Source organism: Malania oleifera, chromosome 2, assembly GCF_029873635.1.
Source record: "Malania oleifera isolate guangnan ecotype guangnan chromosome 2, ASM2987363v1, whole genome shotgun sequence".
NCBI lineage: Eukaryota > Viridiplantae > Streptophyta > Magnoliopsida > Santalales > Ximeniaceae > Malania > Malania oleifera.
In genome coordinates this window covers 111,495,485-111,556,084 of record NC_080418.1, presented here as the reverse complement: position 1 = coordinate 111,556,084, position 60,600 = coordinate 111,495,485, and the positions used below count along the sequence as shown (strand labels likewise).

Genomic DNA, 60,600 nt, shown 5'->3' with positions numbered 1-60,600 from the left:
ACCCCAAAAGGCATGACAAGAAATTCAAATGCTTCATACCGAGTGACATAAGTGGTATTAGGTTCATCTCCCTCTACAATGCGTACTTGATAATATCTCGATCTCAAGTCCAGTTTAGTGAAATATTTAGTTGTACTTAACTGATCAAAAATATCGGCAATCAATGGAATGGGATACTTGTTGCAAACTGTTACCTTATTAAGAGCTCGATAATCTACACACAAACGCAAACTTCCATCTTATTTCTTCTAGAATAACACTGGGGCCCCAAAAGGTGCTTTTAATGGGTGGATGAATCCTGCTGCAATTAGATCATTTAGTTGCCTTCTTAGTTTAGCTAACTCAACCGGCACCATTCGATAAAGGGCACGTGCTGACGATTTTACTCCTAGAAAAAACTCAATCTTGTGGTCAATCTTTCGTCGAGGTGGTAAAATCCTAAGTAGCTGTTCTGGATTACTTCCTTAAACTCTTCTAAAACTTCCTTAATTTCAACTGGATATTTGCTTATTTCTTCATTTTCTGAAACTACCAGTAGAACCACAAAAGAAGGTTCTCCCCTTTTTACTCCCTTCTTGAATTAGAGGGCTAAAAGCAACTTCCTCTCATCAAAAGTATTGTAGGCTACGGGAACTGCACATAATGTATCTCACATTATCCTAAGACAATTCGCAGCTGGAATCGGCATTGAGCGTGTCATTTTAAGAAAATTCATCCCCAATACCACATCAAAGTCATCGAGGGGTGCCACGGTGAAGTCAATTGTTCCAGACCACGACCCCATTTGGTAGGCTACTTTAGGTGTCACTCCCACCGTGGTTAACGCTTGAGAATTCACTGCTTTCAACTTCCCCACATCCTTGTCTACTTGTAATTCTAACCGCTGGGCTTTTGAATCAGTAATAAAATTATGGGTGGCCCTTGTATCAATCATGGTCTTGATTTTCTTTCCATTCAAAAATAGATCAATGTACAATAAGCCCTTCTCCTAAGACTTGTTGGTAATTACTTGGCGCTCTAATGCCCCCAAAAATCTTAATGCTCCCACCATATTCTATTTTTCTTCTAGGGTTCCTGTTGGGGTTTTGATTTCCCCTCGAAGGGCCTTTAGAGCATTTAAAGTCTTTCGTTCAGGGCATTCTGCCACCCAATGTGGTCTCATGCAAAGGAAACATGGGACCGGCAGCCGACGCTCCCCACTACCTATTCATCTACCCCTCCACTCCCTAGTCATGGGCGCTCTTTAATCTTTCCAAGAACTATTTATCTCCTTTTCCCCTCCCCCATTTGTGGGCTTGTACACCTTATTGGGTCTGGAATTATTATTAGCGGACATGGGGAAATTTCGTTTCCCAAAACTGTCTGAAAAATCATCCAACCGTTCTACAGCGGCAAAGATGGAAGAGAGATCGCTAGCACCTTGCCAGCACAATTCATTCTTCGGCCATGTCTTCAAACCCCGGAGAAAATGAAATAGCCTGTCAGATTCGGTCATGTCTATAATGTCTAACATTAAGGCCTGATATTCTTGTACATAACTCCTTATAGAGCCAGTCTGTTGCAATTCCATTACTTTGCACCGTGCTATGTACTCTACATTTTTAGAGTAGAATTGGGTCTTCAACGCCTATTTCAACCCCTCCCAAGTGTTAATGACACACTTATTGTGCTAAATATCATTCCATTTAGTTTTCTACCACAATTTAGCATCCCCAACAAGATATATGGTTGCTATATTTACCCGGTCTGCTTCTAGATCAACTCGTAAGCACATGAAGTAGTGTTCCATATCAAAGAAGAAATTACCCAGTTCCTTTGCATTTTGCATACACCCAAAACTTTTAGGTTTTGGTACCTTTAATTGAAAACCCTCCCTTGGTTCCGCAATCAACCTTTGGGCTATTTGTGTCACCGCATTCACTTTCACCGTCATCTCTTGTAAATCCCTCTGAACTTGGTCCACAACACTCTAGACATTGTCTATCTCCTTCAAACCTTCCTTCAAAGCAGTGATGGACTCTTGAACATCTTCTGCAAGAAAATCAAAATTATCCGTTAGCTCCCGCAATGAGGCCACAAGTTCTATTGGCTCTCCCCGTTGGGATGAAAGAGATAACAATATGTCCTCAATATGTTCTAGCCTACTCTCAAAGGCTTCCAACTTATCAATACTCCTATGGAAGGCCTCAAGATCTATTAGCCTTTTTCTCCAGGGATTTTACACGTGGAATGAATTTTTCAAGTTCTCCAAGTCTCTCCTCAAATTTTGATACCCCATAAAGATTTTCTCTAGGGTTTTCTTCAGCGGCCTTAAGCTCTGTTGGCACGCCTTTATCCTTTATCAATGTTTCTACCAACCCTTAGAGTTCACAGTACATTGACTCCAAGGTTACAAGTTTTGTCTCAAGTGCCTCAATGCGCTATACTTTTCCAAACTTGTTTCTCATGTGACCACTCATTGTGCTTGCACACACTATGCTCTGATACCAACTGTCACGGATCCCCAAAATGGAACTCAAGTAAGGATCGTGCGGCACTCGTTGAGAACTCTCACCCGACAAGTCAGTCAAATCTCACACGTTCAAGCTTGCAAGCACGAGCATCAGATAAGTCTCAATACTCAAGAGAAATAAGGAACAATATGATATCCCACGAGCAATATATTCATAGAAACGGAATAAGGTTACAATAATCAGGTATATCACAATCCAAGGCAACAAAACACCATAATGAAAAGGATTACTTGTGTTATTCAAATCCAAGAGAATAACCATACAAACGTTAACACAAATAATCATATATTCATTATAAATCCCTGGAAAATACAATTATAGCAGTACTCTCTCCCCCTTTTCCCCATTACATTATCACTCCCTAACACACGGCTTAATTATCCAAACAAAATTGATGAAAATAGTTAAGGTTGTTAAGTGGGCTTTCTTTTCTTTTTTTGAAAATTTTGAGCCTATTTAATTTGAAAAATATTTTTAAGTTTTTCAAAATTAATATAAAATTTCTTCTTCTTTTTTTCTAATTTTCCAAAATTCATATTAAAAGGATAAAATTTGTTTAGTTGTGCAAAATGATTTTTTATTTTTTTATTTCTATATTTCAAAATAATTAAAATATATAATTTATTTAAAAAAATATTTACGGTCTTAAATTTTGGAGCTTAAGTTTAAATGTGTGAATTTGAAAAAATAAATAAATAAAATTCATATATAATCCACACAATTCAAAGATCACGGTGCGAGATGTCAGCACCTGGACATGCACCCAAGCACGCGAATCCTAGCCTATGTTCAAAATTAAAATATGGTATATATTATGTATTTAGAAAGTTAGAAAACAAGTTAATATTTTTGCAACTATTTAAAAAGCTAAAAAACAAAAAAAACAAAAAAAAAAAATGGAACTATTTTTTCAAGCAAATTGTGCAAAAGCTTTTTTTTTTGTTATTTATTTATTTATTTTACATAAATGCAGTACAAACTAAAAAATTAAAAATCTTTGAAAAACTTAAATATAAAATAAAATTTATTTTTCACAATTGAAGAGACCGTAGCATTGCATTTTATTTTTATTTTTTTCTGCCAAACAGCCCAAATAATAGAACTTTTAATTCCGAATATCTATTGCTATCATTTACAGAACCACCTCCCAACAGCCTAGTCGAGAACAGATAAAAGGGAGCCAGCCAACCCATGCCTTTTTGTACATTCATATTCGATATCAGAATTGCAGAAGACAACAACAGAAGTATCAGTCGGAGCGTCTTAAAAATAAGTGCTTGGCTATTTATTTCTGTAAATAGTATTTAATTAACACTTTAATAAGAATTTACTCTAAAAAAAAAATTTTAAACTATATTTTTTTCTAAGAAAATAAGTAATTTTTTAAAAAAAAAAAATTAAAAATGCTTATCCAAAAAGTACTTAAAACTAATAATCTCAAGCTACCTTTAGATAAGTGTGTTTTCAAATAAGAACCCTTTAGATTCCTTATTGCATTCGTACCCTTGTGGAATTCATATAGGAAGTAAGCAATAGAAATCGTAAAAATTCACGAGAAAATGGGGAGGTGAACAAACTCAAATTCTAAGGGATAAGAAGGAGATAGGAGGGAATAGGGCAAAGATAAAGGATGATAAGAGAGAGAGTAGTTGTTTAGCATTGATTTAGTTGTATTGATATGTGAATTGGATTGAAAGGTCCATACAATATAGAAAATGCACATATTTACATTCTTACGAGTTACAAATAATCCCATATTATGCCCTTATAAAATTGACTTTAATTTACCCCAAGCGCAATCGGGTACAACTCAATTAGAATTATATAAGAGAAAATAAAGAAAAAAAATACAAGGGAACTCACTATTTTACATTTGATTATTAAGAAAAAAAAGGAATAAAATATATAACAAGTGAATGAAAAATTTTAATTTTAATTATTAGCATGTTGATTTTTTAAGGATATTATAATAAATTTTATTTTTAATTTAACATTTAATATACATAAAATTATAATTAAAAAATTCTAAATGCAAATAGAGCCTAAAGATACGAAAAGGCCGCAGCCTCAAAATCCTGGCATCCACAAAAAGTTGCCAAAAAAAAATTCATCCTTCTACTGCAGAGCCAAGGCGTCTTGTCAAAGATCTTGCGAAAAGAAAATAGGCCATAAGCACGGCTTAATTGATGAAAATAGTTAAGGTTTGTTAAGTGGGCTTTCTCTTCTTTTTTTTTGAAAATTTTGAGCCTATTTAATTGTGAAAAACATTTTTAAGCTTTTCAAAATAATATAATTTTTTTTGTCAGTTTTCCTAAATTCATATTATAAGGATAAAAAATAAAGTGTTTGTTTAGTTGTGCAAAATGATTTTTTATTTTATATTTCTATATTTCAAAATTTATTTTTAAATGTGTGAATTTGAAATTCTTTTTTAAAACTATATTTTTTCTAAGAAAATAAGTAATTTAAAAAAAAAAATTAAAATGCTTATCCAAAAAGTACTTAAAATTAATAATCTCAAGCTACCTTTAGATAAGTGTGTTTTCAATTAAGTACCCTTTGAAAAAAAAACATTTCAACTAGTGATTCCAAACAATGCCTTGAACTCTATCAGTTCCCCATTCAAAAAGATCAAGGAGACCTCCCAGGATGTGGTTCAAGTAGTAGTACGGGTTGCGAGAATGCCTCTCACGAGATCAGGTGTTCAAACCTCTGGGTTCATTTTCGTCCCTAAATTCTTGAAATTTACCTCCTTTTGAAGTTGTGGAGTCAATTTCAAGGGGCGCAAGATTAGTCATGTGGACTGTACAATGAACACGTGGAAACTCGATACGTAATCCAAACAAAAAAAGATCAAGAAGACCATAACCTATGTTGTAGTTCCTAAGATGTCCCATTTTGAGTATCTTTGAAGTCCCCCACGGCTCGTCTTGTGCCTCTCCCCTATGGAGCATGTTGATCTGCATCAAGAATTTTTCCCCTCATCTAAACTGCTCCCGCCTTCAATGGACCAGGCATCCCGTTCTCCATTCCACTCTCAATCCCTTAAAACAAACTAAAATATAAAATAACTATAAGTTGGAAATAATAATTAATATTGAATGAAACTGAAACTAAAGAAAATTAATGAATTTATTAAAAATAAATGTCTGATTTTCCTCTCAGAATGAAATGAAACCAATCGGGAAATTAATTTTTTTAACTATGGGAAAAATAATGAAACCGGAAAATTGCAACTTTTTTCCTGGATTGTCATGGATGAGGATGTTCAGCTTGAACCCATGAACAGAGAATCCAAGCAGTAGTCCCTTGAGAGAAGAATGCAAGGCCACTGGCTTCATATATACAAGACCTGATTACTATACTGACGTATTGCCTTCTGGAGCATTTTTACCTTGAGAAGCAGTGTATTGTAGGCAGCAGATAGCAATTATGGAAGAAAGGGGGATTAACCTTTCAAAATTGGTATCAGCAGGGATCAAATACTAACCACCTGGAAGACCAAACTCATGCATCCATTTAAACCATCTCAAATGCAGGCATTTTTCCTATCAAAACATGGATTACAAAATGGACAAACAAACAATGAAAACCCCACGAGGTAAAACTGGGTTTCACTAGTCGGAAATTAACTGAATCCATCTGGCTTCGTGGGGACTGAAAGACTGCTCTCTAGCATAAAGGACAGATCATGCATCTGTGACATTAACACCTCTATATCGTCAGTTTTTGATTGCGTCGTTGCATCAAAAGCATCCACACCTTCTACAGCAACTTCGGCATTCCCCATGATTTTAATTTTCTCATTATCCATACTGAAACACATCAAAAAGGTTAATTAGTTAAAAGCTCACTGTACTGATAACTAAAACGACTCTGGTCAGAAATAGTTCCAAATTTTGTAACATGAGACTGATGTGTACATATCCGAACTCAGTCATGCAAGATAAATGCAAAAAAAAAATAGGCATAAAACACTACACACTCTTTAAGGATGCATCTTGAGGGTGCATCTGTTTTTATGGGCTTCTCCTATCTTTGGTGTAATATAACTGCATAAAAAAGAAGACTAGGGAGAGGCTTCTTAGCTCCCTCAAGCTAAAGACAGTTAAAGGCATAAATAAATAAATAAGAGAAGGGAAATTCCACCTATACCCTATTATAGTCATAAATGGCAAACCAAACAAATTATCCGCTTTAGTCCAGTCCAATGCTGTTTTATCAATCAAATTCTACAAAACCTTCGCCTGTGAGACAAAATCCCCCCTCAAGCTACTACAGCCTCATAATTATGATAACTAGAAGTCAATACCAGTAGCTTGTCCTCATTATCCCCTATCACTGCATCATATCAAGCAATTTCCACAATCAGTTGGCACCGCATTTCTTAGATCCTTTTTTGTTGACAGCTTCACAGAGCGCAGCACATCTTATCAGAAAGGCTTTATTTTCCATCAAACAAAAGAGAGCAACCCTCTCCCCCTCCCAAACCCAGAGAGAGAGAGAGAGAGAGAGAGAGAGAGAGACATATGATTCAATATTTTTCATATAATTTCTTCTCATCAGACATGCATGTGGTGGTGGTATGGGATGAGTTGAAGGTCTACCATTCAAAACTTACTGATGTTCTTAACTATTTATACCAAAATAACCTCAAAATCCTGCTTTTGCAAATTTATATATATATATATATATATATATATAAAGGAAAAACACATTTTCTTCCCTTAATATTTAGTCCAATGCCCCCTAACTTCATATTGTTTCAACTCACTCCCTAATTTTTTTAACATGTTTCAATGTCCTCATTGACCTATTTCATTGCTTTTAGTGCCTGCCTTGAACCATTTAATCAGTTTCAGTTCCACCTTCGCTGCAAATTTTCACTAATAAAACATGCAATATGACAGACTCATACTCAACTTCTGAGCCAGACCAGTTTTTTAACTCTTTCATTCTGTACTTGCCCTCATTTTTTTTATTTATGAGATAAATTGAATGATTAAGGGCCGGTGATCTCAGATGTGTTGATATCAACAGCAACTCATTATTTCAATGAATCATTTCTTTGAATAGAAGATTATGTAAACACTTGAAATCTCACTTTACAGATTCTGTTGTGGAAGACAATTTTTTTTTTAAGAATTTGCCATGATTTAGAGCATGGTTTTAAATAACGGCCGTTACATAATGGAAAATGAAGGGGCTGAAACCGTTACGGACTGATATTGCAGGGAGAAGAATTCACGGCCATAAAAGTCCGCAACGGACGTTACGTTCCATTACACTATGTAATGACCATTACGCTGGCCAACAGTCTGACACTCCGATTTGGCGACTCTGCCTCCCCTTCGAATCCACCCAACTTTCTCGCGATTCCCTGCTTTCCCCCTCTCCCAACCACTAATCCTTGGCAAATCTAACATCCAAAGACTAAAAGCGTACCTTTGATTTGTTGTTGGAAGCTGAAGAATAAAAAGGATTGTTCGTTGCAGTCGGCCAGCACTTCACTTCACCTTCTCCATTTCTCCGATTTTGAACTTCGAAGCCTAAGATCTGCCCCCCTCAAGCAGTCGCAGCTTTGCAGGCCAGCCTTGCAGCAGCTCCGCGAGTTGCCACCAGTACATCCTGCAGCAGCTCCCTCCGCCAGTCATCGCCACTCGCCAGCCCCATCTCTCTTCTTCCGTAGTTGCGTCTTCGAGAGTTTGAGAGTTGAGAGACTTGAGACTTCGGGTCTTGCCGTCTTGGACAGCTGGAGTGGAGTCAGTGGACTCCTTCGACTTTAAGACTCCTCCAGGCTCCACCTCACACAACCTTATTCGGTTATTCCTTAATTTCCTTATATCTCACTCTCACTTTTCAATCTTTACTTTTCAGGTTTCTATTTTTTAGCCCTCTTGTTTACTTAAATCTTAAATTAGTATATAATTTATATATTATATTAGTTATTTATTATATCAGTTTTAGCTTTATTCATATATTATATACTGCTTTAAGCATTTATATATCATATTATTTATATCTTTTATCAGGTTTAACTTTATTTATATATCATATATTATATAAGGCTTACCTAAAATCCTAAATTCCTAATTGCTAAGATTTGAGAAATAAATTATTGGTCTTAAAATGAATATATTGTACATAACTAATTAATATTTTTTTTATTTTACGACTTAAATTATTAATAAAATAAATATCTAATATTTTAAAATGTTATTTATTTAAAGATTTTAAATAAGCATTACTTATTATTTTTAATCAAAGATTATATTTTATTTATTTATTTATTATATCAGGTTTAGCTTTATTTACATATTATATACTACTTTAGTTATTTATATATCATATTATTTATATATTATATCAGGTTTAACTTTATTTATAATTTATATATTATATGAGGTTTACCTAAAATCCTAAATTCCTAATTGCTAAGATTTGAGAAATAAATTTAATGGTCCTAAATTTATATATTGTACATCAATAATTAATATTTTTTTTTATTTTATGACTTATTTTGAAGGAGAGCTTAGGCGCAACGGTAAGGTTGTCGTCGTGTAACCTAGAAGTCACGGGTTTGAGGCGTGGAAAGAGCCTCTTGCAAAAATGCAAGGTAAGGCTACGTACTATAGACCCATTGTGGTCCGCCCCTTCCTCCGACCTCACATACACGGGAGTTTTGTGCACTAGGCTGCTCTCTTTTTTTTATTTTATGACTCTTATTTTATTAATAGATTAAATATTTAATATTTAAATTTTTAATAATTTAAATATTTTAAATAAACACTACTTATTATTTTTAATCATTATATTTTATTTTTATGTGATAAATATTTAAAATTAGGACTATTTAGTACTTACTATTTATATTATATCTTCCATTTTTTTATAAAGACTGTAACTTTGTATTTTCTATGCGTTTTGTGTAGAGATCATCAAATCAAGTCTATCAAGATGACACATGAGAAAGGAAATGAAAACTTACCTAGTGAGGACATTGGATGGCATTTTAGTACTCCAATGGACGGCAACAAACATATTATTATGTGTAAGGCATTGCACGCTAAAAACAACACTTAGCACATAAAAAGGGCCAAGTGGCTAGATGCTCAAATGTAACCATACAAATAAGAAAACAAATAATTAAACATCTATAACAGTATGTTAAGAAGAAAAGAGACAAGAAAAAAAGGCAAGAAGAAGTGGTAGCTCAAATTAGAGGAGATTTTGAGAATTTGAGAGACGAAGAAGACTCCTACGAAAAAAGAATGAGATTTGCTCAATAAGAAGCATACGATCACAGCAACAATGGGAAAAGAGACAGAGATTTCGAGTAAGAACAACTGGAGGGGATAATATTTATGAAGAGGGAAATGGCTCTGGTAGTGGTGGTGTCAGTGCTTTTAGTAGAGCTCAATTGTTCGAGAAGCTGGAGGTAATGGACGGCAATGGATCAATTCCAATGCCCTTAAAGCTAGACAAAGAGCAATGGATCCTATTTTAAAAAGAAGCAAGAGTGCAAAACAACCAAAAATAAATACTAAGGTACTAAAAGGTTTAAGAAGTAAATTAAGAAAAACAGTTGAAAAATTCCTAATTTATAATCGAATTCCAATAAATGTAGTTGACTCTCCATTTATGCAATCTATGCTTAATATTGCTGCATAAGTTGGAAAGGAGGTGAAGGGTTCATCACCCAATGAGGTATCTGAAATTCATTTGGAGCAAGAGTATCGGAAAATAAAAAATTATATATCTTCTTTTGCTGGCATTTGGAAGGAAACAGGTGTAACCATTATAGATGATGGTTAGTCAAGACCAACAAGGAAACACATAATAAACTTTTTAGTTTACTACAATAGAGGCACCATGCTTCATAAGTCAATTGATGCCTCTGATGTGTCAAATCGAACAACTGAATATTATTTCAGACAATTTTTTAATTTTGATTATATATGCAAATAGTATTATAGACTTGTATATTTTTAATTAAGCAATATTAATTATTAAATCTATAATTTCATTTCAGATTAAAGGATGAGGTGGTTGAAGAAATAGGAGAGGAAAATGTTATCCAAGTAGTGATAGATAATGAAGCTGCATTGAAGGCAGGAGGAAAATTTCTAATGCAGAAGAGACCTAATCTCTACTGGACAGCATGTGCAGCTCATTGCATAGACTTTATTTTTGAAGATATTGATAAGAAAAGTAATGTGAAGGTCTTAGAAGATGCAAAAACAATAACTTCTCTACACATGGACAGTAAATTTCATGAAAAAATTCACAAATAATAGAGTTGTTGTTATCACTCGATTTGCCACTCACTTTATTACCTTGGAGACTATTGTTAGACATAAACAAGCATTGAGGGAAATATTCACATATGATGCTTGGAAAAACTCAAGGTTTGGAATGGGAAAATCACGCCCTACATATGATAGAAGATTATTTTTTAGGGAAAAAAGTTTTGACAAAAAGCCTTAGATATAATAAAAGTACAGGAACTCTTAGTGAAAGTTCATAAATTGGTTGATGGTTATGAAAAACTAACCATGGGTTTCATATGCAACGAAATTGATAGGACGAAGTTGGACATTCAAAAAGACTGTCGGTTTTACAAATACTACTGGAAAATTATTGACATGTGGAGTTTTCAATTGCACCAAGATTTGCACGCTGTTGGTATGAGTAAATAGAATATAATTTCTTATTATTTTAAATTTTAAATTATGCATAATTGCATTAAAACACTATTATTGATTAATATGTTTGTAAATTTAATTTTAGGGTATTTTTTGAACCCCCAATTTCTTTATGGTGTCCCACCCTCTCCTGAAGTTGCTAGAGAATTCATGGATGGAGCTAAAAAAGTGATAACCAAGTTGATACCTGATATAGAAACTCAAATTCAGGCTATTAATCAAGTATTGGTTCTATTAAATTGAATATTTCTAGAATATATATTAATATATCTAATTAATTAATTATTCTTCACAATCATCCTGTTTTTGTTGTTCCCATATCGAGATAGGCAGGAGACATTTGGAACCCCAATGGCTCAAAGGGCAGTGAAACAAACAAAACTTGGTAAATATAGCTAAATAATGGATGAATGGATCTATTTTGTCTTTTTTATGTTCAAATTTGACTTTTGAAAAATACATTATACTGACATAAAACTCTCTTGAATTATTCATGTAGTCAAAAGTGGAATCATTATGCCATGTGTGCTCCTGAGTTCCAAAGAATAGCTATCAAAGTTCTTAACCAGACCACATTGGCTTCGAACTGTGAACGTAATTGGAGCACCTTTAGCCTCATCCATACAAAAACAAGAAATAAACTAAAATACATGAGACTACTAAAACTTGTTTTCATGCATTACAACGTGAGGTTAAAGTTAAGACATACAATGAGAAGAAGCCAACAAAAAATTGAAGATAGTTTCAACCCTATCATTTTGGACTATATTTTCGAAGAAGATGATCCTTTGAATCCATGGTTAGAGGAGAGAGAGACATCATTACCCAATGGTCAGAACAACTCAAATTGGTTAGATGAAGAGGTTGGTGGCATAATAGTCAGAGGCATAAGGCGAGCCGAGGCACAAAGGGTATGCGAAGCCTTCGCCCCGCGCCTCATGAAGGTGAGGCGCACAATTATTAAAATGCTGCAAAATGCCTATGTGGGGTAATTGATATATGAACATATGAATATCTAGTAATATTAGAATTTAAAACGCCAAAACATTCAATAACAAAATTGGAAATTTAATGAAATTGCCAAGGCCAAAAGCATCAACAATTCAACATGGTTCAACATCAAAATAAAATAGTACAATAAAAGATTCAAAGTATTATGTATTAAACTATTATGTATTATGTATTATGTATTAATTACAAAACAGTATCTAAACTTAGTAAAAAAAAGTATTATGTATTAGTTATAAACTTGCATTAAATTACATATTTAATTACATAAAATATTATAAGAACTAAGAAGAAGCAGCTGGCAGCAGATACATATAATATTATAAGAAGCAGCATGCTGCAGAAAGAATAAGAAGAAGAAGCACCAACAGGCAGCAGGCAGAAGGAAGCAGGCAGTAGAAAAAAGAAGAAGAAGAGCTGAAGAAGAAGAAAAAGAAGAAGACGACTTACAAAGGTCCGAAAGTTCAAAGGCTCGAAGATGAGCTTGCTGCTGGTTCTAAATGTCGAAGACGAACTCACGTTGCTGGTTTGAAGGCTCATAGACGAACTCGCGAAGGCTCCTACTGCTTCGAAATGTGGAAGAGACACTCGCAAAAGGTCGTGCTGGTTCGAAATGTCAAAGCCGAGCTCACGAAGGTTCCTACTAGTTCAAAGGCTCAAAGACGACTCATGCTTCTTGTTCGAAGGCTCGCAAAGGCTCCTGCTAGTTTGAAATGTGCAACAGTGTAAGACCAACTCGCGAAGGGTCATGGGGCTTCGAAGGGTTGAAGAGGGCTAGGGCTCTATTCATGCGAATCGAATGAGGGCTGGGGCTCTGTCACGAAGGGTCTTTGGCTATTTCTTTATTTAATAGGCTCGAGAATTTCAAGGCATGCCTCAAGTCGCCTGACACCCCGATACGCCTCATCGGGCCTCATCTCGCCCCTATGTGTACCATTATGTAGGCTTTCCACATGTCTATATGAAATATGAATATCTAGACATGTTATGGCATATGTCTACACATGTTATTGCATATGTCATTGTTACCAAAGTAGAAGGTTTTTGTCTGGAAAATTCTTACTCATATCTCACTATTGGAACTTAAATGCCATCACTTGAGTTTCTCTCATTTGCCCAGATTGTAGTTTTTGAGAAGGAAAGGGCTGAGCACTTGTTTTAGTAGGAGTCAATGGGCCAAAGTTGTTTGGTTTGCATCTAATCTCTCTTCAGACTTCATGTGTCTCGTACCATCAACTTGACCCATGGTTAGCTTAGCTAATCCTCCCAAGAAGTCCAACTTCCCACAATCGAGTTCAAATTTCCTTCAAGTTACAATTATTTGGCACATAGGAGGCACCAAAATTCTCGTTTCTTTGTGCAACACCATCTCACTCTCTAAATATTCTCAATAAAATAAATCTCAATATGGCATGGAATATAGTCAAAATCCATCTTTGATCCTCCTCCTCCTAAGTTGGGTAAATAGTTGGATCAACAACACCGCTTCCAAGGAAATAAGTTGCTGTCTTTGTGAATTGTGCTGTTACAAGAGATGAAGCTTCAGATTGGGTCGTACATCCGCCTCATCCAGGATTCCTTCGGCAGACAAATTATATCACAGATTGATATTCTTTATCATGTTGATATATACATGCTAATCATCATCAAAGTCAACTTTTGCTAACACAACTAAACCATATAGGTTATAGTATTCATTTCTTGACTACTAATGTTCAATTTTTTGTCCATTTTTTACCAAATTCCCTTGGGAATAAATATTACTTTTTATTGAACTTCAAGAAATGAAGCACTACTTCATTTATATTTTGATGATGTTTTACTGCTACCAATTAAGTGTTGCCAAAAATGGGCTACATATGCCGCACATATTGGACAAGTTACCAAACTTCCTTAATTCTTAACTATCATTGTTAAACTTTATATTCCCTTTGCATTGTCTCTCTTATTATTGCACTGCTCTAACTTTATTTCCTATCTTCAATTTAATTTTGATCTTACACATAAACATATCTATTTATAGGCACCAAGGGGATGCCAACCCAAGTACAAAAGGCTGACATCATGCACAAGTATGTCCAAGTGACATTGCCCACTAAACCAGGCACAAGGTATCTTAAACCACCTATTTTCTGAGCGTAATATGTCTCAGCAAAGATCTTTCAAAAGCTCTTCCATCCCCACACCGACCAAAAACAGGTGACAGGGATTAAAGGCTAATAATTTTTCCTCTATACAAGCAGTAAAACCTCTCCAAGCCAAATGTTCTTTCTTGACAAACACAGCAGCCGCCCAAGAGAAATAAACAAGTGACAAAGACAACTCCCTCAAATTCTGGGTTCAAGAACAGTGTAGTATAATGTGATTCACTTATTCAGCTGCATTTTGAAAAATTACTTTTCCCCTTTGTTGAAGGTTGTTAAAAAGTCAAACATCTTGTTCCAACTTACTTCCTAAGTAGGAAAAACAAAAAACAAAAAACAAAAAACAAAAAAGCAACTTTGGTTGGAACTCTCCCTCCAAAAAGCTTTCAAGGAGAATTGGTCCTCCACTTAATGATTTTCTTTTTCAAGGTCTTTGTAAAAGGAATTATCCATTAGCAAAAGTGGCCGCCATAATTCAAATTCCACCACTGTCTATCTTGGCCTTTGATGTAGGACGGGAAAGGGTGGCCTATGTCCTACGGTTCAACCCTCACAAGCACATACATTCGAAACACTTTAAATTAAGAATTAGATTAACAAACATAAACACAATAAATTAGAGGACATTTCACATGTTGGGAAATTTTGAAAGGGTGTATGATGCTGTCCAAAATTTAGTCCCAATTGGTTCTTTCACAAAGGTATTAAGTTAGATGCAACAAGGATGTTATTTCAATATTTCAAGAATAAAATTCTAAGTTTAGCAATATTGCATTGATTTCAAGCTAGCAAGCTGAAATATTGAAGTCTATGGATGCAAAGGCTTATCAAATATGAAATTTTAGAAATTGAAGATAGGGCTTTAACAAGATTTAGTAAAGGTTCAAACAAGTACTGATTTACCATGAGTTTCAATAGATTCTAGATGTTGCTCAACACACAGTTGGATCACACCGTAGGTCCTTGGTGCAAGCTTGTGAATACCAATAATGAACGCAGCAATGCAGTAAAGTGATGATGGTGGCCGTGTGGGAATATGAAGGTGCTGGCTGTGTGGGTGTATTTGGGAGGAGGTCGTGTGGGGAGTAAGAGGGAGGTGATGGAGATGGAATCGCTAGATAGATAGTGGTCTCTCACCACTTGATCTCCGGAGAGAACGACGTAGCCTCACACTACAAAATCGTAAGATTGTACAAAGCTAAACAAGCTTCATCAAAAGGAATTCTATTCAATATTCAAACTTAACTTTTGTTCTTACAATGAAGGGATATATATAGCTAGCATGGGGGGGCAAAGCATTAATAAGCTTAGCTAGCATGGGGGGACAAAGACATTAAACAACTAATAATTCCCACACAAGCATGGGAGACAAATAATAAAGACACCAACTTACTAGGCATAATAAATACTCGCACAACTTACAACACTCCAACTTACAAGACATATTAAATACCAAGCACAACTTACCAAGGACAAGCACATGCAAGCAAGTAGTATTGCATGTTTACAAATTAAATACAAAACAAAAGTCAAAAGGAGGCCCAATTTTGTGTGGGGCCCAATGGAGCTATGTGGGGCCCACATGGGTCATGAACTCGGACTTGTGTCGGCATAACAACTCGGGTCTTCTCATGCTGAAAAATTTCAAGATACTCCATGTATACCTGCAAGAATTATAAACCAATGTGGACATTGGGTGGCCGTCCACATGTCACCATGTCGACGAAGGACAAGGGCAAGGGCTGCAGGCCCCCATCATCTCTCCCAGGCCCAAAAGAATTCTTCTTCGAAGAATGAAAAGAGAAGTACTAAGAGTAAAATTTCGGGCTAAGACGAAGGAGATCTTCTTTCAAAATCCAGCTACCCTTAGAAAGTGGTTTACCTCTCCACCTGACCAAGAACATTTGGTGTGAACCTGCTCTTGTGAACGTTGTCTTGTAATCCAAGATTTCTTCAATTTCATCACGATTCTTGGGTATGGGTAAAGGTGGGGGCAAAAGCAATTTAGGGGTTTCAGGTTTATGAGGAGTGGAGAACGGGGTGGGATCACCTGCAAGGTTAGAACTGGCGGGCTCCACAAAAGAAGATGCTTCAAAAAATGGGGTTAGATCCTCAACATTAAAAACATTGCTTATGCCAAAATCAATAGGAATATCAAGCATGTAAGCATTAGAACTTATTTTATTTAAAATTTTGAAAGGACCCATCTTCTTAGCATGCAACTTTCTTACCTTTCCTACAGGAATCCGTTCGGGACGAATACGGATCATAACCATATCACCCTCTGAAAATTCTTGTAACCTACGATGAATATCAGTACTAGTTTTATAATGTTCATTGTTCAGGTTAATTTTTATTCTTATTTCAGAGTGTAGATCATGTATGTGCTTAGCAAAAGCATCAGCTTGTTCACTCACTCTAACCTGCGGAGATAACGGGACATGATCTATCAGCTTCCTAGGTTGATAACCAGTGACAACCCGAAATGGGCTGAGGCTTGTGGTTCTATTTACTGAGCTATTGAACGCAAATTTAGCCATCATAAGATACAAATCCCATGAACCTATGTTCTCACCTACTAGGCATCTTAATAGGTCTCCTAAACTCCTATTGACAACCTCGGTTTGGCCATTAGTTTGGGGATGATAAGAACTAGAAACTGAAGTTTAGTATCTAACATTGCCCATAAATTTATCTAGAAGTAATTGACAAACTTTACATCCCGATCAGAAACAATGAACTTGGGAAGACCATGCAATCTTACAATTTCCTCAAAAAAGATGGATGCAATTTTTGAGGCATCATGTGTTTTGTTACATGGAATAAAATGAGACATTTTGGAAAATCTATCCACGACAACAAACACAGAATCATTCTTCCTAGCAGTCCTAGGGAGTCCTAACACAAAATCCATGCTAATATCTTGCCAAGGGGTATAGGGTACTAGTAAAGGAGCGTATAGACCAGTGTTCTGCTTTCTACCCTTTGCAAAATGACATGTTCCACAATGAGATACAACTCTAGCAACATCCCTTTTCAGACTAGGCCAAAAGAACCTATCCTTTACCATAGCAATGGTTTTATCCCTACCAAAGTGACCTGCAGCACCGCCTGGGTGCAATTCCCATATCAATTAGTCACGTAGAGACGTAGAGGGGATACACAACCTAGTTCCTTTGAATAAGAATCCTCCATGGATCACATAATCTAGATGGGATCCAGGTAATCCTCGTAACAAATTAGAGAAGATGTCAAAGAAATTCAAACATTGAGAATATTCTTTCTTGATGCTCTCAAAGTCTATTACTCTTACTTCCAAAGTTTGTAAAGTGGCTACTACTCAGCTCAAGGCATCAATAGCTTTATTTTCAACACCGGCACGATGTTTAAGCACAAAAGTGTACTAATGAATATACTCAATCCACTTTACATGTCTATGATTTAGTTTCTTTTGAGTGCTTAGGTACCTAAGGGTCTGGTGATCAGAAAAGAGAACAAACTCTTGCGGGAATAAATAATGTCTCAAGTGCCTTAAGGATTGGACCACAGCATAGAATTCCTTATCATAGGTAGAGTAATGCTGCTTAACATCATTCAACTTTTTGCTGAAGAAGGCAACAGGATGGCCCTCTTGACTTAACACTCCTCCTATGCCAACACCGGAAGCATCACAAGCTACTTCAAATAGCTTTTGAAAATCAGGGAGGTGTAGCACAAGGGCTTTGGTCATCCGGTCCTTAATGTCTAAGAAGGCTTTGGTTGCAGCCTTAGGCCACACAAACTCTCCTTTCTTAAGACAATTGGTAATGGGTGTCATGATGGTACTGAAATTCCTAATGAATCTTCTATAGAATGTGGCTAACCCATGGAAACTTCGTGCTTCATGAATATTTCTAGGAGTAGGCCAATTTTGGATAGTCTTGACCTTCTCAGGGTCAACAAGAACTCTGCTCTCAAATACAACATATCCTAGAAAGATTATATGAGGAGTCATGAAGGTGCACTTTTTCATATTTGCATACAACTTCTACTCTCTTAGAACTTCAAACATTCTTCTTAAGTGATCTAGGTGCTCTTTCCTTGTTCGACTATAAATTAAGATGTCGTCAAAGTAGACAACAAGGAAATGCCCAATGAAGGGTCTCAAAATCTGAGTCATCACTCTCATGAAGGTGCTTGGTGCATTGGTAAGACCAAATGGCATCACTAACTATTCGTACAAGCCATCTTCAGTCTTGAAAGCAGTTTTCCATTCATCTCCAGGTCTGATTCTAATCTGGTGGTATCCACTCTTAAGATCAATTTTGAAAAAGATCTTGGAACCAACCATTTGATCCAACATATCATCTAACCTGGGTATAGGAAACCTATATTTTACTGTGATTGTGTTAATGGCTCTACTGTCAATGCACATTCTCCAAGTTCCATCTTTCTTTGGAGTAAGAAGGGCGGAGGCATGCACATGGGCTCATGCTTTCCTGAAGAAATCCCTTACTTCTCAACTTTTCAACTTGCCTCTTCAATTCCTCATGTTCTTTAGGATTCATCCTATAATGAGGCAAATTGGGTAAAGATGATCTTGGAACAAGATCTATAGCATGCTGAATATCTCTCATTGGGAGTAATTCATTTGGAGGTTCAGAGATAACATCATTAAATTCAACAAGTATAGGTGACACTTCATGTGGTGTCTCATGTTCAAGAGTAGAGGAGTCATTTTCCTTGGTTACCACGACATAGACAACCTGTGTCTCCTTACTTTCTTGCTCAAATTGCTTCTTGCTTAGAACATGCAAAGAAGTTACAACTTTCTCTCTTCTTTTCAAGTTGTTCCTTTCCTTGTCTTGTTTGTCCTTCTTGGGCTCTAGAGGACTCAAGACAATCTTCTTTCCATTGCACCTAAAAGTATAGGCATTGGCTCTACCATAGTGTGATACATCAAGATCACATAGCCAAGGTCTTCCTAATAGAATATGGGCAACATCCATGGGAAGGACATCACACCAGATTTCGTCTTCATAGTCTGCAATCTTGATAGGGACTAGACACCTATGGCTTACGGGCATGGTGGTTGCATTTACCCAAGCAACCTTATATGGATTGGGATAGGCTTTAACTTTCAATCCCAATTTTTCTAAATCTAATTTTGAGATGACATTCATGCAGCTTCCTCCATCGATGATCATCTTGCAACTCATATTTCCACACTTGATGTAAGTACGAAAAATAGAAGTTTGGCACCAATCCTCTTGTTCTCGAGGGGTCACCATGATACATCGCATAACATTCATAGTAGCATTTTCTTCTTCTCCTATGGATAACTCATCCTCACTAGCTGCTTCTTCAGGGATATAAGGATGTTCCTCTCCCAACTCTTCTTTTGCATCCTCTCTTTCAATTGCCAAGTTCCTAGTAGGGCATGGCTTGGCAAAGTGGCCTTTTTTATGACACTTGTAGCACATATCATTTCTTGAAATTTGTTTAGAGGAGCCTTCATAGGAGCCTTTCCTTTGTCCAAGGGTTGCTAGACAGTTGGATTGCTACCTCTTGAAGTGACTTGACTCGTGTTGGTAGGTCTAATCCTCTCATAAGATGTGCCCTTTCTCTAGTAAGTGTTATTGGAGGTGTTCCCAAATTTTCTTCCCAATTGAGCTTTACTCATCTGCTCATAATCATGTGCTAAGTTAAAGGCATGCTCAAGAGAGTCAATGTGATGGGGGAACAACTTTTTTCTAAGTTCAGGTTTCAAGCCAATCCTAAACCTAGAAATTTGTTGGCTAATGCTCTCTTCTACCCCATATCTAATGGATAGCTCATCAAACTTGCTCATGTACTCAGTCACACTCATACTACCTTGTCTAAGGCTATAGAGCTGATCCATGAGGCGTTCCTTATAACAAATTGGGACATATTTTTCTGTCAATCTCTCTTTTATCAAGTCCCAATGTTCTATGGGTCTATGACCTAGGCGAGCTTCTTGTCTTTCGACATTTACCCAATGAAGCTTAGCTTGCCCGGTTAGTCTCATTTTTGCAAACCTCACTCGATGTGGATCATGCATCTTATGCCAGTCAAAGTATGAATCCATTTCAGCTAACCAATCCTGAAAAATCTTTGGATCCATTTGACCATCATATGTAAGGGCTTCAATTTTTACTCTCTTCATTACATCCATTTCTGGATCATGATTGTCCCCACAGTATGGCCTCCTTTGTTGGAATTCCTCTTCACCATAATCCTCTTTGTTCTAATGTGGAATATAAGGGTCATGACGCTGAAATATTCTAGAAGCATCATGGCATTAAATAACGGCCGTTACATAGCGTAACGGCCGTTACGTAACAAAAAATCATCTCTCCAATACCGTTACAGCCCACATTAGCGGTGAGCAAAAAATTCACATGCGTAATGGCCGTTATAGAACCGTAATGGCCCATAACGGCCGTTACACTAACGTTACGACCTGTAACGTCCGTTATGACACATTACAGCGACAGCCCCTTACACTACTGCGTACCTTCCTTATCTCCTCAAATCTGCTCCATTTTGTGTGTTTCACTCCATCATCTAGCTTAGATCTCCTCATTTGAAGCCTCCAAAGAAACGAAAGCAGCTTCGAAGCTTCGATTTGTTGTGTTGTTCCCTCTTTCACTCTTCAAATCTTTCGTACAGCTTCAATCTACTGATCTAAAGCTTCAAAATCCCCAAAATCAGCTTCGATTTTTGCCTTAAAGATGTTCTTCGCAGTTCGCAGCCATCGCTAGTCAGCTGACTGGCAGTTTGTCTTGAAGGTGTTTGATTTTTCCCTTGAAGGTGTTTCGATTTTTCCCTTTTCGTCAGTTCGTCTCCTTTGTCCAGTGTAAGAACCCAAAAATCAGCTTCCAATCTTCGATTTGTCGCTTGAAGCAGCTGTGCTCTGCAGGTCGCCTCCATTCGCAGGCTTGCAGTCGCAGCTCCAAAAATAAGTTTTGAAGCCTTCGATTCCCCCAAATTTTGGGGGCTTGCAGGTTGCAACTCTCTCGCAGCTTCGGTGAGGACTCAGGACTCGGGAGTGGGTATGTTTCTTCAGTTCTTCTACTTCATTGGTTAATGTAATTGTAAATTACCAATTTATTCTAAATTAATAATTTAGTTTATTTTATAAATTCAGTTTATATTTATTATTTAATTAGTATACAAATTTATAAATGATTATATAAGTAGAATTTATTAATTAAAATAAAAAAATTAGTATAAAATTATTAAAACATAAAATTTATAAAGTTACTTAGAGAGTTAGAGTATAGATTTAGTAAAAAATTATTAATTAATATTCTACATAATTATTTTTTTAAATACCTTGACTATTAATAATTTAATATTAGATCTAAAATTTATAATAAATCCTAATTTCTACACAATTAGTCAAGTCTCAAGTGACTCAAGTACACTACCATTTAAATAATTAAATTGTAAGATTTACAATTCCATATTTATTTTTTTAAATTGTAAATTGTAATATAAATTATTGTATTGTAATATAAATTATTGGGTCTATTGACTCATTTTAAGTAACTTTATGTCTTTAATCAATTGATTCTTCATTTTAATTACATTTCTACATCTTTTTTACCCATTAAACTAATGCAAACTTCAAAAAAATATGCCTTTTTTTATAAGCAGCGCACTAAAATTAATATAAAAATCATAATGCCTATTAAAAAGCATTTGTAGGTTGAATGAAGGTTGTCAAAATTCATTAAAAATCATGCATTAATGGATTTCATGCTTATTTTTCGATTTTGGCATGGTTGTGCATGCATGAAAAAAATTCACAGCCGTTACGCCCGCTTCCCGTTACGTAACACCCGCGTCTCGCAACACCTGCGACCGTTATGCGACGTTACCCGCTACCACGATTTCGAACCATGAGAAGCATTTGGTCTTGATGGAGGACGAACAGGAGGTCGTTCTCAGGATGGTGTCCTTTCTCTTGGAGGATTGTTTGTTTCCCTAGAGTGGTGGGAAGCAAGTTCATGTTCAATCTCACGGGGCTGTCCGGGATTTTCTGGAGGTGGGTTAGGAACTAAATTAGTTTCCAGCCTCTCTATCCTGGCAAGAGCATGAGTTAAAGTCTTGAGTTAAGACTTGAACTTGGGCTTGAAGGTCATCTAGAAGGGTATCATGGTCTATGTCAGTCCTACAGCCATGATAACGGTTTCTAGCTCGAATTGCCATCAAAACATAACCACGAGGGCAGCTAACTCACAACTAGAGAATAGAATTTTTGGGAGATTAATTCAGCCAAAGGAGAATGAGGCTTGAGGGTTCAGCCTAACTAAACCTAGGCTTTAACCTAGGCTCTGATACCAAGATGATGTAGGATAGGAAAGGGTGGCCGATGTCCTACAGTTCAACCCTCACAAGCAGATACCTTCAAAACACTTTAAATTAAGAATTAGATTAACAAACATAAACACAATAAATCAGAGGACATTTCACATGTTGGGAAATTTTGAAAGGGTGTATGATGTTATCCAAAATTTAGTCCCACTTGATTCTTTCACAAAGTTATTAAGTTAGATGCAGCAAGGATGTTATTTCAATATTTCAAGAATAAAATTCTAAGTTTAGCAGAGCAATATTCCACAATTGATTTCAAGCTAGCAAGTTGAAATATTGAAGTCTATGGATGCAAAGGCTTATCAAATATGAAATTTTAGAAATTGAAGATAGGGCTTTAACAAGATTTAGTAAAGGTTCAAACAGATATTGATTTACCAAGAGTTTTAATGGATGCTAGACGTTGCTCAACACGCAGCTGAATCACACCGTAGGTCCTTGGTGCAAGCTTGTGAATACCAATAATGAACGCAGCAATGCAGTAATGTGATGATGGTGGCCGTGTGAGAATATGAAGGTGCTGGCCGTGTGGGTGTATTTGGGTGGAGGTCGTGTGGGGAGTAAGAGGGAGGTGATGGAGATGGAATCGCTAGATAGATAGTGGTCTCTCACCACTTGATCTCCGAAGAGAACGACATAGCCTCACACTACACAATCGTAAGATTGGACAAAGCTAAACAAGCTTCAACAAAAGAAATTCTATTCAATATTCAAACTTTGTTTTTGTTCTTACAATGAAGGGATATATATAGCTAACATGGGGGGACAAAGCTTTAATAAGCTTAGCTAGCATAGGGGGACAAAGACATTAAACAACTAACAATTCCCACACAAGCATGGGAGACACAAATAATAAAGACACCAACTTACTAGACATAATAAATACTCACACAACTTACAACACTCCAACTTACAAGACATAGTAAATACTAAGCACAACTTACTAAGGACAAGCACATGCAAGCAAGTTGTCTTGCATGTTTACAAATTAAATACAAAACAAAAGTCAAAGGGAGGCCCAATTCCGTGTGGGGCCCAATGGAGCTGTGTGGGGTCCACATGACCATGTGGAGCCCACATGGGTCTTGAACTCGGACTTGTGTCGACATAACAACTCAGGTCTTCTCATGCTGAAAATTTTCAAGATACTCCATGTATACCTGCAAGAATTATAAACCAATGTGGACATCGGGTGGCTGTCCACGTGTCACCATGTCGGCGAAGGACAAGGGTAACAGCTGCAGGCCCCCATTAGCCTTCCTTATCAGCCCCAAATACATACATTTGATCAAACAGAATAGAGAAGGTTTTCAACTCCCAGTTGTGGCATTCCACTCAATAGGAATGTTCCATGTCACATTACCAGAAAAGGAGAAAAACAAAAAAAAACAAGAGCTAATTAAAGCTTTGTTATCTCAAGCCCGGGAAAATAGATCCAAGAATTTCATTCAACAAAGGAGCACAACACGCTAGAGATCATGCAGAAAAGAATGCTGCCATTATCCTTCACCTCAAAATAACTAAAGCAAAGAACTCCTTACACCCTTTTCGTATCCAGCTCAACACCCCCACTTTTCCCAGCCCACCATAAACTCCTTTCTGTCTGATCCTCCTTTCTGTCTGATCCACCTATTGTATTCAAAATTGTATTTTGCAATAATAACCTTCCTTCATAACTGATAGTTTTCAGTCATGAATTTTCAAATTCATTTGCCCAAGAAGTTAAACAAAGGAATGGATTTAATCCGCAGACGTGATATTCAAATTCTTCACCCATACTGCACCAAGTATGTTATGGTTTTACATAATTAGAAGTCATAGATGACGAATATAGAATAAAAGAGTTGTTTTAAGAACAAATTTGGTGTATACCATTAATGGGGATCGACTGCGGAGGTGGTTTGACTTGGTTTCAAGCAAGGTAGCATCTAGTGCCTCACACTGTGAAAAGCTATCATTTTTTGTGAGGATGATCCAGAGCAAATTCTTAATCTTAAATGCATCCTCCTCGGGTTTCAAAGCGGTTTCAAGCTTAAAAGTGAATCTGTGCAAAAGGGAAATCATTCCATCGGGGACTGGCGATCATGGTCCTTTGCTTGCAAGTATCCTTGTTGTAAACTCAGTGCCTTCCTTATCACCATCTTGGCCCCCCTTTGGGAGCAATGTTAAAGGACAAGGGTATTTGGGATCCCATTGTTGACAGGTTTGAAAAGAAACTCGCTTGTTGGAAAAGGAACTTTTTGTCAAAAGGTGGCAGACTCTCATTAAAAGTACTCTGTCCAGTCTGCCAGTTTACTTCATGTCTCTTTTCCCTATCATTAGTGCAGTTGCCAAGAGATATCCAAAGAAGATTCCTTTGGAACACAGGTGGTGTCATCAAATATCATCTTGTTAAATGGGGAATGGTTAAACAACCTTTACAAAAGGGCGGCCTCAGCCTTAGATCCCTTATTATCTCTAGTAAGGATAGTAAGGCCCTTTTGGGCATGGCTTTGGAGATTCATGACTAAGAAAAATCACCTCTGGAGGGATGTCATTGCTGTCAAGTGTGGTCTCTATAAAAATGGTTGGACCTCAAAAGTTTCAAAGGAAGCTCACGGTACAGGTGTTTGGAGATATATCAGAAGAGGATGGGAGAATTTCTTCCCTTCATCTACTTCCATAAGAGGAACGAAGCTGATATGTTCTCCTGGCATGATATATGGTGTGGCAATTCCCAAGTCAGTTCCTCTTTCCCTTCCATCTTCAGACTTGCAAGCAACAAAGATACCCTTATTAGCCAACACATGAAGTTCACCAATCAAGGGATTGTTTGGGATATTCCTTTGAATAGAAATGCTTTTGATTGGGAACTTGATACGCTTACAGATTTTTTCAGCAGTCTATAAGTCTCATTGTCAAGCCAATCCCGATGAGCCCAAATGGTTTTTGAAGAAAGATGGCAACTTCACTATCAGCTCTTTCTATAAATACCTTAGTTCCCCGGCTGGGAGCAGCGCTAACTCCCCTTGGAAGCTGATTTGGAAAACAGCAGCCCCTTCAAAGGTTGCCTTTTTCACATGGGAAGCTACTCCTGGAAAAATCCTTACCATAGACCATCTTCAGAAAAAGGTCTCCCTCATGTCAATAGATGCTTTTTATGTTTGGAGCAGGAGGAATCAGTTGACCACATCCTGCATTGCTCATGGACCAAGAAATTGGGGAACTTAGCCATCTCCATAGCAAATCAGAAGTGGGCCACTGCAGCTATAGTGGGAGGTGAACTGTGGGCATGGAAATTGATCAGATCTAACAAGGAAGGGAGAAGATCTCTCGCGCCTCATTCCCCAGCTATTTTCTGGCCGGTGTGGAGAGAAAGGAACAGAAGAGCCTTTGAAGGAATTCTCTCTCCTATTCAGGCTGTCATGGATCATTGGATTGCTATGACTTCTAGCTGGCATTCTAAGCTAATTGATAGGGACCCCTCTGCAATCTTTGATTTTCTTGGTACTTTTCAGTAAGTAGGATTCCAGACCAATTTTCATTACAAAAAATGTTCCCCATTCTTATGATTCTAAAAAATCCCACTCGAAGTTAGTAAGGCAGACAATAAAATGAAGTATAGAATTTATATAATTCTTCAATTTATTCCAGCTACCAATCTTACAATAGCATAAGTACTTTAAAAAAAAAAAAAAGTTGGGACTCCAAAACATCACGACATGATTCATTTTCCATGCTCAGTCACCTTAACATCCTTACAAACCACCATGCTATTAATAAGTAAATAAACTCCTTAGGCAATATCCCACATCAAACTCCATTCCAGAGTCTCTCCTATGGTCAACTACCACAAAACAAACAGCTCTCAACAATCCTATGACAACAGCCATTATTCCACATCAAAACATGCATCATGTCTTCCAGTAACAACAAAAAAAAGAGTGCAAATAGAGAGGTCTAGGATCCCTATGAGGAGGTTTGGTTTTGTGGGCACAAGGATCTTCCCTTAAGCAATGGATGTTTTACCTAGGCGGCGTCTGGAGATAGTCAGGCTTCCTCCCACATTAGTAGGTTCAGTTTACTAATACATGATGATAGACAAGCTTCCTCTAGCATTATTCCAGCTAAAAACTCCGAGTAAGGGCATACAAAAATTTCCAAAAAGCCAAAAACCAGACCGTAACCGAACTATTTTACATTTTGGTGCGGTGTTTTGGTTAAGGTAATTAATTTCGGTTCTTCATGTCTTCAAAATTTTGGTTTTCGGTTTTGGTTTCAGTTCCAAGAACATACCAAACCAAAAAAACCAAAAAAGCAAATTATATTTTTATAATGTGATTTTTAGATATTATGTCTACATTTATTTGATAATTATTTTTAGTTTTTATTTAATTTCTAAACTATTAAACTAATCGTGTAGACATTTTTTAATGTGTCAGGCAACAGCATCCCAAAAAAAGAGAATAAAATAGATTTTCAACCCCACCAATAGCACATGCTGAGGATGGAAACATCTTAAATGCAAGAGGAAGATTGTCGTTTAATTCTTCCCAAACAATGTGCTGATAATTGGAAAAAAGGAGGTACTGTGCAGCCATGCAGGTGCAGCAGCTGCCACCCCATTGTAATCTGTCGATTTATCCCACATCGATCAGATTGAAGATGGGTGAGCCTTCACTTCCTTATAAAAACCCCCTACAGCTTGGGCATTGGCTTAGAATTGGTTTCTTGGCCTGGCCTTAATGGGCTTCTTTACCGCTGTGTAAGCAATGATGGCTCAATTTATAGTCAGATATACTTAAAGTACCTAGAAATTTGTAAATTTGGTTTAAAAAAAAAAAAAGAACCGCACTGATATTTTTTGGTTTATTTAAAATATCCGAACCATCAGTTTATGGTTCAGTGCCGGTTTGTAAAATTAAAAACCAAAAAAATTGACTCCGTTTTTTCGGTTTAGGGCAAAACCAAACCGATGAGAACCTATTACACCCCTGACTCCAAATAGTTTTTGGGGATATAGCTGCCACGGCACAGTCAGCGTTTATCTAAGACAGACAAATTTTAGACGCAACGCTTGTGGATGACGGGACTTCTATTTAAATAGGACTTCAAGAAAGCCAATGACATGGTATGTTGGGGCTTCTTGGATTAGATGATAAATAGGAAAGGTTTTGGAGAGGCGCAAAAGGGATTGGATCAAAGGTTGCCTAAGCTCAACCTTCTTGTCAATTATTGTCAATGGTTGTCAAAGAGTGTCCCGGGCATCAAAGGGGCTTAGACAAAGGCTCCTCTCTTGTTTACCATAGTGGTGGATAACTTTGAGTAGGTTGCTTTTGCAGGCACAAGGTTTGGGGATGATGAGTGGCCTTTACATGGGAAGGGAGGAAGAGGAGGTATCCCATCTCCAATTTGTCGAGGATACCATGCTATTTTTTGAGAACAATAATTTGGAATTCCGTAAGATAATTATCTTGCTTAAATCTTTGACAAGATATAGGGATTAAAGATCAACTTGTCCAAGAGAGGGGTGAACAACACCAATTCAGGTATCAAAGACATAGAGAGGTTCAAAATCATGGTTGTTATTTCCTTTGAGCCACCACTATCTTACCTTGGTCTCCACTTGGGTGCAACTCAAATTCTATAGTCTTTTGGGATCCTCCAATCGAGAAAAGGTGGGGTGGTAAACTAGAGAGGTGGAAAGGGGCATTCTTGTCTCTCAGGGGTTCTGCCACACTTATTAGTGCCTCTCTTTCCAACATTCTTATTTATTTCCTCTCCCTCTTTAGAGTGCCCTTGAAAGTAGCTAGACCTTTAGAGAGGTTGACGCACAATTGCCTTTCGTCAGGCTCTATGTAGGGTATGAGAGAACATTTCATTAGTTGAGAGGATGTAAGTAGACCCAAATCTAAAGGGCGCCTGGGACTTGGGCCACTTGGCAATGTCGTGTTAAAAAACACCTCCCGTAGTAGAGATTCCTTTGGAAGTTAACTCCCTATGGCACAAGCTGGTTAAAAGAAAATGTGGGCTCCTCAGTGGTGAGTATGCTCTTCCCTCTCACCCACTTCAAAGTCGGAAACCACAATAGGGTTCAAGCAGTTTGCTTCTAGGAGGATACTTGTATGGGTGAGACTTCTTTGGAGTTGAAGCTGCCTCATTGGTTTAAGCTTTCTTCTTTCCACAATGCACCTATCAACCCATTCATCTCTTATGAGGGAGTTCTTTTCCATGAGCTTTCATTTTTTCAGAAATCTCAATGAGAGGTTGATAAGCTTACCACCTTACTTTCTATATTGGACCACTTCGTTCATTCCAATGGGGAGAATGAGATAGTGCAGGAGAGGGTGATTCTTTGGGGATGTTCACTTCAAAATCTTTCTTCCCATATCTTTCAAAAACCCCCTTCTCTCAATCTTTTCCCTTGGAGCCATCATGTGGAAGGCTAAGGTTCCTTGGAAGATTTGGACTTTCATCTAGACTATGATCCAGAATAAAATTAACATGCATAATTTGCCTCAGAAAAGAACACCGTTCAAGTCTCTCAGTCCCAAAATGTGTGCCATGTGCTGCAAGCTCAACAAAATGAATGCTCACCCATTTGTGCATTTTGAGGTGGCCACATAGCTAGGAATGCCCTCTTCTCTTCTTTTGGTGAAGACTTGATAGCAGCAGAATGTGGATGATGTTTTTTGCTTGTGAGGTCCAAGGGTTTGGACCAAGCCAAGACGGCAGCATTCCATGGAGTGGTACTTTATTCGCTATCTTATGGACTCTTTGGATCAAGAGGGAAGTGAGAATATTCAAGAGCCGCACAAATTGACCCCATTTCTTATGGGATATGGTGTTCCTAGCTTCTTTTCGGGCCCACTCTTTGGTTTTTTTTGGAGATTTATCACTGTCTGACATTGAAAGGGATTGTACGGAAGCTCTACTGTTTCAGTCTTTTTATGGCTTCTTTATGTCGCATGGGCAATGGAAATTTCAAGGGGATGTGTATTTCAGATGTTCAGCATGATTGGCAGTCTCTTCTTAGGGCATGTTGATTTTCTTTTGCTGTCTTTTACTTTTTGTGTTTTTTACTTTTTTGGTTTTCCTGGAGATTCCCAGATTTCGTGATCTTCTCTCCTGAATGTACATTCTTTCTTTATCTAATGAATTTCTTTTTCTATCCAAAAAAAAATGTTATATACACACACACACATGTACATATCAAGTTGTTTTGAGATTCAACTTATTAAATTAAATTTTCAAAGTAGCATACAATAATGGAAAGTTAAACCACCTTAACATCCTTACAAACCACTATGCCATTAATTAAGTAAATAAGGCCCTTAGGCAATGTTCCACATCAACCTACATTCCATAGAGACTCCTATAGCCGACTACTATAAAAAAAAACAGATCTTAACAACCCCATGAATACACCTATTATTCCACATCAAAGCACGCATCTTCCAATAAACCTTCCAATAACAACAAAAGGAGTGCTAATTAGCCATATATCATGTTGTTTTGCAATTCAATTAATTAAATTGAATTTTACGAAGTAGCATTCAATAATGAAATTTTCAAATTATTAACTATATTAAACTAATGGTCTCTATGCAAGTAAATAAATTTTAAATACTAAGATATACTGATATGTCCTAGTAGCCAGTAAATGAGAAAATTCATATGGAGTTACACACAAGGCACTTATAAACAATATAGAGTCATAGCACCTTCAACTTGAGTCCAGATTATCCGCATCTTCCTCTAAGAAATTTTGTCATCCTTAGATTTCTATTACATCATAGTTGAAGGCCTAAAACATCAACCTTTATATCCCAAACCATTACTCTACACATATCATATCATAAATGGATGCCACCAGGACACAGACATTTTATCGCACAAAAGCACGGAGAACTGTAAAAATAAGTTGGTTCAAATTGATGGTTTCCATCCCATACTATTCACAGTGATTTGTCTTGTCAAGACCTGATGGTAAATACCTATGGGGGCCAAGTATACAGAGCTTCAAGCCATAAATGGTAAAATTTTGGTTACGATAAGGCTAAGACAATTAGTGGCTGGGATGGAAGCAAGGACAAGTGGAAAAGTATGTTGGCTCAAATTGACATTTTTCAATCCTGAGGTAATCACAATGTTCATCGGCCCTCTGGAAAATTTCAAGAAATTAATAATAAAAGAGAGCTCAATAAGGAGTGTGTGCTATCATTTTTGTGGCCATTTAAAAAGGACCAGAGGTAAAAAGTTTACTGGTGAATTTTCTATTGTAATTTTCAGATAAAATGCTATCAAAAACTTGCCAAACATTTCAATTATTTTAAGAGTATTCCCCATCTTTGTTATGAGCACCATTCAAAAAATAAGTAACATTTCAGAAAAGTCAACACAACTATTTTCTTCACATATTTTATACCTTCTTTTCATAATGTTAATATGTATATATAGAAAACATATGTTAACAATTGATCAATGATTTTAATGTTTAAATCTATTAGTGTGTAGAAAGATATTGTTAGCACTTCATTTCACATAGACTGGATCCATCTATGCAAAAGTTTTACAACTATTTGAGAAAGAGAAATTCACTAAGCCATTTTATTTTTCATTTTCAATTATCTTCTTCCTTATTTTGGGATAGAAAAAGAAATTTATAAAAGAGAGAAAAAGATTATACAAATAAGAGGATACGAAATCCTCATAATGAGAAAAAATAAATTACAATATATAAATAGTTCCAATTCTGCTGAAAATACTCAAATAAAATGTATTGCGTCCCCTTAAAACAGCCTGGACTAAAAGCCCAAAGAGATGCCAAGTAACAAATCCTCCCAAAGCAAAGCTGAAAACTTCTTTCCATTAAAATATGTGCAATCTACTCTGATCAGATTCCCCACATAACAGCATAGAGGACACAACTTCCACAATGTTACAGCATCCTTCCTCTTCCCAAACCCAATAAAAGAAATACCCCAAAAATCATCCGTGATCTTTGTACACACCCAATCCTCTCTGAATAACCCAAACAATCTATCCTCTACCTCCCAAAAAAATGCACAATGTAAAATAGAGGAGACACTGTCCCCAAACTGAATTATGTATTTTATACTTTTAATCTTTTCAATCAATATATTAAATTTTTATATGAAAATAATATATCCAATATTAGAAGTTCTGTTAAATTAAATTTCTATACATTTTTCTTGTGCATAAGACAGTCTCCAAACTGAATTATGTTCTATTTTATACTTTTAATCTTTCAATATATATATATATATATATATATATATAAAATTATTATATGAGAATAAGACGTCCAATATTTGAAGTTCTATTGAATTAAATTTCTATGCATGGTTCTCGGGCATAGAACAGAACTAAATTTTTTTCATTAGAAAAAATTATTAACTGCAAGTCAACAAAGTAACCACATCAATGAAAGAAATAGTTGACAGCCTGAGCATAAATACCTGTCTGAAACAGAAACCTCTGACTGCATGTTATTCACCTTGGAGTTATTTTGACTCTTAAGTGCACCTAAGGAAAGATCTGGTAGCAAAAAGCTACCAAAGTCCATCTCTTCCTTGTTGTTAGTTGAGGCGCAGAAGTTTACATTTGCATTCTGAGCATCTGACCGGGCAGAATCATCACCAGCTTGTTTCCAAGAACTATTAGAAGGATCTTGCCCACTAGTTGAGTTTGTGAAATCATTCCATGCATCAAATGAGTCATAGTCCTCAATAACTATCTTATTGTCAGTTTTGCTGCTAGTCTGCCATTGATCATCTTGAATCCAATCATCACTAGTAGAGGGAATATTTGACTTACCCACTGGTCCACCATCCTTAAATTCACCTACAAATGGCTGAACCTGACTGGATATGCTGCAGTTCAAATTATTCCATTGTTCATCTTGAATCCAATCGTTAGTTATGGATGCAGGAGTCAAATCATCTTCTGGATTTGCACCTTGTTTATCTTTTCCAAGTCCAAATACGGTGTCCATATGAGCAGAAATATCAATATCTGAACCCACCAAAGGGTCAAATGATTTGGAGTCTTCGCGAGTAGTCCCAGAACTAGCAGATTGAAAGTCTGCCTCCCAACTAGAATCAATATCGTCATTCCCACCTCCACTAGACCTCACTGCTGTGTCAGAAGGTTGAACAGTCTCAAACAAACTAGGGCTATTCTGAACTTGAAATGCAGGACTCTCCTTACTACTGATGAGTGTGTTTGGGACCAGCTGCTCTTCAGATGCATTAAAAGCAGTCTCTCTGTTTGGTTCAGGGAAAAAATTGTCAATGTCATCAGACAAATTTGGAGAACTTTGACTCAGAAGTGATGCCTGGTTTGAAACAGTTGCCCCAATTTTCTCTGACTCAGCAGTCCATTTTATTTCTAAATCTAAAAAATCAGCTAACGATAATTCATCTTTTGATGCACTCTGCTCTCTGTTTAATTCATTTCTGTCAACGGGTGGCCCCACTGTTTCCTGCAACACAGATTAATTCAACATACAGCAAGCAATGGTACAAAAAAGATTTTTTGGGGGGAGGAGGGGAATCCTACTGATATAATCTATTATTCATAATATATATATATATATATATATATATAAATACAAAGAAGGGCAAAAGACACTGACCTCCCCTAAGATTTGTCAAAAAAACACAAACAGCCCCTTGTATTTTGCAAAAATCAAAGTCTTTTGAGGAAAAGTTTGTGTCTTTTGGCAAATCTCAAGGAGGACTATGGCATTTTTGAAATCTTAGGGAAGGGCAATGGAATTTTTGAAACCTCAGGAGAGGTCCCTGTCTTTTTGCCAAACCTCAAGGAAGGTATGTCGTTTTCCCAAAAAAGAATTCTTATTTTTAAATTTTCGGGCAGATTGATCTTAATATAAATTGTATTACAGATTTGTGCAGAAGGGGAGCAAAACACCTTTCCCCCTTTATTTTTAATTTTGAATAATAGCATAATTCATATGTTCCTTGAAATTTTACATGCACAACCTTCATAGGCATAATCTCTACCATACTAATTTCAAAAGGTGTGAGGTTCAACATTGATTTCAGAATTTTGGAGGAAAGGGGAGTTTCTACACAATTTTTATGCATGATAATAACATACTACTTTATCAAAGAAATGAGCAATGCTATACATACTGATTCTTTGTACTCATTTTTTTTACTAAGTGGTGTTGCATTAATTATATTCTGTGTTAACAATTAATTATAATCAAGAAGTTTTTAGAAAAGGTGGGACCATATAATGAGGGGACATAACATACAAATAGCAACATTATTGAGTAAAGAGTGTTGAGTAGGAATCGGCATAGGAGTAACAGTTCCCTACATAAACTCCTCTTATGGGAGGATGACTACGGGAAATACCATAATACTTTCTTTTTCTTTTTCGATAACAGGAAAATTCCAGAAACTTTCATAAGCGTAAAAGAAACTTTGATACAACATCTTCTCTAGGATCCTAGTTCGCTTTAGGAGACTCAATCTACAGGCTATGTCAACAAAAAGCCAACCTAGACTAACTACCCATGTGTCCTGCTTTGCCACTATCGCACTTGATCCTCTCTTTTCCTAAATTTTGAATTTAAACAATATTAATTTTCTTCTTTGGTCTTCCAAAAAACGATATAAACACTAAAGCATGTGCACTTTGTGAACAAAGTAGTATTATATAATATAAATGTGGGTATGCCCAAACCGAATGGGCAGCTGCAATGGGGACCCCTTTGCAGGCAAAGAATCCAACAAAATATGCATTTGCATTATGTATTAAGAATGAAGAATAAGTAATAACAATAACAATAAGAAGATAGGTTTTTGTGGGATTTTCAAAATTTCCCCTGGAATCTTGTTGACAAAGAATTTGATGAACTAGTCAATTAGATGATTGCTTTTCATTCTTTTGTTCTTTTGTTCTCACCCTAGATGGGATGTTTTGAAGACGGCCGCATGCAACGCCATGTTCACGGAGGACGATAATCCTGAAGGTTCCTGCAGTTTTTGAGAAAGTTTGAAGATTAACTTATAGTGATTGATATATGCTCAAGAAAGGGGGGTTCTGTTTTCTTTTTCGTAGAATCCAAGACTTTTGAATTCTCAGTTGAGGAGGGTGATTCTTATTTCATGTTATGCATTGTTGAGCGAAATCGATACTCTCACCGATCAGATTGCAAGGGCAAAGAGAGTTCAAAACGTTTGCTAGCTATTGTGGGGGAGCTAATGTCCAATGTAATTCTTGGTAATTTTGCACGAACATTCAGAGATGGTGAGAAAGTATTTATTTTGCAATTGGGATCCAATGCACATGGTTGTTTTTTAATGATCTCAGAACTTATACAAGGCCATCGGAAAGGATTTCTGGTGGTGCCAGAAGGAAAATTGGGCAGTGGGTGGAGAGGGTTTGGATTTCATCTACAAAAAGTCATTGCTCTTGAGACGTTAGCCAGCAAACAGACATCCCAATCTGCGCTTAAACTTATAGGGGAGAATTCCAAAACTTTTCTGTTGACAGCCGTGAAGGGGGGTCGGAGAGATGATGGTGGTAGCAAGAATGGAAAACAATTAATGCCATATTCTCAAAATTCAAAATTAAGAAATCATTGTCACGATATACGTGTTTGGGTACTGGGAAGGAACAAGCAAAATCAAAGGCTACTATTTTGGTTGAAATTACTGTGAACATTAGTGGTAACACAAACTCTTATGTATCTCTGAATATAAGACTGATTGCATAGTGGGCCGGATGGAGAATGGGAAGTAATATGGTCCAAAGTTAATCAAGCTCAGGAAGTGGGTTGTACAGAGAAGATCAAGGAAAACAATAAAAGTTTTAAGCCCAAAGCTCCCTTCAAGCCAAAGCCCATACCTAATCCCAAGTCCATCTCAGTCTGGCAGCCCAAACCAACACAAACCCTTCAAAACAATAAGACCCAGAATCCAGAATCGTCATCTTCAGCCTTGGGGAGTTCAGTGAGAAGGGGCAATGTTGTGGTTCTCGATTCGAAGCAATCTGAAGTTGATCACCAAAGTGCGTCAATGCTAGCCCAATCGATGAAATCCTCCGATGACCCCGGAACTAATAGTATCAGCACCGATGAGACCGATATTGAGCTCTTAGACTCCAACGAGATTGATACGGAGCACTTAGGCTATGATGAGGCTGATAAAGAGTGCCTCGGCACCAGTGAGTCAGCAAACACATCCGATGGTGAGGAAAACTTGCAGCAAGACATCCAATTGATTCTTCAAGAACATTCCGGCAGTATTTTCAGGAAGTGGAGAAATTCTAAGCAGTGAGTGCTTGAGTTGTGAGATGGAAGAAGAGTTGCGGTTCCAATTCAAATTTCTTTGCCACCTGGTGAAGTTACAGAGGGTTTGGAAGAGCAAAACCAATAGTCCTTGGTTTCGTTGAAGCCTGCAGATATTTTGGAGGTGTTACCAGCTCAATTTGATGGGAATGATGTACTTGTGGAGAATTGGGCCTCGGACAACGATACAGAGGTTGCTGAGCTACCTAACGAGAGGATTTTGTTACCTTTAGCAGTGGAACCACTAGCCTATTCTTTACCCTTGACTATGGAAGGGCAGGAAGTTGTGGATGTGGAGAGTCCAATGAGGGAAGTACCTTATTCCGAGTGGTTCCAAAGAAGATTTAAAGGGTTTGACAAATTTCTGGGCACGTCCTTACAAGGTATGGAAAATCAAGTAACCACTTTTTTGCTGGCTGTTGAGGCTGAATTACATCATAAGGCTACTTTGGAAAAAAAAAGCACGTGACTTGAAGAGAACTGGTGCAAAAGGTTTAAGAGAATTGAAAGGTTTATTCAGTTCAATTAATTATGGTTCTACTTCATCTAGGCGCAGTGATATTAATAGGGAGCGGGCTTTCTCTGTTTCTAAATGAATCTGAAGATACTTTCATGGAATGTCAAAGGATTGAATGAGGTTGAGAAGAGGCTTCAGATTCGTAATATGTTGCGTACATGGAAACCTGATATTGTATGTTTGCAAGAGACTAAACTTGAATGGATTACTAGAGGAATTGTCCGAGTATATGGAGTTGTCCATATGTAGGCTGGTTGTACTTGGGTTCAAAAGGTGCTTCTGGAGGTGTTGTCCTGATGTGGGATCGAAGGGTAGTGGAAAAGGTGGAGGAAGTAGTGGGGTATTTTTCTGTTTCATGCAAATTTAAAAATGTCGATGATCAATTTGAGTGGGCTTTCACAGGTGTTTATGGACCAAATTTGAACAAGAGGCGTAGGAAAATGTGGGAGGAGCTGACAGGGCTAATTAGTTGGTGGGATTTGCCATGGTGCCTAGGAGGTGATTTTAATATAATCTGCTTCCCATCAGAAAGACTAGGGGCTGTATGTTATACTCGGGCTATGCATGAATTTTCGAATTTTATCTCTTTTCATGGGCTGATGGATATATCTATGGAAGGAGGCCTTTACACCTAGTCCAATTCTTCCTCCGCTTATAGAATAGATCGGTTTCTTTTCTCTCCGTTCTTGGTGGATCACTTCACTTAATTTTCACAGAGAAGGCTGTCCAAAATACTTTCTAATCACTACTCAATTCTGTTCAAGGGGGGGAGTCATCGGAGAGGTAGAACTCCTTTTCGCTTTGAAAAAATGTAGTTGAGGGGGGAGAACTTTGTTGATAAAGTGAAGGAGTGGTGGGCATCCTATTCGTTCCAAGGAAATCCTAGTTTCATACTAGCTAAGAAATTGGCAGCATTGAGGTTGGATTTAAAAGAGTGGAACGAGGCGGAATTTGGGAATGTCACTGTTAAGATACAGCAACTTTGGAACAAATTGAATGACTTGAATGTTAGACAGGAAACTCATCTTTTAATAGTTGAGGAAAAGTTAGAACAAGCTTATCTCCGCACCAATATTGAAAAGCTCACTCTTTTAGAAGAGATTAGTTGGAGGCAGAAGTCTAGGGTGTTACATTTGAAGGAGGGGGATGCAAATACCAAATTTTTCCATAGAATGGCTAATTCTAGTAGAAGAAATAATGGTCTTGAGAGCCTTGTGATTGATGGTGCCTTGTCTTCCAATCAAGGTATGATTGCTGATTACATCACTCAATTTTTCATGAATTTATTGAGCAACAAGTTAGTTGATCATTCCCAGATGTCTTAGTATTTCCAAGAAAATCTGGTGATAATGCAAATTGGCTAGATAAACCATTTGAGGAGGGGGAAATTTTTGATGTCATACAAAATTTTAATGGTGATAAATCGCCTAGACCAAATGGATTTACAATGGCTTTCTTCCAAGCTTGCTGGGAGATTCTCAAACTTGATCTTATGGCTGTGTTCCATCATTTTTTTGCTAAAGGCCAGTTTGAGAAAAGCCTGAATGCTACATTCATCACTCTCATTCCTAAAAAAAATGAAGCAATTGAAGGAAAGGATTTTCGCCCTATTTCGCACGGTTACGGAAGATATAATTTCTACTTCACAGAATGCTTTTGTGAGGAACTGGCAGATTCTTGACCCTGTACTTATTGCTAATGAATGCCTTGATAGTAGATTGAAAATTGGGGTGCCAAGGCTACTTTGCAAATTAGATGTTACGAAGGCTTTTGATCATGTAAATTGGGGTTTTCTTATGCGGTTACTAAAACGTGGTGGGTTCTCTGCCAAATGGAGGCGGTGGATTTTCTTTTGTATATCCATAGTTCGATTCTCCATTCTAATAAATGGCACTCCTTGTGGGTTTTTTGAGAGCTCTAGGGGGTTGAGACAAGGTGACCCATTGTCTCCTTTGTTGTTTGTCTTGGTTATCGAAGCCTTGGGGAGAATGTTGGATGAAGCTGTCCATGATAGTCACGTGTCAGGTTTGGTGTCGGGCGTATAAAGGGAAGAGCTTTGGTGGTGTCTCATCTTCTCTTTGCGGACGATACTCTAATTTTTTGTGACGCTGATCAAGATCAGATTTTGTTTCTCCATGTGATACTTATGTGGTTTGAGGCGGTCTCTGGTTTAAAGATAAATTTGGGCAAGTTAGAGTTGGTTCCTGTTGGTACGGTGTTTAATTTTGACTTATTCTTGCACGTCCTTGGCTGTAAACAAGGTAATCTTCCTATGAAATATTTGGATCTTCCTTTGGGAGCCAAATTCAAGGACAAGACAATATGGAACCCAATTTTGGAGATGATAGAACGAAGGTTAGCAGGGTGGAAACGTTTGTACTTATCTAAGGGAGGTAGAGTCACGTTAATTAAAAGCACTCTATCTAATTTACCCACTTACTCTCTATCTTTATTTTATATTCCTGCTGCTGTGGCTAACCGTATTGAAAAACTTCAAAGGAATTTTTTATGGGGTGGCATTGGTGATGAACCAAAATTCCATTTGGTTAAATGGGATACTGTTTGCTCCCCCATTTCTTCGAGTGGTTTGGGGATAAGGAAGGTAAGACAGTTTAATGAAGCTTTGCTTAGGAAGTGGTTATGGAGATTTGGGATGGAGAAGGCTGCTCTTTGGAGGCAAGTGATAGAGGTGAAATACGGCCGTGAATGGGGTGATTGGTGTACTAGGCCTGTTAATGGCCCACATGGTGTTGGCTTGTGGAAAAATATAAGTCGGGGATGGCCTTCTTTTTCTTGCCACATTCTATATGATATTGGAAATTGGTCTAAGGTGAAATTTTGGCAAGACCATTGGTGCGGTGAGACGTCTCTTGCAGTCAGCTATCCTGATTTGTATAGATTTTGCCGAGATAAAGAAGCTAAAGTGGCTGAGCTCATGAAGTTTGATAATGGAGTCTTGTTTTGGGATGTAAGTTTCTTTAGGGGTATGCATCTTCGGGAATTAGAGGCCTTGACCGGTTTTATGGATACCATATATGGTGCATCAGTGAAGGGGTTCGATGAGGATAAGATGTGCTAGAAATCTGATAGAGAAAAGGGCTTCTTGGTTAAAGGTTGTTATGGTATTTTAATGGGCTCCAAAGATTGTGGCTTTCCTTGGAAAAGTATTTGGAAACAGAAAATTCCATATAGAATAGCTTTTTTTGTTTGGACTGCTGCTTTAGGGAAATGCTTAACGATTGACAATTTACAAAAAAGAAAGGTTTGTATATTGGATTGGTGCTACATGTGCAAGTGTAATAATGAGACGATTGATCATCTTTTTATTCATTGTCCAGTTGCAATGGACTTGTGGGTTATGGTGTTGGGTTTGTTTGGAATGAGTTGGGTTATGCCGCAATCTGTAGTGGGACTTTGAGCATGCTGGCAAGGCAGATTTGGTCATTATCGAAATGGGTTTATTTGGTTGATGGTTCCTCATTGTTTATTGTGGTGTCTTTGGAGGGAGAGAAATAGTAGGTGTTTTGAAGATAAGGAAAGATCCATTTCAGACCTAAAGCTATTTTTCTTTACAACTTTGATGAATTGGTTGGCTGCTTTGCGAAACCAATCATTTTCTTATGTTTTTTATTTACTAGATTCTTGTAATTTCTGTTTTTGATTTGTTTACTCCATGTACACTCCTTGTGTACTTGGTGTTCATTTTTTATATCAATAAACTTATTACTTATCAAAAAAATAATATGCTATTTAATTTTTGGCCATAAATTATAGTTTCTCCAAATCTCCATCCAATACAAGACAGCAGTCTTTATACACACACACAACCCACCCACCACCCCATGGGAAATTCTTCAATTAATTTCCATTGCCCTCAATTTGAAGCACAAGAAGAAAAAAAAATGCAACACAAGAGATACACACTGCCCTTATGTGCATATAATTTTCCATTTAGACAATACAACGCAAGACATCATTTTCCATCATATTGGGACTGACAGAAATTATCACCGGGGCAATGTCCAAATGAAAGCCAAAATTAGATTCCAACTCACAAAAGCAAATTCTAAACTTATTGATTGAAAAAACACTCAAACTTGAAGTACCAAAGAAGCACTTATCAAAAACAATGTGATATACATCACCAAGCAAACAATGAATCAAAATTACATCCAATAACAAGCAATAATTCAATGCTCTGTGCAGGTATAATGCACATTTTAATGTGAAGGAGAGAAAATCCCCCCAACTTAAACGACAGAAGGACAGCAAATGTCAATAATTATTTGAAAAAATAAGCAAAAATACACTAACCGATCCGTCCAAATCCAAGGTCTCGAGCAACCACCGATACCCAAATGTTGATTTGAAGGCTATGGGATCCGGAGGAACCTCCTTCCTCTGCTCTGCTCCACAGTACAAGCAAAACTTCGACTGCAAACCCCCGAGAAGCGTCCCTTTACACTGCTTGCACCGAAGGTGAGGCGGCGAAGGATCGAACTGTGAGATCGACTCGGCGAGCGAAGGAAGGCTGGGGAGGGTAGGGTCATCCGGATCGTAGGAGGAGAGTCCAGCTTCCTTTCGGAGCAGGCTCTGGGCTTCTCGGATCAGATCCATCGGAATATCGAACTCCATTGTTGAAGCATTCGTCCCGCTGGTAACAGTATTAGGGTTTCTCTCCCCCTCTCTCTCTCTCTCTCTCTCTCTGCGAGTTCACTTCTTAGGCTTGTGATCGACCGGTGGTCGACAGGTTCACGGGTGGTCTGATCCTCTAGGGAGGATTTCTATATCCTTTTCAAACTCTGATGTACTGATGTGTAATAATTTTGATGGTTTTTACTCTTTTTTTTTTTTTTTAACAAGAATCCTCACTATTTTCAACAGTAAAGAAGTACTCTACTGATGTGTAATAATTGATGATTTTTTACTTTCTTTTTTTTTTTTTTTTGGTCCGAGTGTCATGGCGCCCTCAATTTATCCAGCTATATGATATATGATCATTGGTGACGTCACGAGGTACTCAAACTAATCTCTCTCTCACGCTGTTTGGCCCATAGCCAACGCAAGAGGTAAATTCAGGTTTTTATCCAACGAGGCAGGAATTGAATCTGGGCTTTATATTGTCAAGCAACCTGCTGCAGATCCCCCTACCACGCTTGAGGACATGGTTTTTTACTTTTTCTTTTTTTCACGTGAGAGTAAAATAAAAATAATGTAAAAAAGAATTGAAATTTGGAATGGAATCAAGTAGGTAATGGAATTGTATTTGAAATCTAATTACTATGTTTAGATAATTGTAGGAAAATAATCAAGGATAATGAATATTTTAATTTGAGAGGTGTCAAATTTGAGAAATTGTGTTAAGTTCCATACATACACACATGAATATAAAAATATTTTAGAAATGAAATCCCAATTAAGGCAATTGCCCGCACTAGAGGACATATTGCTCTACCTATATAATGTGTTAGGATCGTTGGAGGTGAAAGCATCCGTAAATGCTTGAAACTTTTGAGGATTTTTTTTGGTCGATTAAAGAACTAAATATGGTTTGAGCTGTGCAACAGGAGTTAAGTTATAGTAGGTAGCACATTTCCTGTTTTATATCCCTTTCACCATTCACAAGACTCAAACTTGAAAACTCTAATAAAAATTTTTCAAGTTTTAATTACTAGAACATCCTAAGAAGTTTGTAACATACTGCTACGAAGCTTGAAATGCTACAATTCGCACAATTTGCTTCTCTTCATAATTTTTTTTTTTTCATGTTAATATGTAAAATTCTAATCAGAATTTACCTTTAAATTTAGACTCGACTTTGGTTTTAAATATTTGGACTGAGAGTAAAGTTTTGAATTTTGATTAATTTTATAATATACAAAAGTGTACCTTATTTTTAAAAATATTTATAAAATTTTAATTAAATAATTATTGACCTAATGATTTGCCTTCATCCATTATTTTGAATTGATCGATAAAAGTTTAGATCTTCATTAATATTTTTACTATATTTCAATTGTCATGTCCAATAAAATTTTTATTGTAAAATAAATTTAGAAAGCATAACAATTATATAAAATAATTATAATATTTTATTTTTTATTAAGTATTTTTTTAATGTGTATTATTATGCAAGTTTATTGTCTAATCAACATTATTTAATTTAAAGACAAAAGTGAGCCTTTCTTAATCAACTTTTTTTTGTTTTTGATTTTTGGTTTTCGTTTTTATAATTTTTGACAGTGATACCAAACAACCCCTTAATATAGTTAGGGATAGTTATGAAATAGTTTGAAAATATTTATGGGTAGTTACAATAATATCTTTTAAAATATTCAAGGATAGTTACAGGAATTTTTTCTGAAATATTTATGAATAGTTATACGAATATTTTTTGAGAATGCTAAAAATTAAATCGAGAAAGGGTGAATCTCCTTCTAATAGTACACATTTTTTTTCTAAATTTAAAGAATAATATATTACAAGTATTACTATTATATTCTTTGGTAAAATATATGAATATTTAAGGGGCAATTATAAGGTAGTGCTTGAGCGGCTAAGTATTGGACCTTATGTTTTTATATGTGTAGATTGATATAAAATCCAATACAATTTTATAATATTCTAGTTAATATGTTAGATGTGTTGCACGAGATTTTATGTGAATATGTAAAATATTTTATATTTTTTTGATAAATTTTAGATAAATTTTAAAACAAATTAATAGCATATTTTCATAAAAGTTTGAATATTCAAAGTAATTTATAAAATGAATGTTTCTTTTAAAATTTATAAAAATACATACATCAACAAAAATACTATTATCACACCATGTAAATATAGATGTGAAAAATCTTTAAAAAAATATAAGATGTGATATGATGCAAATACTCTTATTAAAAATATGAGAAATTTTGAATTTTAATATTTACATTGATTAAATATTAATAAGAAATTTTCATTTTATAAAAATCATAACATATGACTCAACATATAAGAAATTATTTTTTATTTGCTTAACGATCAATTTATGAGCTTTTAAAATTTTTAAATTTTATTATTTGGAGACTACTTCTAGGTTTACAATTTCATTTCTAAAATTTATCTTTTGGAAATTATATTATCGTATTATGTTATACACTTTATAATAATTTTAAAAGACACCAAAGGAATTAACTATTTTATTTTGGGATGTACATTTTATTTAACATTTGTAATACCATTACTTTTATTTTATTTTTTGAATGAAATGGATTTTTAGGTTCAAAATAAAATCTTTAAATTTAGACTTATCTAATGTTATTGAGTTTAATTTTTTTAAAATGTATTACTTCTAATAATAATAATAATAATAATAATAATAATATTTCTATCTATAAAATTATTTATACTAGTTGTACTTTTATATATGATATGTGTATACACTTCCATTTTTTTGTACTAAATAGAACTTTTTTTTAGGTTCAAATAGTAAGGTGTCTAAATTAGGTTTTAAAGAAGGTAATATTTTTTCTGTAAAATGATTTATTTTATTCATAATTAATATTAATAATTTATTATAATAAAAATATAGATGAAGAATGTGAATATTGAATTTAGATTGAAAAATTCTTACAATTCCTCGTTGCTTTAATATTCTTTGATTGATATTTCGTTAGCAACATAAAATTCCAGCACCAAAGGGTACTTATTGTATTATTTTCAATCAGTTTTAATTACCTTTTAGTTTTAGTCACCAATGAGATCTTTTCCTATCTTGTTATTTATCTTATTATTATTATTATTATTATTATTATTATTATTATTATTATGTCAGTAGTTGGTTAATAGTGAAAATTTTGTGTTTATGATTTGTAGACTTAATATATGCAATTTTTATGTTTTCCATTTGCACATCTTGGAGTATACAATTTTTTTTTTCCAAAAAAGTACTGTTGCACTTTTTTAAAAATTTTAATCTAACTTGGATTCATACCCAAAATTGAATGTTTTAGATTTTTTTTTTTTTTAAATGCATTATGTTGTTTGTGTGGTTTCTATTGGTTGCAAGGTATGATTTAGAAAATTGTCTATGTGAAATAAGTCTACACAAAAATAAATAAATAAACTCAAACGTGTACTTCACTTGTGTAACACAAATTATTTTTGTACACACAATTGATTCCAAACCCAGATAAAGGAGCAGGGTTGTGTTAAGTATCAAACTGTTGTGATATGTGACTCATATAATTGAGTGGATGACATGCACAAGGAGAAAATATGGTGTAATAAATTTGCTGGGGCCTTACTGGGAGGAAACCATCGACTGTTTGTTTGTTGTCGTCAATGGTTTTTCTAAACATTCAAAGAAGGTTGCTCCCGACATCTTTTCGTTGATGGTATGACTAAAAACCATAGATGATTTGGCTTTTTTCGTTGACAGTTTTAGTTAAACCGTCGACGGATACACTCAGGGAACCAGCACAGATTTCAAATTTTGAATAAGTGGACATTAGTTTAGCTGGGGTTTGGAGGGAAGCCCTCTGAGAATTTTATGTATACATTATTCTAGGTGTATTTGTATAGTAAGAACATCATTGTAAGTGTCTTTTGATACCAAGATAGTAAAGTACTTTGTTGATTGCTCCCATGGACGTAGGCATTGCCGAACCACGTAATTTCTTGTGTTGTTTCTATTGCTTTCAGATATACTGTGTGGTAGTGTTATGTATTTGTCTTTCATTGATTGCTGCATTGATATTCCATATTGCAAATATAATTCATACAACAAATTGGTATTAAAGCGATTGTTGTAATGGCTTTGAGTACATCGTCTTCGAAATTTGACGTTATCAAATTTGGTGGAATCGGGAACCTCGATTTATGGCAAAGAAGGGTGAAGGATTTGCTTGTGCAGCAAGGAATGGTGAAAGTTTTGTATGGTGTTCAATCGGAAGGCATGGATGAAGCAAATTGGAAGGAATTGAAGGCAAAGACAGTGGCTACTATCAAATTGTGTCTAGCGGATGACGTGCTATATCATGTCATGGAAGAGGATTCTCTTGCGGCTGTTTGGCAAAAACTTGAAATTCGGTACATGTCTAAGTCTCTTACGAATAAACTCTTTCTTAAGCAAAGGCTATATTGGCTTAAGAAGGTGGAGGGTTCGGATTTGAACCAACACATCAACGCATTCAATCAAATCATAAGTGATTTAATGCAAGTTTATGTGAAATTCGAGAAAGATGACAAGGCACCGATGCTACTGAATTCCTTGTCTATGTCTCACACATATGAAAACTTGGTAATGATGGGGTAAAGAGACCCTGAATTTGGAAGAGGTGACAAGCGCATTGTTGGCCTTTCATTGAAAAAATAAAGTATGCGACGAAATTTCACATGGTGAATGGCTTATGGTGAACGGTAACTATGAACGTGGGATAGGAAAATTCATAAATGGATCGATTCAAAATAAATCCCGTTCTTAGTCCAAAAAGAAAAAAGGATATCTGGTGCTTCAAGTACAGTAAATATGGGCACATAAAACTGGCGTGTCCAAATTAAAAGAAAGAGAATGTTGAAAAGCAAGAAGGCACTTCAAAATCAGCAAATTTAGTTGTGAAAGGAAATTTAGAATACAGTGATGGTGACATACTTTCAGTTTCATCGGGATCAGATTGCCTCTCGGACTCTTGGATCCTAGACTCGGCATGTTCTTACCACATAACTCCAAACAAAGAGTGGTTCAGCATTTATAGGTCAATTAATTTAGATTCAGTTCTTATGGGCAATGATGTTTCATGTAAAATCATTGGAATAGGAAATGTACGAATTAAAATGTTTGATGGTGCTGTAAGAACTCTATGTGATGTAAGACACATTCTGAACCTTCAAAAGAGTCTAATTTCATTAGGCACTTTGGACTATAATGGATTCAGTTACAAGTTCGAAAGTGGAATTATAAAGGTGTGCAAAGGTAATCTAATGATGATGAAAGAGCAAAAGTTAGATGGAAACATTTATACACTGGTGGGTACTACAGTTGTAGGTAGAGCTGCAGCCGTAGATTCTGAATTTGATGACATTGTCATGTGGCATATGCAGCATAGGCATATCTCTAGTGACCCAAAGAATTATGGTATTTAAATAAGAGGGAGAAAAAAGGAAATTGTAAAGGGGGTCATAGCAGGTCCTCGTCGACGAATGCGAAGAGTTTGTCAACGAAGTGGCTTATTAGGATCATTGACGGGGACACGTGTCTCATCAATGAGAAGTTACAGAGAGGCTACTCTCAGCTCTGAATTTCATCGACGAGGAATAAGCACTCATCGATGAACTTCCTTCGTGGCCTCGTCGATGAAGTGACGTGTCTCGTTGACAAAGGCTAGTGTATAAATAGCCCTAAACTCGGATTTCAACGCAGATTATTCAAGAAAAACCAGATTTTCTCTCTCCTCTTCGGTTTCTCTCCCTTCTCTTTAAGATTCTGGATTCATTCTTCGCCAGATCGACGATCTGAAGCTGCCACAACACTCCTGGGGAGGTTCTCTTCAAGACTGCCGGAGTGGATCGTTGGTGGGGCTAGCTTGGACTCCATCCCAAGTTCAAGGTAAGACTTCTTATTTAATGTTTGACTTTCCTACGGTTGTAGAAAATGTAATAGTCGAAGAAATACTGAAATTTGTTTAGGGAGATGTTATTTTCAAAGTGTTGAACGGGAAACCCTGCGGGTGTAAGACTAGATATTATAGGGGCTTTTCATAAGTCAAGTAAGGGGATAAACTAAGTCAAGATATTTATAAAAATATATTTATTATTATTGAACATTTAATTTCAGATAAATATGTATGTTATAGAATTATGTTGGAAATAATGTAGTTGAAATGTGATTAATATCTCTTTTGTGTGGCATGAGTAAAATTTACCATGAAAAATTATGATGATGGAATATTATGTTTATAAAATAAGTATGTTTTACTGCTTCCGGGAAAATGTTAAATGATACAGAGATTTTCAAACTAAGGTATTTATATGATATGTCGGCGTACGGGCCGAGGTTTTTATATGATATGTCGGTGTACGGGGTGATGAATTTATATGATATGCTGGCGTACGAGCTGAGAAATTTATATGAAATATTGGCGTACAGGGCGAGCTTTTTATATGTTATGCAAAATTATATGAAGACATTAACTTGACAGTTATTATTATGAAATAGCCATGTATCATTATTTGGAAATATGTTATATGTTATCAGAACCTGATTGGCTTGGATTAGGCTTTCACGAAGCACAGTACCGTAGCTATATGATCACGATCATGTTTATGTTAGTATTACCACTTGCCGTATGGGGCAGTGGGAGAATGACAGTCGATGTGGTTTATTGTAGTGTTGGCGTCATCTGGTGTACAGACTAGGAGAGGCAGACTCATCGTACTTACAGACTTTTGCTTTTGATTCGGCAGTGGTTGACCACCCATTGTTGGGTCCCGCCTTCGAGCCACACAACCCAGTCATGTGAGGGTAAGACATGACACCAGCCAGCTAACCATCTAAGATATTTTTCCATGTACAGTTATATGAGATGATTTACACATATGGAAATTCAATATGTTATACTATGTTATGATTATATATGTTTTCCCATATATGATACAGATAGTTCTATCAAGTGAGTTTATGTATTATTATATGTATAACACGAAAATACTCATGTTGTCACACACTGGCATTAGTTTATTTCCCTTACCAAGAGGTGTCTCACCCCAAATTATATAAACATTTCAGAAGCCCCACATAGGAGAGCGGACAGAGCTCCGCAAATTAAGATCCAGCTGATCTACCCTATTTGAAGGGTAAGTATTTTGTTATGGTCAAACGGATTTTTGGGTGACAACCCTAGGACTCTTTTTGGTTATTTTGGATTGTGTCTATTCATATTGTTGACTCTATGAGTCAAATCCTGTTTTGATAATGACAAATCACTTGGTATTTGATTTGTACATTGAGATTGTGAACAAAAATATTTTTTAGCATGCATGAAAGGTGAATGAGTCATGGAAGCCGCGAGAAGTAAAGCATATATACCTGACATAACCCATGGAACTAAAAGCAAAGAAGGATGAAGGAACAAACTTCTAGTTGAAGACTTTAATGGGAATTGGTATCTAGATTTGATGTATTTACATGTCATATGATATATTTTGAAGCTCAATTACATCTTAAACTGACCTTAGGACTCATGCATCTCATGAAATATTTATTTGAAATAGTTTTAAGTTGAAATGAATTTTTTAGGCAAATTATTAGAGGCCTTGTCGACAAACCCCTTGGTCTTGTTGATGAACATATGAAGTCCACTCGGCAACAAACACATTGTCTCGTCAACGAGAAAATACTGAAAGCACTAAAATTTCAAACTGGGCTCTCGTCGGCGAACTCATAACCTCGTCGACAAAGGAATGTTATACACTCGTCAACGAACTTACGCATTTTTCGACGAATGTCGGGACGTTGAACGTGTTTCCAGCGTGGACACAAACAAAAAATTGAGTTTTTAATAGATCCAACAACCAGGATTCATCCTAGGGCCGAGAACACATATAAATATACTTTCTAAACCCTAAAGCACCACTTTTTGCATAGCATTGGGAGCATTGAACGTATTTTGAATATCTTGTGAGATATGTGAATTCTATTGCTAACGTCATTGCCTGCACTCCAAAGAATTAATACTTGTTAGGGCATTTGCGTCTTCAAGATCCAAGCACACTTTTGATAAATCTAAGGTTGATCTTGAGGTTTGAGTAACTTTTCATTGAGCTTTCAATATTTGATCAAAAAGAAGTCTTCTTCATTATTTGTGCATAAAGAAAATTCTTTTTTTTTTTTTTGAAGAAGCAAGTGATTTTCTTATAAGTGTTTATTTGAGAAATTTGTTGAGAATTGTTTTCTAAGGTTTGATCTCTTGCTACATTTAAAGTTATAGTTTTAGTAAAAGAGGTCTATTGTATTAGTGCAAAAAGTATTTTTGAGAAAAATTATATTTTTGGTGAAACTTTTGATACACTCAAAGTTACCTTTATAAGTGCTTTGATAGCTAGAACTTAGATCTGCATATATTTCTTTAAAGATCCTATCTGATATCTTTGTGTAAAGTGTTTTAAAAATAAAACCTAAGTTCTCCAAAACTTTGATTTATTAACATTATTTTTAGGAGATATTTATTAAAGGGTAGATTTGTGAAGCATCTCATTCTTAATATAAAGATCATATTGGTACATACACATTGAGCTTCAAACATTTATCATATGATTATGTGTTATGATTTATCTTGTACTCACTAACTTTGTGTAGAAGCATTTGAGTTTTTGCAGAAATTGTAATTCCATTTTGTATACACGGTTCGGGTTGTGAACTGGGACCAAGGAGGAAGTTACGCCTCTTGTAAGCAGCAGGTTGTAAGGGAAGCATCGTCCCAATTAAAGGAGCGAATTATTTAGTGGAATCCTTAAGTGGGTTACTCAAGACGAGGATGTAGGTTGGTGTAGGCCGAACCTCGTAAAATCGAGTTTGCATCTCTGTTACCCTTACCTCTATTTAAATTCTGTGTAATCATATTATGTATGTGTTGATCAATTGGTGAATGATTGAATAATTGGGTAATATTGTAAACTTGATAACGACACACATAAAATTACTTATTGGGTTAGTTAATTTAAAAAAAATTGATTAAGGTAGTAATTAGTATCTTGGAACTTTGTAATTGATTATTTTCAAAATTAGAACCTAAAGGACTTATTTTTTAAAATACCCAATTCACCCCCCCTCTTAGGATAACATCGTAATTCACATTTGGTATCCTTAATTGTTAATTTTGTAAAACGATCACATGACACATATCGATGTAACCCCATTTGGTGAGGGACACTTGTCCACTAGACCTCCAATTTTATATGGTATAAATTACACCTATTGGAAAAGTAAGATGAGCAAATACCTATTAAATGTAGATTGAAAGGTATGGAAAATAGTTACTAAGGGAAATCATGTTCCCATGAAAGTAATTGATAAGGTAAATGTACCTAAAACTAAAGATGAGTATACATAGAAAGACTGGAAATCTGTACAAATAAATGCTACTGCGATGAACTTACTTTTTTGTGTACTAGATGTAAATGAATTTAGTAGGGTGATGGTTTGTAACTCTTGTAAAGAAATTTGGAAAAAATTAGAGGTCACATATGAAGGTATTAAGGAAGTAAAAGATAGTAGGATAGACATGCTCACTAGTGAATACGAGACATTTAAAATGACTGCTGATGAATCTATTCAATCCATGTACACTTGATTCACACACATCACAAACTCTTTAAATGCCTTCGGAAAATATTATCTTACTTATGAGTTGATCAGGAAAATCCTTGGGGGACTACCTCCAATGTGGGAAGTTAAAGCTACTGCAATAGCAGAAGGAAGAAATATGAAGGAGATGTTTGTGGATGAATTAATTGGATCGCTCATCACATATGAGCTAGCCATAAATGAGAGGAAAAGTGAGCAAAATAAGGCAAAGAAAATTACCGTGCTTAAGGCATCATCAAACAACTCTAGTGAAGGAGGTGATTCTGATACAGAAGATGACATGGCTTTGCTAACAACGAAGTTTGGGAAGTTCTTAAAGAAGAATAAGAAGTTCAACAGAAAATTTCAGAACTCAAAATCAAAAGGAGGAAAGTCAAGCATGAAGAAAAAGAAGGAAGTTCCACCAACTTGCTACAACTGTAGAGAGGTTGGACGCATCAAGCCTGAGTGTCCCAAACGAATGAAAGCCTCTAAGAAAAAGAAGAAGGCGCTAAAAGTCGGTTGGGATACGCACAACACAAGTTGTTTAGAATCTGAATCCAATGATGACGAGATTGCAAATTTGTGTCTAATGGCACATGATGAACTTGAGGTACAATCATCATTCTCATCTTCTTCTTATTATTCTAGTGATTCTGAAAATGAGAATGACATGCTTTCATACAATAAATTGAAACAAGAATATTTGTACACTATTAAAATGCTTAAGAAGAAAATTAAGAAAATTTCTGATTTGAAAAGTAAAGTTAAAGAACTTTCAAGGTTGGTAGAAAGTCAAAATGAATCTCATGCATCCCTCATAAAAGACAAGGAATTGAAAATTGAAGAGTTAGAAGAGATTTTGAAAGATAAATCTAAGATTATTGGTCAGTTTACAGAAGGACAAGCTAATTTTGAAAAACTCCTTGGAATTCAAAGAAATTCTCTAGAAAAGGAAGGTCTTGGTTATAATGGAAAGGATAACACAAAACAAAGACATCCTTACATGATATATTTCGTAAGAGAGTCAACAGCTTATAAAAATGTTACATGTTTTAAATGTAAGAGGTTGGGTCACATTAAGTTTGACTATCCTTTTAAAAACAAAGATGTCAAAATTAAAAAGGTCTGGAAAGTCAAAGGAGAATCAAGTGCTAACCCTCATGGATCCAAGAAAATTTGGGTACCAAAATCAGTTATCTGATTATGTCTTGCAGATATGCTTAAGATCATCCTCCCCAAAATACAGATGGTATATGGATAGCGGATGTTCATGTCACATGACCGCGGATAAAGTTAAGTTCATATCCATCACACCCAAGGACGGAGGATTTGTCACTTTTGGGGATAATGTTAAGGGAAAGATCATAGGTGTAGGTAAAGTTGGTAACGATTCATCACTAATTATAGATGATATTTTACTGGTTGATGGTTTAAAGCATAACTTATTGAGTATAAGCTAACTGTGTGATAAAGGTTACAAAGTATCTTTTAAACATGACAAGTGCATTATTGAACACAAAACTGAAAATAAGATACTATTCATTGGTGAGCGTCATGAAAACGTATACACCACCAGTTTTGATAACTTAACCTCACAAAGTGTGATATGTTTCTCTACTATGGATGAAATTAATTGGATTTGGCATAGGAGACTAGGACACTCAAACATGGACTTAATATCTAAACTAGTTAAGGGAGACTTAGTTAAGGGATTGCCAAAGACAAAATTCGTCAAAGATAAAATTTGTGATGCTTGTCAACTAGGAAAACAAGCAAGATCTAGTTTTAAGAAGAAGAAAGTAATTTCCACTTCTAGGCCACTCCAGTTGCTACACTTAGATCTATTTGATCCAAACCCAATTCAAAGTTTAGGAGGAAAATCATATGCATTCATTATAGTTGATGATTATTCAAGATATACATAGGTATTATTCTTAAGTCACAAAGATGAAGCGTGTGAACAATTCATAAACCTGTGCAAGAAAATCTAAAATGAAAAGGGATATACTATCACTAAAATTTGAAGTGATAGGGGTAGAGAATTTAAAAATTAAGGCATTGAAGACTACTACAATTTATTAGGAATAGCTCATAAATTTTTTTGGCTCCTAGAACACCACAACAGAATGGTGTAGTTGAAAGAAAGAATAGGTCTATACAAGAAATGACCAGAACTATGATAACGAACATAAACTACCTAAGTACTTCTGGGCTGAGGCACTGAATGCCACCTGCTATGTTCTAAATAGAGTTTTAATTAGACCGTTCTTAAATAAAACTCCATATGAATTGTGGAATGACCATAGACCAAACATATCGTATTTTCATGTCTTTGGCTGCAAATGTTTTGTACTTAGAGAGAATGAACATTTAGGAAAGTTTGATGTGAAATCTGATGAAGGCATTTTTCTAGGATATGCCATAGATAGTAAAGCCTACAGGATATATAATAAACGAACTTTAACTATTGCATAATCTATCCATGTAGTATTCGGTGAGTCAAATCCTTTCTCCAAAAAGACCGATGAGGATGAAATTGAGATAAATAATGGAATTGAAAAATTATCCATTGAAGATAATTTAGATAAGAGAAATAAAATTAAAGAAACATCTTCTGAAGATAATCAAGTTGAAAATGAGGTTAATGAACCACCTAAAGAATGGAAGTACATAAAGAATCACCCCATAGATCAAATCATAGGCGAACCATCACATGGAGTAACCACTCGATCCTCACTTAAAAATAAGGTTAGTCATTTTGCATTCCTATCTCAAGAAGAACCTAAAAATGTGAGTGATGCAATAGAGAATGAATCTTGGGTGATGTCCATGCAAGAAGAGTAAAATCAGTTTGAGAGAAATAAAGTCTAGACATTAGTTCCTAAACCCAAGGATAAGTCAATTATTGGAATGAAATGGATATTTAAGAACAAGAAAGATGAACATGGGATAGTGGTTAAAGATAAGACAAGACTAGTAGCTCAAGGATATAATCAAGAAGAAGAAATTAACTTTAAGGAAACCTTTGCACCTGTAGTTAGAATAGAAGTCATTCAAATGCTCTTAGCCTATGCTGCTTTTAAGGATTTCAAGTTATATCAAATAGATGTTAAAAGTGCATTTTTAAATGACTATATAAGTGAAGAAGTTTATGTAGAACAATCCCCAGGTTTTGAAAATCATACGTATCCAAATCATGTTTATAGATTAACAAAAGCCTTGTACGGTTTGAAACAAACTCCTAGAGCTTGGTATGAAAGGTTAAGTAGTTTTCTACTAGAAAATGGATTTACTAGAGGTAAGATTAACACAACACTCTTCATAAAAACTAAAAAAGAGAATATGCTCCTAGTCCAAGTATACGTATATGATATCATTTTTGGAGCAACAAGTGAAGACTTGTGCAATGTGTTTGCAAGTACTATGCAGAGTAAATTTGAGATGAGCATGATGGGTGAACTAAATTTCTTCCTAGTACTTCAGATAAAACAAGCAAAATATGGAATTTTCATAAATCAATCAAAGTACATTAGAGATCTACTCAAAAGGTTTAACATGGAAGATGGAAAAATACTAGGGACACCTATGAGCTCCTCGTTGAAATTAGACAAAGACGAACAAGGTATACAAGTAGATGTAAAGCTATATCATGGAATGATTGGTAGCTTACTGTATCTGACTACCAGCAGGCCTGATCTAATGTTTAGCATATGCTTATGTGCAAGATTTTAGGCTGCACCTAAAGAGTCCCATCTACTAGCTGTTAAAAGAATATTTAGAAACTTGATAGGAACCATTAAACTTGGATTATGGTATCCCAAGTATACCTTCTTTGAGATTGTAAGTTATTCAGATGCTGATTTTGCTGAAAGTAAAGTGGATAGAAAAAGCACAAGCGGTTTGCCGAAAGTAAAGTGGATAGAAAAAGCACAAGCGGCACATGCCATTTCTTAGGAAATTCTTTAGTATCTTGGTTCTCAAAGAAGCAAAATTTAGTTGCATTATCCACAATTGAGGCTGAAAACATAGCTACTGGAAGTTGTTGTGCTCAAATGTTATACATGAAGCAACAACTTATGAATTTTGGATTAAGTTATGACACAATTCATATAAGATGTGACAATACAAGGGCAATAAACATCTCAAAGAATCCTATATCACATTCATGAACTAAACACATAGAAATTAGACATCACTTTTTTCGTGATCATGTGCAAAAAGAAGATGTGACACTTGACTTTATATGCACAAATGAACAATGGGTAGACATATTCATGAAACCACTTATGGATGATAGGTTTATCCCAATTAGACGTGAATTAGGACTTATGCATAGTCATGAAGTTGCCTAGAATTACGTTACAATACATAATTAAGGGGGAGCAACTAACATTCAAATTGCCAGTGGTTCTATATTTTTCATTTGTTTTGGCAAAACGTTACACATTTGGTATCAAACTTTTAACTTTAGTGGACTAACTTACTTTTCATGCCTATGTCACTTAAAATATTGTGTGTGCTCTATTGAATTAAATTGGTAGAGTGAGAAGTAAATTAAATTGCATAGGGGGAGAAATTGATTTTTTCTTTACATTGAGATATAATTACATCTGAATAGTTCTATACATATCTTTTTGTTGATATCAAAAGGGTGAGAAGTGTGTGTACAAAAATAGTTTATAGTGAGTATAAATTTGCAAAAGGGGGAGATGAATATAGTTGCAAACATATTGGTATTTAGTTTTTGCGCTTTATGTTCAAAACTAGTGCCTATTCTATATTGTGTGTAAGCATACTTCATATTGTCAAACTTTATATTGTGCATTAATTGAGGGGGAGCCTTGTTAGGCGTAACCCATTTTCTATTTTTTGCTCGTGTATTTGTCATCATCAAAAAGGGGGAGATTGTTGACTCTATAAGTCCAATCCTGTTTTGATAATGACAAATCACTTGGTATTTGATTTGTACATTGAGATTGTGAACAAAAATATTATTTAGCATACATGAAAGGTGAATGAGTCATGGAAGCCATGAGAAGTAAAGCATATACACCTAGCACAACCCATGGAACTAAAAGCGAAAAAGGATGAATGAACAAGCTTCTAGTTGAAGACTTTAATGGGAATTGGTATCTATATTTGATGTATTTTCATGTCATATGATATATTTTGAAGCTCAATTACATCTTAGACTGACCTTAGGACTCATGCATCTCATGAAATATTTATTTGAAATAGTTCTAAGTTGAAATGAATTTTTGAGGCAAATTATTAGAGGCCTCGTCGACGAACCCCTTGGTCTCATCAATGAACATATGAAGTCCACTCGGCAACAAACACATTGTCTCGTCGACGAGAAAATACCAAGAGCACTAAAATTTCAGATAGGGCTCTCGTTTATAAGCTCATAACCTCGTCGACGAAGGAGTGTTATACACTCGTCAACGAACTTACCCATTTTTCGACGAATGTCGGGATGCTGAATATGTTTCGAGCATGGACACAGATGAAAAATCAAGTTTTTAATAGATCCAACGGTCAGGATTCATCCTAGGGCTGAGAACACATATAAATATACTTTCTAAACCCTAGAGTACCACTTTTCGCATAACATTGGGAGCATTGAACGTATTTTGAATATCTTGTAAGAGCTGTGAATTCTATTGCCAACGTCATTGCTTGCACTCCAAAGAATTAATACTTGTTTGGGCATTTGCGTCTTCAAGACCCAAGCACACTTTTGATAAATCTAAGGTTGATCTTGAGGTTTGAGTAACTTTTCATTTAGCTTTCAATATTTGATCAAAAAGAGGTCTTGTTCATTATTTGTGCATAAAGAAAATTCATTTTTTTTTTAGAAGAAGCAAGTGATTTTCTTATAAATGTTTATTTGAGAAATCTGTTGAGAATTGTTTTCTAAGGTTTGATCTCTTGCTACATTTAAAGTTATAGTTTTAGTCAAAGAGGTTTATTGTATTAGTGTAAAAAGTATTTTTGAGAAAAATTATATTTTTGGTGAAATTTTTTATACACTCAAAGTTACATTTTTATTTAAAGATTTAATCTTATAAGTGTTTTGATAGCTAGAACTTAGATCTGCGTAATATTCAAGACTATATTTCTTTAAAGATCCTATCTGATATCTTTGTATAAAATGTTTTAAAAATAAACCCTAAGTTCTCCAAAGCTTTGATTTATTAACATTATTTTTGGGAGATATTTATTAAAGGGTAGATTTGTGAAGCATCTCATTCTTAATATAAAGATCATATTGGTACATACACATTGAGCTTCAAGCATTTATCATATGATTATGTGTTAGGATTTATCTTGTACTCACTAGCTTTGTGTAGAAGCATTTGAGTTTTTGCAGAAATTGTAATTCCATTTTTGTATACATGGTTTGGGTTGTGAACCGGGACTGAGGAGGAAGTTACGCCTTTTGTAAGCAACAGGTAGCAAGGGAATTTCCGTCCCAGTTAAAGGAGCGGATTATTTAGTGGAATCCTTAAGTAGGTTGCTTAAGACGAGGACGTAGGTTGGGGTAGGCCGAACCTCGTAAAATCAAGTTTGCATCTCTTTTACCCTTACCTCTATTTAAATTTCGTGTAATCATAGTGTATATGTTGATCGATTGGTGAATGATTGAATAATTGGGTAATATTGTATGCTTGATAAAGACACACATGAAATTACTCATTGGGTTTATTACATTTAAAAAATTGATTGAGGTAGTAATTAGTAGCTTGGAACTTTGTAATTGATTGTTTTCAAAATTAGAACCTAAAGGACTTATTTTTTAAAATACCCAATTCACGCTCCCTCTTGGGATAACACCGTACACATATGATGGATGTAGTAAACTCTGGTATTCTGTTAGTTGGACAATTTAATATGTATGTGATTTTACGTTTCCTGTTGCTTAGGAATTGGTATTGTATTTCCGGTGTACCCCTGGTACCATGGGTCCAGGTGGATTATGAATTTCCAGGATTTTTATATTGGATATTATGAAAAAAGAAATGGTAAAATAAGCAGGTCGTTACAATATGAGTGAGCTTGGTATGAAAGAACTTTACAAGAGGCAACTCTTGAAGGGTTTGAAAACATGTAAGCTGAACTTCTGCAAGTTTTGTGTTCTTGAAAAGCAAAGAAGGGTGCAGTTCAAATAACTATACATAAGACAGAAGGTATTCTTGATTACATACATTCTGATGTTGGGGGGCTGATGAGAGTAGCATCACAGGGAGGACATGTGTATTTTGTGAGTTTTATTAATGACTACTCACTAAAGGTTTGGGTATACTTCATGTGACACAAGTTAGATACATTTTATAGGTTTAAGTTATGGAAAGCTGAAGTGGAAAAACAGACCGGGAGAAGAATTAAATGTATCATATCAAACAATGGGACCGAGTATGCTCATTCTAGGTTTATGGAGTTTTGTGAGCAGCAGGGCATTAGGAGACATTTCACTATTTGTCAGGCACCTCAGCAAAATGGTGTGGCGGAAAGATTCCCGAAGATCCTTGTACATTTTAGTGCTAACAAGATGTACCATATACAAGGATCGGTGCGCTTCCTTCAAAATCACTTTCTTAGTCTTAGCATCAGCAGATACACATATCCTGGTACGGAACCTCAAAGCCCCATCATCTGAGATACTGAAATCTTCCTCCAAACCATCATGTACTTTTCCCATAAGTTTTACCAGTTCTACATCACTCCTCTGTGTTGCTTTAATTCTTTCCTATAGAGTCAGTTGCAATACCAGATTGGCAATAAATGTATGATGGTCACCCTCACTCACTCTAAAAATGAGCAGTGCGGAAGCTATCCAAAGTATAGGAGTTCTATTGTGTAATATTTAGCCCAAAGGCCAGATCGTCTCCTCAGGGAATGTGATTTAATCTCAAATTTTATGTAATTTCAATTAGAAAATAAGAAACAATAGATACTGAATATAGTTCAGATTCGGTTTTTCTGGATTGTTTGAGATTTATTTTGATAAATTAAACGAACATGTAATTTAAATCCTAATTCTTAACACGCACTAAATTTAGTAATGAGAAATGGAAATCCCCCGTTAACAACCAAACAAAAATTGAAACACGCGTTGAACTTCGAAATAAAAACTAAAGATGATAACTTTCCTACATAATTAAAACATGCAATAAAAAAAAAAAAAAAAAAAACTCAATCAAACACAAATGCGAACAAGAAAAATCGAACTTTTAACAAAATCAAGAACCCGAAACAAGATAAAAAATTAAATGCAAACAAGAACTTGAACAAAAATTAAAGCTTTAACAACTTAAATAATAACTAAACACGATAAAAATGGGCACTTCAATAAGATTAAACCTAAACTAAATCGAACTTCAACAAACAAAATTTAAAATTTAAGGAAGCTACTAATTTAACTTCTGAAAAAAATATATATTTTTTTTCTTTTTGTATTTTATTCTTTTTTTTTCCAAGAACCAAACTAAACCTTAATTAATTAAAAACTACTTCAAGCACAAAAGTAAACCTATTGCTAATAAAGAAAACAAATAACCTTAATAATAGCTCCCAAACATGATTTAAAAATTAAAAGTTTAATTAAAATTTTACTAAAAAAAATACAATTATTCAATGAATTAAAAGCAATAACAAAATAAAACTAAAGGAAAAAAAGAAAGGAAAGAAAAATAAAGGAAGAGAGAGAGAGAGAGAGAGAGAGAGAGAATCTGGTTGTGATGGCAGCAGGGCTTCTCAGATCTCCTCTTCTAGCGGCGACGAGCAGAATAGGAGCAGCTTGAGGTGGAGTTTGGGCAGTAGTAGGGACATGTAGCAATGTCTTCTCAGGTTACAACAGGTTGGAGAAGCAGCAGCAGCAACACCAATAGCTTTAGTTGATGTTCGATTTGTAGGGGAAGCAATGAGTAGTAGATGGGCTCGGGTCTCTCGGCTGGGGTGTTCCACGGCAGCAAGAGTCAACAGGGACCTTCAGGTTGTGGCTTCCAGTAGAAGTGACAGAGCAAGGAGGATAAAGGAGGTAAGGGGGAGAGAGAGGGAAGGAGAAGGAGAAGAAAGAGAAAGGGAAAGAGAGGGAGGCTGGTAGTTCGGGTTGAAGGAGCAGTAGCCAAGTTGCTATAAGCTTCTCAGCTACTTGTTTATGACAGCAAGGAAAAGGAAAAGCAAAGGAGAGAAGAGGGAAAAGGGAAGAAATAAAAGAAGAGAGCGGAGAGTGAGAAAGAGAAGAGAAGGGAAGGAAAAGGAGAGGATAAAGAAAGGTTGCTGGAGTGTGAGGCCGAGAGAAGGAAGAGGGAGAGAAGAGAAGATGAGGGTTCGGGCTACTGTTGGGAAGAAGAGAAATATAAAGGGGAAGGGGGAGAGAGCCCTACCCGGCACACGGGAAAGGGGTCCAGACCCGGCTGTATGGTCAGGTCACATCAGGTGAGTATTAAAATTTTTTTTCTTATTTCTTGCTTCTTTTTTTTGTTTTTTTGTTTTTTTCTTCTTTATCAAATGAGGATGATTTCTACCATCCTAGAGCCAGTTTTTCTCAAAACTCAAAACACAGAAGTTGTAGATAATCTTCTTATCTTTCTCTATGATTTTGAATTATCTTGATCGGAGCTTGGATGGAAAAATTATGCATGAATTACGAACTAGTGCCGGTTTTAGCTTCTC

General features: G+C 35.8%; 1 protein-coding gene across 1 annotated transcript; it reads right to left on the bottom strand.

Moving 5' to 3' along the window:
• Positions 1–5,627: 5,627 nt before the first annotated feature.
• LOC131147986 (uncharacterized) lies at positions 5,628–41,405 on the bottom strand. Its single transcript, XM_058097693.1, has 3 exons — positions 40,911–41,405; positions 32,214–33,238; positions 5,628–6,328 (listed from the first exon to the last, which is right to left on the bottom strand). The coding sequence occupies exons 1-3, from the start codon at positions 41,229–41,231 to the stop codon at positions 6,142–6,144; spliced, it is 1,533 nt and encodes a 510-aa protein (XP_057953676.1). The 5' UTR covers positions 41,232–41,405; the 3' UTR covers positions 5,628–6,141.
• Positions 41,406–60,600: the final 19,195 nt, after the last annotated feature.

Excerpts from the sequence above, each read along its gene's own strand:
- LOC131147986 (XM_058097693.1), bottom strand. The coding sequence starts at position 41,231 with ATGGAGTTCGATATTCCGATGGATCTGATCCGAGAAGCCCAGAGCCTG. Across the intron at positions 33,239-40,910 it reads CCTTGGATTTGGACGGATCG|GAAACAGTGGGGCCACCCGT; the intron begins GTTAGTGTATTT and ends TCTGTGTTGCAG. Across the intron at positions 6,329-32,213 it reads GAGGTTTCTGTTTCAGACAG|TATGGATAATGAGAAAATTA; the intron begins GTATTTATGCTC and ends GATGTGTTTCAG.